This window comes from Sciurus vulgaris, assembly GCF_902686455.1.
Source record: "Sciurus vulgaris genome assembly, chromosome: 1".
NCBI classification, from domain to species: domain Eukaryota; kingdom Metazoa; phylum Chordata; class Mammalia; order Rodentia; family Sciuridae; genus Sciurus; species Sciurus vulgaris.
The window spans coordinates 94518557-94590645 of record NC_136461.1 but is presented as its reverse complement, the minus strand read 5'-3'; positions in this window follow the sequence as shown (position 1 = coordinate 94590645).

Genomic DNA, 72089 nt, shown 5'->3' with positions numbered 1-72089 from the left:
AAGCAGGGGCAAAGGAGATGTGGTCTGGGAAAAATTGAAAGATCAATTAAGATAGTCAGTGTAGGCAAGACCATCACCTGGCACTTGATTCTTTTTCAAAGAGAATCAAGACAAGGGAGCCCCAGTGAAGAGACTCACCAACAATGCTGGAAGAGGTCTTTGGAACTGGAACAGAAACAAACAAAACAGCAGTAAGAAATGACATCTGTGAGGGGTAGAGGTTGCAGACTATAGATGACAAGGATTTGTAGGCCATTCAGAGCATTTTAGTTTTACATTCTTAGTGAAAAGCCAAACTACTGGAGATTTCTGGACAGAAGACTGACTTCAGTCTATTATTTCTGTTAATATTTCTATCTATCTATCCTAATATTTAAAAAAAAATTTCTTTACTTGGTTATACATGACAGTAGAATGCATTTTGACACATTGTACAGAAATGGAGCATAACTTCTTATTCCTCTGGCAATGCCTGGTGCTGAGTCACACAAGTTGTGTAATCATACACGTACATAGGGTAATGATGTCTGTCTTATTCTACCGTCTTTTCCATTCCCACTGTCCCATCCCTCCCCTCACTCTCCTCTGCACAATCAAAAGTTCCTTCATTCTTCCCTATCCACTCCCCACTATGGATCAGCATCCACTTATCAGAGAAAACATTCGGCCTGTGTTTTTTCGGAAAGTCCTAACATTTTGGTTGGGATTTTTTTCATTTGCATTAATAATCTTTTATCTGTGGTGAGGGTGGATTTTTATCATAATTACGAACACTCCTCAGATCCATCTAGTAATGTGAGGGAGGTAAGAATTGCTGTCACTGGGGTGACAAAAAGAGACAGGGCAGTATTATAGACTGAACAGCCAAAAATAGCCGCTAACAATAGAGTAAAGAAGAAACAAAGGTGAAAGACAGGTAACAGAGACCATGTGCATCTCTAGCATGAACCTCAGCAGTGGCGACCCACCAAAATACTTGCCAGAAATGCAAATTCCTAAGACCTAAGACCTGCAAAATGAATAACTCTGAGCATTAAGATCCGCTAATGTGATCTAACAGGTCCATCAGGTGATTCTTACACAAACTGTCATTTGACCATTACTGACCTATTTAAAGAGACTTCTGATGACCCTGTGTAGGGTAAACCAGTTCACCATAACAACACATTGTACCTGTAATAAAAGTTCAGGAAGTTAAGAAAATATGATATCCGTTGTTGGTACTCATCGCTTTCACACTCAGACTCAAGAGTAGACAGTTGTGGAAAAGCTTTGTAAAGATTTTGGATTTGGATTTCTGAACTTCTCCATGGACATCCTTAAACCAAACCCCAAACTACACAGTTATTATACATAACCACCTCTATGTTATCAGGTGGAATGACTAGGATTAATAAGATTTTTAAATACAAAAGATTAAATAATATTAAGAAAAAAGTAGAGATCCCAAATTATTGATTTAAAGAACAAACAATCAACAATAAACACAATATTTTAAAATAGCAATTATTAAAGCACAATAGGAAAGCAGATGAGCAATGCCCACAAAGAGCTTAAATATAAGCTACTGTATAGCGTCAGTGTAAGATATAAGCCAAGTCACTCCAACCTCACGGGTTGTCTGTTTGAGCTCATATTTTGTTAAATACATTCCCAGTTATTTGCTGTTTTTTGCATTATTATAAGTGATATTACTTTCAACATGTTACTTTTCTTCTTTTGTTGATTTATTGAAGGGTGACCAATTTTATTTTATTTATTTTTGTGGGGGAGTACCAGGGATGGAACTCAGGGGTACTCAACCACTGACCCACATTCCCCAGCCCTGTTTTGTATTTTATTTAGAGACAGGGTCTCACTGAGTTGCTTAGCACCTCACTTTTGCTGAGACTGGTTTTGAACTCCAGATCCTTCTACCTCAGCCTCCTGAGTCACTGGGATTACAGGTATGTGCCACTGTGCCCACCTGGGTAATCAGTTTTGAGCATTGACCTTGTATCCGTTGACTTTTCTAAGACGAAAAAAAAAATAATAATAATAGTTTTTTCCAAAAGTGGTTTTAGATTTTCTTCTAAATATTTGACTACATTCAATACCTCTTCTGGTACTTTAAAAGAAATAATTTATTTTAGGGGATTGCTTTAAGAAGTATGAGAAGACTAAAAAGTTGAAGAAAGAATACCAGGACAGTATAAAATAACAAAAATACATTAAACAAAGAAACAGAGAAAAGAGATTAGATTGTTTGAATATGCTATTATCTTTTAAAGTATAGCTTTCGTATTATTATATGTAATTTTGTAGTTACTTGATAGGGTTTTTTTTTTTTTAATATTGTTTTAGTTGTTGATGTACCTTTATTATTTATTTATTTATATGCAGTGCTGAGAATCAAACCCAGTGCCTCACACATGCTAGGCAAGCACTCTACCCCTGAATCACAAATCCAACCCTACTTGATAGGTTTATACTGTTTTTTTATTACATTTAATTTTATTTTTAACTTCTTGAGATATTGATTCATATCATTGATTCTTTATCTAAATTTTCTAATTTATCATTTTCCAATATTTATATTTCATAACTATTTCTATAAGCACAGATTTAGCTCAAATCCACAATGCTTTGACATTTAGTGTTTCTATTCATATTGAGCTAAAATATATAATCTTGTTATTTTTTATTCCTTACTTTCTAATACATTGTGGTTTTCTTGTTTAGCTCTTTTAATTTTTATAAGTCTATTTTTTATAACAGACAAGTCATCTAAATTATTTCAATTCTTGGAAATGTATTGAGGCAGTTAAATTTGGGAAATATATGCATTTAAAAAATGTTTACACTGTGACTTCAATGTTGTGTGTACAAAAGGGATTCAAACTTTTTAACCATTTTTTTCTTGTACCCTTGTACCCTTGCTAATTTTTTTCCTGCTTCTTTTTTCAGTTACTGGGAGAGGTATATTAAATTTTCCACTATAAATGTTGATTCAACTACTTCATTAATTTTATCAATTTGAACCATTTGAGACTGTGCTAACAACTATGCACAAATTTAGAAAAGCCATTTCTTTTTCCTATTGAATTGATTATTTTGTCACTTTGGGAAGTTTTTCATATCTCATTTTCCTTCACAAACTGAATTTTTTTCTGGCATTCAATATGCAGTCCTATTTTCTCTTTCCTCCATTTTTTCAGTTTCCTTGAGTCAATCAATTATAGTTATTAAAGAGTCATTTACTACTAATTGCAATATCTAATCACCCTAAACATTAATAATAATATTATTTTTTATTAATGTTTTTAATTAATTGAATATGCTATTGTCTGAATATGCTATTACCCTAAACATTAATAATAATATTATTTTTTATTAATGTTTTTTTAAATCAGGCTTTGAATGATAATTTCTTGCCCCTTGACATACTTAGTAATTTGAATTCTGAGTACTTAACAGATTGTAGAGATTTGTCCTGTCTTGTTGAGGGCACTTCATACTTTCTTGTCCAACATAGCTAGAATGTAGAATAATAACTGGCATTCACTTGGGGATTGAGCTGAACTGAGACTACTTTGCAGTTTTCCTAGCTATATGCTGCCCTAAATTGTACCTTTCCTGGGATTAAAAACTGTGAGACAGGTTTGTTGACATTTGTTATCCTTCTGGAAAGAACTGATCTATAATTTTTGCCTCTGTGGCAAACTGAGACTGCCAAGAAAAAGTGCTTTTTAGAAGTATTTTCCTGATTTTTCTTTCTCCCGGAAATAGTCTTTTGCCAAACTGAAGTCCAGATAGGTACTTCATGTGCAAAACTGTGAAATTTACCCAGGAAAAAACACTCTGAAGTCTCTTCACATGGATGCAATCCTCCACTTTCCAGAATCTAAGATTCCAACAGTTGATCTTCTACATCATTGTATGACCATTCTTAAATTTTATAGCTTTTTAAATTGTTCTAAGATGGCTCTCCTTTTAAACTGAAATGAAAGTCCTCTACCAGAATATTTTATGCTGCAAAAGATATTTTAAAGTATTTAAAATACTGTTCCATAGAAATTTTTAATTTTTTTATACTTTTATTTTATTTATTTATTTTTAATGTGGTGCTGAGGATCGAATCCAGTGCCTCATAAGTGTCAGGCAAGTGCTCAGCCCTAGAGAAAATTTGATACATTTATAACAAAGGCAAAATATTTTCTCCACTATCAATTAAAAATAAATGCAATATATACAACCTGCAAGAATAAGTATTACTTTTCTCTGATTTTTCTCCACATTGAAGTATGGATGAACTTTATCACAGAAAGACCTGGATTCAATAGTACTTACATTTGAGAATGGTCCACCTTAAAACAACTTACAAAAAAATCAAAATGTGCTAATTCACATAAATAAGGAACTAGAAGTCATCTGCTTATTGCCTGTCTAGATCCAGGAATCTTTGTTGTTCAGGATTCTATATTTTTCCAGCTACCCCCTGTCATTTGTTCACTGTTTTCCTTTTTTATTGGTATTTTCTTCTTTTTTAAATATTAGCTGTCCTCTTATTCTTACTAATTAAAGATCAATAATGTATTAATTTGGAGCTTTTAATCTGAAAAGACCATGTAGTATTATATGTACCTTTATCTATCATACCAATCTCACAGAACAAATCTAATTTTCTCAGTCTAGGTCACCTGTCTGACTACTCTTTGACCTTTCTGTTGTTTTGAGCATTGATCTGGCACAGAAAGTTTCCATCTGAATCACATAGAATTAAATGAAGGATGTTTCAACAGGGCAGCAGATAGAATAGATAACCACTGCATTTGCTCAGAATACTTTGTAACTTATAACCATTTCATATATCCTTATTTCTTATAATTAAATCCTAAGTATTTTCCATTCAAAACTGCTGTTAATAATCCTTAATTATTTAACTAAAATTGAAAAACTCCATCTCTCCATTTGGTATAAACTTTTCACACATTTCACTTGGTATGAACTTTCTAACATAATCCTAGCTTCTCAGAGATCTTGCTTCAACTTACTCATCTTGTGAATTACTAAGGTCTGTCGCTTCTTGGGACTATTCAAAAGCCATCAAAGGAATACTGATCGATGGAGAATGGGGTCTCCCAGCAGATGACTCCATAGATGAGTATCCCTTTGATGATTACTGAATGGTCCCTAGAAGAAAATTTTAAATTGCTTTAGTAAGAAATATCCCTTAGTACTTATACATTTTCATTATGTTTAATTTTTATTTATTTATTTATTCACATATTCTATTTTCCTTTTCTGGAAAGGAATATTATCCTGGTTTATTCTCAAGTACATATTCATGTAAGCTTTTCCATAGTGCTTCAGGATTAATAATGCTACTCTCTCTTATCTGCATTTTCTTTGAAGTACATGGAAGCATCTAGCAATATTCTCTACTATTTTTATCAGTAATTGTTTGTCCATTGTATGGTATATCTATGTACTGCTATAATCTGCTGCCTGTTTTCATGTTATAAACAAGAGGACCCCAAAATAACAACATTCATGTACAATTGTTATCTAAAATCTAAATACCTTTGTGACCACGGGAGGAGTCACAAAAGGATAGCATCTCACATGCATAATAAGGGAGAAGATACTTCACAAAATCATTGTACAAAAAGGGGCAATGATATAGTGAAAGAATGACATTTTTCTCTTAAAATACTGACATGTATCATGATTTTTCTTGTTTTTTTTTAAATTATATTTTTGCTTTTACAGACTGCATTTTCATTCATTGTACAAAAATGCGGTACATCTTTTCATTTCTATGGTTGTGCATGTTGTAGATTCATACCATTCATGTACTCATACATGTGCTTAGGGTAACTCAAGCACTCTCAGTCTCACATCCTTGGAGGTGGGTCTTTTGGGAAGTGATTGAATCGCTCTGAACTCGTTGTGGATTGATCCTTTTAGGACTGGATGAACTGCTTTGAGGTGGGACCTAGTTGAAGAGGCAGATCATTGGGGTGTGCCCTGAAAATCTTATCTTCTCTCTGTTCACTTGCCAACACCACCATCCCCGCCCTGCTTATAGGTTGCCATGAACTTAATAGCTTTCTTTCACCACTGTCCTTCTGCCATGATGTTCTGCTTCACCTCTCTCTGGTCTAGAGCAATGGAGTCAGCAGACCAGAATCCAGATCTCTGAAACCATAGGCCAAAATAAATTTTTCATTATTTAAGTTGTTCTTATCAGATATTTTGGCCATGGTGTTGAAAAGTTAACTAACAATTCTGATTAAAGGAGACCATAACTTTAATAGCATACTAAATCTTTTGAAGCTATTTTGGAGTTCATCTGAAAAACGTTTCTCTAATTCTGATAATGTGATAAACAGCATGCTATTATAAAATCTCCTGTGATTCTCTTACCTAGAACAGAGGTGACATTTCTTATTTTACTTTAGAAAAAGCTGTTTAGGTGTTGGTTTCTTCACATAGTTAAGAAAAAAAAAAAAAACAAACCTGAAAGGGCACACATGGAATTCTGCAGAATTGTCAAGAAAAATACTTAATATGAATGCCATATTCATTAATAAATATTTTATAATAGCTTTTGAAATAAGATATAAAGAATAAAATACATTCAACACGTCAGACTTTTGAAAACTAGCTCAGAGATCTAAAATTTGGAAAGAAGAAAAAAGAAATGAAGTGAATCACCCAGAGAAGAAAGACTTTGACACTGAAAAGTCAAGAAATAAATAAATACAGCAAGTATTGCAGTCAGTTTTTCTGAACTCTACTGTGATTAAAAGCTATACTTGGCCTGAGTATCTGAGCTGCTTTCCAAATAAAATTCATTTTCATTTCAGTTATTTGAGGAATGTTAAGAAGGATCTTCTTGGAAGGACAGGAGATACGTGCTATGTGCACCAACGGCAGAAGAGTAATAATTTGGAGGTTTGCAAATCCCTGAAACCAAAAAAAGAGTGCTGGTATTATTTTTTCTAAATAAATGCCTGAGAAATGGACCCAACTTGCACAGGGAACCTTAAAAAAAAAAAAAAAGATTGAAGTGCACTAACTGATATGACTATGTGCTTACGCAACAAGGAACTCTGGAGGATAAATTTATCATTGTTCCTGTGCATAGCTCTGTTGTGAAAGCTATTCCTGAAGCTTCTCAGAAGTTGACTGGACCAATGCTGGAGACTCATATCTCAATGGCAGAATCTTGACAGAACCGATGCTGGAGACTCATATCTCAATGGCAGAATCTGGCAGCATCAGCAACACAATAGCAATTGCCGAGAACCCCATTCTTCACAATTTGTCCCAGCTTATCCCACCTAAGTTTGGGTATGATTTCACCTAAGTCTGGGGATACTTTTTTTTAAATCATGCACTTCATATAAGATAAAGATTAGCTCAAAAATAGCAGAAATTTAATTCCTCACAAGCAAAACAGTAGAAATTGCATATTTACTTGCAGTTAGGTCACTATGGAATTTCCCTATTTGTCACTTGTATTAACATTTATGCATAATTAAGCAATTCTTTTTTGACCTAATAATTTTGATGAATTTCTTCTTTCCTGATGGGGCATTAAAGAGTATTTCTTCACTAACTCTTACAACAGGGTCTTAAAAGTCACTCATCACCATCAGAATTGTACATAACAACAACAACAACAACAACAAAGAAAAAAACACTATTGCATTAGTGTATAAAAATTACTTAGAACTAGCTGTCACTGTGTAACATCAAATTTTATTTCTGCACAATATTTCAGGTATGTATAAATTCCAAAAATCTGTATCTTATGAAAAATCAGAATTTTAAATTAAATACCGTATGTGCTTTTCATAATTGAGAAAAAATATTTGTTAAGGAAAATATAGGAACATTCTAGAAATATAAATAGTTAAAACAAGCTTAAGCAATGTAATTATTGTTCTATTTCTTTGCTGTTAAGTCAATATTTTACAAACAGTAGTTATTAATGCACTTCTTCCTATGGAGTGAAAACTATACAAAAGGAAAATATTGTTCTTACAAATTTTTCCTCTTGTTTTCACAATGTGATAAATTAATGCCTAAAAAATACTCAACAGTAATCTATTAATTTGTTTGCATATATTTAAGTTTACTTTGAGAGTTAGTATAGTGGTAATTTCTGCCTAAAGTTTTACAGTGCTTTCATTGAGAAAATTATACAGACAATATGGGTGTGCAGCTGAGAATGTTTGTGTATGCATTTCCTGGAAGCCCTCCATCTTTTCTACTATTCATGTGAGAATTTTTCTTCTCTTTTTTATGAGAATATATCTAGGTGAATGCTTTTACTTCTTCAGATAGCTTAGCAAAACATTTTGTCTTCTAAATTTTACTTGTAACTTCTATAAATGTCATAGATACAGTTAAAATTCTATTGTTTTGGAACCATTATGTGCACCTGTTTGTTTTCTTTTTTCAATCCTACACCTGCCCTGTAGCATATAAAGCTGAAAACTAATGTTAGATTTTAATAATCCTTTCCATAATGATTTTTTACCGAAGGTACTGGGCAATATTGCTTGTTCATATTCCACTACAAAATTTGAGACTTAACTGGTTAATTTTCATCAAGAATATGGAAGTACATTCCCTAAAGGTAAGGGTTTTAATATTTCTCTATTTCTCTTTGAATCAAACAACTAGAACCAACAAGACATTTTTATTTAGATTCTCCATCTATAGAAGTCCACATTTTAAGTTTTTGTTTGTACAAATCTTTGTTTCTATTCATTTCTTTTTAAAGATGTCATCTATGTATCCTGCATTGCTTTAGATTTTTGTGTCACATAAACAAATAGAAATTTCTACCTTTAAAAAGAACATTTCAGAGGGATTAATATCTTAAAAGATAATTATACACTAATATAAATCTATAGTAATAGAAATATTCATAATAAGTTTTGTGAGAACTAAGAAGACACATCAAACATTATTTTAGAGAAGATACCTAGAAGATGATGAGGCAGAGTTTAGTCTTACAAATTGTGTAGGACCATCATAGAAAGAAAAAAAAAATAATACCATATTGCACATTTTTTTGTAGAAGCAAAGGGAAAAAAGTAATTTGCAATTAGCATCTTTAAAATTTCTTGAATTTTGTGTTTTAGGCAGAGAATTATATATATGATGGTATAGGTAGGAGCATAAGAAGAGCTAGTATAATGGTTCCGTGTGAATTCCTGGACAGAAACAATTCCCTGATAATTTGAGAGACATCATTTTAGTGCTTTATTTTTGCTTTAATATGGAATGCTATTCTGATTCTTGATGCTTAGTATGTCACCACACTTATTTTGTTTCATTCAAACTTTTTAGGATTATCACTTATTTCCAAGTTTTCTATAAAATCACAATGATGCTATGGTATGATTTCTTTATTTTAAAAATATTTTGAGCTATTTCTAGAACCTTTAAATTGAGAAAACTTGTGCCTCTTATATCTCAGAGATTTCCTTGACCATCTCATCTGTACATGTTCTCTTCTTTCTTTTTGTCATGTGAAAGTCACATGTGAAGTGTTCTGGACTATCTTCTATTGTTTCATAACACTGCCTTTCCATCTACTATTTCCCATGTCACCAGATTTATTTCGTGATGTTTCTTTTAAATTATTATTAGAATAATAATATTCTTAAAATTAAGAAAATATTATTTAGTTTTGAGTGCTCACTGTTTTGAGAGGTGTCCTTTCTCTGATTTAGTAATGCAAGTTATTTTCTTTATTCTTCTTCTTCTTTTTTTTTTTTTTTTTGGCTTGGTTTGTTTTTGTACTGGGACTGAACTCAGGGGCACGCAACAACTAAACAACTTCCCCCGTCCTATTTTATATTTTATTTAGAGATAGGGTCTCACTGAGTTGCTCAGAACCTTGCTTTTGCTGAGAATGGCTTTGAACTTGCAATACTCCTGACTCAGCCTCTGGGACTACAGGTGTGCACCACCATGCCCACCATTTGTCTCCGGATATTATTCGTGGTGATTTAGTTTCTTTTTAAGATTTTTCTTCTGCTTTTTGCATTTGTCTGTTCTTTTTTCCAATTTTATTTTAAGTGCATATTTATATATTTACACATTATATATTATATATTATAAATGTTTATATATAAAATATTTTATATTTAGATATTTTTATATTATCATGTAATATATTATTTTTATTATATGAAAATAATATTTTTATTATATGAAAATAATATATAATATATTATTATAATTTTATATTTATATTATAATATATTATAATCATATTATCATATATTATATAAAATATTTTTATATATAAAATATATATTTTTATGTATACATTTTGTTCTTTTTTTCATTTTATAATTTCCAATAAGTGATTTGATAATTATCTGTTATATTCTCAATCAATTTAATACTGAGAAGATTTTATAAATTTGTAGAACTGATGAACTCTTGGACCTTGGATTGGTATTTAGGTAGGAATCAAGCTGTTTCTTTTGGGAAATGCCCAATTTCAATAAGAATGTCTTTCTAAGTTGGGACCATAACTCTGAGAAACGTATTCCCATCTCCCTAGGGTAGAATATGAACTGATTAGGAAAAGTGAGCATAAATCTAATACATGCAACTTCATCCCACAATATCTAAATCCTCACTTCAGCTCTTAATGAGGCATAGTATTGTGTCCACAGCAGATTTTGCAGATAACCTACATAAAACTTCCCAAAGAGTAAGACCTCCGTATTCCTTCTAGGTGTGAAAGGTGTCATTTACTGGCTGTGCTTAAGGGGAAGAACTTCAAGAATTTTCAGTAGACATTTTTGTACATTCTTTTTTCAGCCCCACCAATACCTTGGCCTTCAGAGGTAAGTGGTGTCACAAATTCCCAAATCTTTCCAAGAAATTAATAGTTAATTCCTTTACTTCTTATTAATTCTTAAGGATATTTAACCAAATGAATAAAATAAAAATGGAAATAATTTACAATTTTTCTTACACTGTATTTGATGCTAACATGTCTTTTGTTTTATTCTTTCTGGTGTTATCTTTATGGATTCCAGGAAGGGATACAAAAATGCACATATTACCTCTACCATATTAAACAGAAAGTATGCTGTTTTATATTAGGCATAATAAATTTCAGTTAATGCTTTTAATTTCCCCAGTGTCATTATTAGTTTTGTTCAGATATTTATCTTATCATGACAGATTGAATGGAAAAGGAAGAAAATATTAAAAATATTTAAATATAATTAATCATAAACATGATTCTCAACACTATTGTCCTCTTCAAAGGCAAGTTGAATCACACTGAATATAGAACGAAGTCTTGTTTGGAGACAAGGCAAGGATGCTGGGCCTCGAAAGCATGCATTCTCTGAAATGGCATCCAAGGAGTCTGGTTTTATAGATCAAAAAAAAAAAAAAAAAAAAAAAAACAAATAGAAGGAAGGGAATTACAAGGAGTTGGTTGTTACAATTGTATTTGATGACAAGAATACTAGATTGTATTTATTGGTGTTAGTTCACTTCATGTTATACATTTCAGGTGAGAATTGATAAGCAGGAATAAGGCATTCTCCAACTTGTTTATCATTCTAATGCCATCAGTATGTCTATAAGGAATTAAGTTGGTGCAGTTAAAAGGTAAATTAACCAGCTTGTGAGACTTTGGAATTTAAGAAGTTGTGAGTGCTGTTCGCAACTATTGTCTGCCAGGCCTGATAGGAATTTGCAGACCCCCTTTCTTTAATGTATGTCTACATTATCAAAGCATTAAAATCATTTTTGAAGATTAAAAATTAAATTAAATCAAATTAGAAAGCTCAAACCAAAATAAGTAAATCAGAATTTCATAGTGATGTCTATTTTTTATTTTTAAAAATGTCCAACATTAAAGTGAGTACCAGTGTTCTATAAACATATAACTGAACAAAAGCATTCCATAGTAATCACTTGCACACATTTAGCATAATGAAAAAGGAAAAACGTAACTGATGATTATCATCTGTTTTCATTCATCACGTTGATACAACTAATAAAGCTGATCTGTAGAAATCTTGATGCAGAATTAACATATTATATATAATGTTTTTATTTACTATATTGAATTTGCTTATTTCTTTTCTAAATATTTTGTAGATATTGTTAGATTATTATAGCATCTTGAATTCTTGCCAAATTTCTGTGTGTGTGTGTTACTGTACATTGACTTCAGAAGGCTTTCTATACCAGACCTTTTTGTTTTAAGACAGGGTCCTACAATAAGTTGCCCAGGCTGACCTTGAACTGACCATCCTCCTGCCTCAGTCTCCTGAGTCACATTGGGATTACAGACATGCACCACTGCTCTGGACTGTTAATTCAAGGGACTGCTTTACTTAAAATGTGTTTGAAATCCTGTACCTCAGATGGCAATTCAAGCTCATGATGAACCCTCAGGTTCTGTGTGGACCTTCATGGTTTACAAGCAAGATATTTTTAATTGACATTGGGCCATCATTTACTTAAAATTAGGACTAAAATTTATTTTAAGTCAGTTCTATGCTTTCTTAAACATTTACAAAAGAAAATAGGTGTTTTGAAGTATTTTTGGTCTTTTCCTCTGTGTGTGAGTGGGAACCATCTGTTTGTCATGGAAAATCAGAAAATTATATTTGAAATGTGATTTGTACTCCAAGTTTGACACCTAAGTTAAGTGGAGTTTTGAAAACTAATTATCTATAACATATATAATTCATTTATATTTTAATTTCAATCTATCAATGTCAGATAAAATAAATTATTTCAGTTGCAAGTTCTGATGATCTTAACAAGCTCCTGATTGCTGAACTGGAAATTATGTCATGCTGTGTGGTGATGGTCTGGATTAACACAGCTGCCAGTATTTCATTCCTTTTAAAGAAATTACTGTGTTATAGAAACTCAATATTTCTGATTTTGGCAATGAAATAATTTTGAAGAAACTTCATAAAAATAAATACATTTCTTATTTTAAAAAATCACATATGACTGAAGAGTCATAAAAATAGCATTGCAGATCAAATAAATCCCCATTTTAAGATAAATTGATCAAATAGTTATGCATACCTGGCAGAAAACTAGACAAGTTCTCTCAGTAATGAGAAACTGTGTGTATGGAGGGAAACACAATAGGAGCTAAAGTGTTTATGAAGCATTTGAAACTCATTAGCATTAATTATTAAATACTATATTTGAGAGAAAAAAAGGAGAATAATTAAAGAAAGGTGATGTGAGAGATATTTGAGATTCAAATTCCAAGTGGTGAAGCATGTGATCAGCTATGCAATCTGAGTTCTACATTTGGAGAAATTTACAATTCATCTAGTTCATAACAATAATGTTAGTGATAGAAGAATTAGCCTATGATACAAGGAGCCATTGTGTGATTATTTTAAGGACTCTCCAGTGTAAATACATAGAGGATTTGTATTCTTAAACCCTCAAATGTTAGCAGAAAACCAAAAAGTTAAAAAGGATATGTAGTAAAAATAAAATCAAAATGAAAACCTTTTATTTGACATGGAATATCTAGCTGGGTAACTGAATTAGAACGGCATACCAATCTGTTTATTCAGTATTGGATTCCACAATCCCCACCCTTAACAGCAACAGTTGACTTTACTCTTTCAGTGACTATAGAATGTATCTGTTCTACTAAAAAAGAACAATTTCTAGTTTATTTACTACTCTATGTCTAGTAGCTAGATTGTGTGGACACATGGTGACTGCCAAATATCATGAGAAAGACTGGATGGAGTAATTAATATTCTCACATAAGGCAGAACCCCAAATCCATAATAGCTACTTTGCATAAATTGAACAGAGCCTGAGTTAGACCAATAGCTTTTAAGTCAAAAGGCAATATTGGTGCTACTTCTTGATGAGACAAAGTAATTAATCGTGAAGGTATTTCAAAGAAGAGAATGTAAATTTTCCAGTAGAGTTATTGACATACATGGAAAAACAAGTGTGTTTCTTAATTTTAAGTAAAAATACATAAAAATTGTTTTCAATTCACTTATAATTTATCACAGAGAATAAAATAATTATTGATAATATAAAGGACAGTTGGAATTATTTTCCAACACTTAATATGAATGACTACCATAGGATGCATAGGTTAAATATACAAGACTACCCAGTATCTACCCTGTCCTGGAATCTTAAAGTGAGATATTTAGATACTTTATATTTTCAGTAGGGTAAGTACATAGGACATATTCACATACAATCTTTTTTTTGGTTGGATAAATTTATTTCTCAGAAATTTGTCAGTATGTGGAGTAAATCATAATAAACATATTTATCTATACTAATTATAAAAATAAGTGTATAAATTAAAATAAATCTAATTTTACCTAGAACATTCACTTATTTATTTAGCTTGTGTGTGTGTGTGTGTGTGTGTGTGTGTGTGTGTGTGTGTGGTACTGGTCATCTAAACCAGGGCCTTTTTCACTCTAGGCATAAATCTTTCCACCAAACTTCCTCCTAGAATATTCCCTAGAATATTTATTTATTTTAGATACTACATAATAAAAAACTATCATTTAGTATATGTATGTGTTTTGTGCATATGTGTATGTATGTATGTGTATATATTTATAAACATGTGTGTATGTATATATATATATATGTTTATATATAAAATAAACAAAATGAAGAAGCAATATGCACAGTTCCAGAATAAAAATTCCTTAACACATCCTCTTTTGATTTTCAAATAAAAAGAAAGATAGTCAGTCAGATACAGTGGCTCATGTCTGTAATCTCAGCAGCTCTGGAGGCTGAGGCAGATGGATTGCAAGTTCAGAGCCAGCCTCAGCAAAAAGCAATGTGTAAGCAATTCATTGAGACCCTGTTTCTAAATAAAGTACAAAATAGGGATGGGGATGTGGCTCAGTGGTTGAGTGCAATCCCCAGTATGGGAAAAAAAAAAGAAAAGGAAGATAGTTAACCAAAAGGTCACCATAAAGAATAAAAACTTGTTGCAATTAATATACAAATACTAAATGTGTAAACTGATTCTGGAGTAGTTAAAGTGTTAAGATGTAGTAGTTAGGGTATACTAAAACTGATATAAACACCCAAGTGGTCATTACTGTAATCAGAACTTGTGTCAAGAGCAGGATCATATAATGTAAAATATAATCACTTTTAAAAATTTTTTGGAAGTAGAAATCAATGAGGTTTACTTCTAAGTGTCATACATCAAATATCACTACTCAACAAATGTCATTCCTCAGACCCACATTTTGACATTTTTAAAAGAGGCCTCAAAAACAGTTCAAAGGTGGAGAATTTGACTTTAAAACAATATATAGTAAGAGTTTTACATCTTTCTGCTAAAAGGACATCTCATATAGACAGTGATGAACAACATGAATAATATGAAGGAAAGGGTTGTTTCCTTGAATTTTTAAACTCTAGTAAGTTAGATTAAATATTCAAGTCATCCTTACACCAGAAGATAAAATTATAGTGTTTTATGTTACCTATATTATAATATATCTTCATTAGCTCTTGCATTTTTTAGCTTCTACAATATGAAGACTGAAACATTATTTAAAAGTATTTTAATATATGTTCAATGTCCCATATTGCCTATTTTAGCTTTAATTCTATTCTTAAAAATATTTGCAGCAATTCATAAGCTTAAAAATCATTGTCATACATATTTTAAATTTCTCATTTACATATCAGATGATTATGTTGACTAGATGGTATATCACATCAAAATTTTAAGTATTCTCCCTGGTATGACTAACAAAATACCACACTTAGTATTTGCTGATTGATGTTTCCTAAAACTAAACATGTCAAGTCCCTTAACCTTTGATAAAATAATAATAATAATCAATGAGAAATTACCCATTTAGCAAACAATGTGATTTTATATCATTATTATTTTACTTAAAAATTTGGATTGATCAATTTAGCAAACAACATTCTCTAGAAATGCACAAATTTTGTACTTGTCTTTCCTCTTAAAATATCATCTAGTTTCTGCTTAATGCTTTATACCTAAAGGGAACTTTACTTATCCTGTACTGATACTGTTTCCTTTTGAGTGTTAAATCTATAGAAAGTTCTATTTTGTCTCATGTTATTTTGTTTTACTTTTAAGCCAAACTGCATATAATATGACACATTTCCAGGGTTCTCCAATTTTTACTTTCCTAACAAATCTTTGTATGTTATTGGCATGGTCTTACGTCATATTTAACATTCAAACATCCTCTCTAAGTCATTTTGAGTTTGCAGCACAACTTAAATCTCTCAAGTGAAACTCAGGAAATCTACTGAAATAAAGTTGTTATTCCACCTATTTGTTTCCTTATATTTTTATTATCCTGTCTTTCATTGAGTTTAAGCTTTTAAAGCCAAAATAGTCATGAGATATTGACACTTATTCTGGTGTTATCTAACATCTTTATATTATTTATGTTTAGGTTGTTTTATAGTTTAAAAATCTTCTCTGCAGAGCTGGTAAGCAATGTTTGATTTTTTTAAACACTTAGTTTAATTTAAGTATTGTTTCAATCTGAAATATCATAACTGTTTATTTTTGAAGAGAATGTTCAGATCTATTAACCATGAATTATAGTGTATACAAGTAGAGCTTGTTGCTAAGTAACAAGTACCTGTTATAAGAAGGATAATATTATATCTTACTAAACAGAAACAGGGACAGGAAATGATTTCTGAGAAAAGGGATCAGTCACAAGACTATCACAAACATCCCGTTACAGACCATAGAAGAAAATTAATGGTCAGGATTTTCTGGCTTAATAGATTCCAGTCCCTGTCTTCTGGAAAACAAGCATTTCAATTTTATCTACTCCAAATCACCATTGCACTTTAAAAGATTAAATGTTATGGGGTCTACAGAACAGCAATTCAGAAATAAAGTCTTCTGCAGGTGCAGCTTGTCAAGTTGCTAACATTTAGTTAAGCTGTTACAGTTCTCAGAAAGGCTTTCTGGGAAAATGAAGTCTGTAATTGTGGTAGTCATCTTAAGCCATGCTTTGAATAATCTTCACAGACCTTGCTAGCTTTGCTCTAGATCAGATGTGATAACTGTTGTTCACATATATAGATGGATACAGTAAGCAATGAAGACACATTAAAGTCTCTTTATCATAGAAATTGTTATGAGAATAAACTCAAATATATTTAAAATATTTTTAATTTTATCTCTGCAATGGATAAATATGAATCTTACATAATAAGAAATGACACCCTCATCTCCAATGTGGCCTCTGCATTAGTTTTGTTACTAATGTGTTTTGCCCTTCTAATTCAGTATCTCAATGGATGTTTACTGAGTGCCAAACATTTGCTTTTCTTGGGGTGCAGTTTTAAATATTAGGGAGCAAAATTCTTTCCAAAAGTTCAATCATTTTTATTCTTAATGTAGAAACGATAGAAATTTTCTTTACACATTATAATGAGGCAAAGATAACATTGTTATTTAGAATAATGGTGGACTTCATAGTGAGTGGAGGAAATGCCAGAAAACACTTTGATATTAAGATGCAAAATAAATAAATATAATTGCCATTACTCACGAATGACCAAATTAACAATACAGAAATTTTTAATTTTTTTAAGAATTATTGACAGAAGCTAGTATAAATTCAAAATACAAAAAAATTTCAATTCAACAGTACCAGCAGTAGTTCAAAAACATAAATTCAAGAAAATAATTTTAAAATCATGAGAGATTAAGTTATCAATAAATACAACAGTTACATTATATAGTCACTGACAAAGTTAAGCCAACTGTGCAATATTTTTATAGAGCAAATATAAATCATTATCAAAGCTTGAAAGAATTTCTACATAGATTTTATGATAAATTACCTTTATGATGGATAGACTCAATATTGTAAAGAGATAAATTATGCCCAAATTCATTGGTAAAATTATTGTAGTTTGAAACAGTTTCTTAAAGTGTTTTATAAAGACAATGACATCAACATTTTTGTAAAAGAAGAAATGAATATGAAATATAAACACATATCTGAAAAGGAGACATAGGTTGAAGACATAATTGCAATTGCAAGTATATTTTGTATGCTGATTATATATTATCATAAAATTACTGCTAGGAAAAGAGAGTATTAGAGTAGGACAAAGAAAATTGTCCAGTTAAGAAAACTTAGATGATAGAAATGAACTTTACCAGCTTAGACATATGGTACATTATCTTTGGAGATTTCCAGGGAAGGAAATGGCTGTGCTAACAATGGTAATAGAACAATTCATATTTAATGGGAAAGAAAGGAAAAGAGAAGGAATAATCCTTAATACTCTATACAGAAATTAATTCCTGATGGATTAAATATTATAATGAGACTCATAACACTACAGAGATTTTAATTATAATATTTTGTTTGTTTTTAGATTATGAGAGAATTTTCTTGAGAAACAGAACATACATGTATTAGAATGAATAAGTGATAAATTTTGCAACACAAAAGTGAAAATATTTTATTTATTAAAATAAATATATAACCAAGAGTTAATTAAGCCCAAACTGTGAATTTAGCAACATATATGATTAATAAAAGATTAGCATTTGATTATATGTTGTTTTTGAACATAAGAAAATATAAGAAAAAATAAACAGATATTTAAGTAGAAGATGAATGGTGGCATACATAGGGGAAGCTGTAAAACTAAGCAAGGAGCAGGAATATAAAAATAAAGTACAATAAAATACTACTTAATGGTAGATAGCCCAAAACTAAGAAGTTCAAAAATGTAAGATAATGTGAGGATGCAGAAATTTTTCCCACTATTGAAGTCTAAATTGTACAATATTTTGAGAAGCTGTTTGGCATTATTGAAAGTTGAGGGTCAATGATAAAGTTGACTCTCATGGCTGTCCCTTGGAGAAACTCATGCATATATGATCCAGATAATATATTTATTGCAGAATTGTTTTTAAATGAAACAGGTTGAAGTAAATAAAGTATACCAAAAGTTGTGATATATTAACATAACAATGTATAACCTAGCAGTGGAAGTGAATGAACCCCAAGTATACTAATAACATGGCTGAGTCCTTGAAATATAATGTTAAACAAATCATAATTCTTAAAAAAGTTATTGCCATATCATTTCATTTTATGGAGCTGAAAAACTACAAAGTCTAAATAGTACATGATTTAAAATACATATTAATGTTTAAAGATGGCAAGAGCAGACCTATGCAGCAACCGCCAATACTTCCACAGCCCAGAAAAGAACAGAGAGAGAACAACGGACTAGAGAAATGGGTGACAGAGTTTATACTCTAAAACACAATACTGGATAGTCTGAGAGTTAGAGGGATTTGAAGTTTGATTACTGGAGCAGAAAATAAAGACAGGGTTCCTGACCCTCAATGTGGATCAGTGTGGCATCAAGGGCAAGGAGCAACAAAGAGAGAAGGAAGGAGAGGAAGAGCACAGAAGCTTAGTTTCTTATCAACAGCTGGAAAGAAAAGCAGGCCAAATTAAAATACAACAGAAATGGCAAAGACATTGAAGAAGGTCAAGCAGCCCAACCCAAACTGTGGACTGAGAGCTGTGCTGGGCATAGCAGCCACATTGTAGAGTCCACAGCTAGTCATCCTCCATGGAAGAACTTAAATCAACACAGCTTCTTCCCACATTAAGACAGCAACAAACAAAGCCAGAGGGAATAATTCTGCAATGGGCTACCTCAATCATCTCTCTAGAAGGTACTTGTAGAGAAATCATGGCTAGCTCAAAGTTACTGAAACCCCCTGCCCCTCACTACAGGCAGGAATGAGGTGGAGCAGTCCTAACAGCTAGCTTATCACTCCTGGATAGTGCTAGTCCTGACCCCAGCACTCCTCCCTGGGAGTTCAGGCAAAGGTTGATGTGGATACCTACAATTTATGACTGCGGGTAGTAAGAACTCAGATACAGGTGGTCCAACTGACTCCCAGTCACAGGAAGGATACCTCAGCAATCTTTATCAGTCCAGGAAGAACATTTCTGCACTACAGACCTTTCACTGAGAACCCCAAATCACAGCTTCTATGCTTGCAGACAATCTGAGCTGCTTTAAAGAAGACTCTATGGAGGGGAGGGAGAGCACAGCAACCCACAGCAGTTAGCATGACATCTCTGAGTTCTTCATCCCGGGCTTTGGCATTCAATAGATACAGCCAGCAGTTGCAACACAGCACCTGCCAAGTATGCAGGTTCTTCGGCTGACTAAAAAGAACAAGCTGGTAAGACATCCATAGCAACCAGGGGAATAATTCCTTTACCCCAACACCTATAGGAGGATCAAAAACTGTAGAGTGATAGACATTTTCTTAAGGTCTCACATTCTGATGAAATCCAAACCAGGAAGACTCAATAAAAGATTTCTTCACCTTGGCATGGTTACCATATATAGCTATAGTGTCAACTCTGTTCAGACATGTAGTGCTCTTCATTTTGATTGAATAGTTGTTCCCCTAGTATTCAGTACTGTACCCAAAACCCATATGATTGCATTTCTTTTACAGTTTTAAAACATCAACTGGAATAACTCTCTTTTGGTTTTCTTAGTTCAGGTTTATACTTTTTCCTCTTAGTCCCTCCCCCTTTATGCTAATTACTACTGCCTCAAATTCCCCCCTCTTCAATTTTTTCTTCTTTTATCTTTGTATTATTCTTTTTTAATTTAAAATTTTAAAAATTTGTTATAATTAATTATACATGACAATAGGATGCATTTATGCATTTTGATAAATCATACATGATTGGAGTATAATTTCTCATTTTTCTGATTATACATATTGTAGGATCACATTGGTCATGCTGTATGTACATAAGGTAATAATGTCTGTCTAACTCTACTGTCATTCCTTCCCCTGTACCTCTTCCCCTCCCTTCACTCCCCTCTACCTAATCTAAAGAAACTATTCTTCCCTATCCCCACTTATTGCAAATTAGCTTCTGCATATCAGAGAAAACATTCAGCCTTTGGTTTTTGGGTTTGGCTTATTTTGCTTAGCATGATATTCTCCAACTCTATTCGTGTACCAGCAAATGCCATTCTTCTTTAAAGCTGAGTAATATTCCATTGTATGTATATATTTATACCACAGTTTCTTTATTCATCCATCTGTTAAGGACACCTAGGTTGGTTCCATAGCTTAGCTGTCATGATTGAGCTGCTATAAACATTGATGTGGCTGCATCACTGTAGTATGCTGATTTTAAGTCCTTTGGGTATAAACTGAGGAATGGGATAGATGTGTCAAATGGAGTTTCCTGAGGAATCTCCATAGTGCTTTCCATAATGGTCACACCGAATTGCATTCCCACCAGCAATGTATGCAATATATGAATGTACCTTTTTCCCCACATCCTAGCCAACATTTATTGTTGCTTGTATTCTTGATCATTGCCATTCTGATTGGAGTGAGATGAAATCTTAGAGTACTAAAAAGCTTCTTCTCAGCAAAAGAAACAATCCATAACGTGAAGAGAGAGCCTACAGATTAGGAGAAAATCTTTACCACATGCACATCAGATAAAGCCTTAATCTCTAGAATATATAAAGGACTCAAAAAACTTAACACCAAAAAACCAAATAACCCAATAAATAAATGAACTAAGGAATTGAACAGACACTTCACAAAAGAAGATATACAATCAATCAACAAATATATGAAAAAAATGTTCATCATCTCTAGCAATTAGAGAAGTGCAAATCACTACTCTAAGATTTCATCTCACTCCAACCAGAATATATTATTCTTTTGTACTGTTTTTTCTTGTGACTGAATTTCTCTTCTCCTATTTTCTGCCCCTATGTAAAGTAATAGTAATTTTTCTATTTTTAATAACTAATTTATCAATTTACTCCAGAAAATTACTGCAATTTTATATCTGCATTAAGGGAATTGTGGAGAACATTATCAATAACACTGAAATGGAACAAAAGAACTTTAATTAAAATGTTTTTTTCATTGTTATGTTACTTCACAGCCTCCTAACACTTAGTAACACTGAATAACATCTCAGTACTATGTATTCATGCAATTATAAATAGTAAAATCATCAGCAAAAATTTAAACAATCAAAATAGAAATCATAGCAATCAATAGACTGTGAAAGAGACACTTGCTTACTTTATGATATTGGAAACAAAAAGCAAGTGTCATTTTGTTTTTCTTTACCTAGGAATATACATACTGGGAGATTTAAATTTTTCACTGCTCTGTGAATGACTGTAAGTATTCATTTTGGGGTTACAAAGAAATTTCATGAAGTCTAAGAATTTATAAATGTACAGCCTTGAATACTATGAATTGTGTGTATATTTATATATATATATGTTAAATATATAAAAATATACTTAAGTAAATATACATAATTATGACTTTATCAAGAAATGCATATTGCCAGGTGTGGTGGTACAATCCTGTTATCATAGAAGCTCAGGAGGCTGAGGCAGGAGAATCAAAATTTTGAAGCCAGTCCTAGAAATTTTGAAGGGTCGTAAGGAATTTAAAGAGACCCTGTCTCAAAATAAATGGGGATGTTGCTCAGTGGTACAGCACCCCTGGTACAAAATAAAATGTGTATATTAAAACTACAGTTATATCTACTGTACAATCACTAGAATGGTAAAAGTAGCAAGCAGTGGTAAAACTGAGTGAGACAGAGAACACTTTCTGTAACTTTTAGAAATGTAAACTATGAAAATAAATTTTTGGATGCCTACTAGTTAAGTAATATAAAGAGTCAAAAGTGTGATATATTGAAAAGTTAACCTAGCATTAGTTCTAGGAGGAGGTAGAGAAATGTGATATGGTGAAATGCAACCACTGTAGATAACATCCAATTTCTAGTCAATGGAGTTGTGTAGAACAATAATTGCTTTAAAACGTTTTATTGCATTTTACTAGCACACACACAAACACAAATACACAGAAGTAAAATACATTTGTCAGATAAACTTGGTGCATATTTCTACTGCCCTCAAAAACAGAGCAAGAGGATAAAAGGTAATTCATTATATATGCAGATTTTTTTTTTTTTTTTATATTGGGTATTGAACTCAGAGGCACTCAAACACTGAGCACATCCCCAGCCCTTTTTATATTTTATTTAGAGACAGGGTCTTATGAAGTTGTTGAGGGCTGTTTTTGAACTTGTGATCCTCCTGCCTTGGCCTCCTCTGGAGCCTCTGGGATTACAGGTTTGCTCCACCACTGCTGGCTGAAAGCAGATTTTTGCACTCAAAAGCAAAGTTGCAGCATCCCTGAAAATTGACACTAATAAGTAGCATCTGAATATATTTAGAAATATCCACCAACACACATGCAGGTGAAGCAGTTTTTCTTCTAGCAGAAATTCCAGATTATTGGTTGGGTTTTCATATACATCTTCTGTCCACACCTCTAGAATCTTTTCTGGTCAGATATCAGCCATAGCATATTATTACGCAGATGATGCATTAAGGCATAAGAGGCTTGACAAATCCTACAGGTGTATTTATTCAATGTGTGGATGCCAGTTTGCTAACAACTCATTTTCTAAAAATCAGTGGATCAGCATAGTATTTTATGTCCCAGCAGGAGATATATGGAAGTAATATTTGCTAAATAATAATAAACACAATTTCTCTAAGACTGAAATAACCCACTCTGAAGAAGTACAAAAAGAAGAAGTAAAAAGAAGATGTTGTGTGACTTATGTGCTAATGATTTATTATGTGAAACAAAATATTAAAGAAGATATGAATGGCACACACATGCATAAATATTTATTTAAAATATGGTAGGTGAAAATATTTCTAATAAATACCGCACCACAGTTTTGAAGTCATAATTCCTATGTATGTTAAAATTGATAATACAGTATCAAAATGAAAGGTAGCACAATTTAAATAACTGTGTAACTTCACATTTAAAGGGTTAAAATTTTTGTAAAAAAGACAAATCAGGAAGCATTAATTTATTGAAGCATTTCATTTGCATGTACTTATGTTAAACCTGTATCCTACATAGATGTTTAGAGACATTTTGTAATTGATTAATGAATTCTATGTTTCAGAAAATCAATTTTCTTCCCATGGATTGTTTTACATGTCATTTTATCTTTCCTTTACAGTGTGTCAAATATTATTTTAAAACAATATAATTCCTATTTTTATATCATGACTTTGCTAAGGCTGATCAATCCCAATAGAATAATTCCAAACTTTACTAGTCAGCAGTCCCTGAATTCAACTTCTTTGCTTTTTCACTATGAAAATATGTCCAAAAATAAAACAAGTAAATTCAAGAAAATAAATTAGATTCAATCATAATAAATTATCCTATAACATATGGCTCATATACACAATGATTATTTTCAATAAAAACTTAAATTTGGCAATAACGTTCTAAAATGATAAATAGTACAGTCATATAACATAGCAGGATTATATTTACTTCCACTACTTTAAAAATATCACCCAAGTAAAATGTATTACTCAGATCTTGGAAATAAAGAAATTTGAGAATATGCTATTCCAAAGCCTTATTAGTCCTATAGGTGAGAGCAAGCAGTAAGTAATTGTACTGATAAATACATTAAATTATACTGACCTGACTTTCTTGAGCTTGTCACATGAGTCAGACTCATATCATTGGTGATAGAGAAAAATTAGTCTCCTAGTCTTCTGGCAATGACTCTTCATCTTTCAAGGTCCAATTCGATTCTATCTTCTTAGAAAATCTGACTTTTTTCTGTAAGCAGAACTATTGTTTTATCTCAAATACCATAAAAGGTGGCTCATTACTATTTTTCTATTAGAAATAAATGTTTTACTATACATACCTAATAATATTAAGTAGTGCATTTTTTCAAGATAAGAGCTCTGTCTTATTTCTGTTTTATACCATTATCTGCAAGGATGAGACCCTAGGAAATAATAACTGAAGGAACTGTGTAGCAACTACATATATATTTCGGAATGTGGGCAATAATATATACATAAGAGTCCACAAAGGGAAAAGAATATTAGATAGAGGAAATTTTTAAACTGGAAAAAAATACTAGATGAAAAATATAAATTCCATTTATCTTTCCGACATGTAGATTATTATTAATAAGTTAAGTATAAGTATGTTTACGAATCTAAACTCAAATTTAAGGAGATATTCCCTATATATGTGAGGAATAAAATAATTTTTCTTTAAAATGAATGGTAATTGAATAATGAATTGAATCTCTGTAAGTAGAAATGCAAAGAAAAACACATGAGAAAATATTAACATCATAATACATTGGGGAGGAAAAAAACTTTTCTACTCTCCAAGGTTTAGTGATTGGGGAAACTGCCATTGTACTGACAAAAGGTGGATTGATAAGAGAAAAGAACATCATATGAATGTAGAAGCTTACAAAAGCAGTAGCTCAACAAGTGGTTAAAGTTCAAGGCTTATATAACTAACTTAGTAGGGGAAAGGAAGAGGAGAGGAAAGGCCTCTATGGAGAAAACACATACATCAAGTTTGTGACAATGCTTGTTTTTGCAGGTGTCCTTCCCTTTGCTTCATGGCCATAAAATTCCCCTAGAAAGGGGATTTATGGTAGAATTACTTTCTTCTCTTCCCTGGGAGTTAAAGTTTGCCCTAAGAGGAAATTTATGACAGTCTCATTCCCCAGAATTTTCTTGTTTTAGTAAGATAAGGGAACCTTTGAGAAGGCTTCTTTCTGCATCTTTTTAATTCCAAACACTTTTGGCTTAAAATAATCTTCATGCCAATTCTGGAGTTCTAAGTGAATTTCCTCAGGAAAACACATTAAAAACAGGTTTACAATTTAGTTAGGAATTTTGGTAAATTAGAGGTTAGGGCTGAATTATAGAATGGTTATGAACAATGATGAATGCTAAATAAATACTAAAGGTAAAATTTTGTAGTTTTCAAGGAGTCCAGAGAATTCGAGACAGCATCTAAACAATATATATGAAAGATAAATACCTCTTTAAGGGGGTTCTTAAAGAGGAATTTACTTGGAACATTTCTATGTACTTCCTTTAAAATGTATGTCCGATTGCTTTTCCAGAGGTGGTACTGTCTGGTGGCTGAAGTCTGGTTCAAACACATCCCTGTTTTCTTTACTTTTGTATGTAATTCTCATTTCAATACACAGGTTTCTGTGAAGACACATGCATCCTAACTATGGCAACAGATACTGAGGACATTAACCAATTCCAAAAAATAAATATGTACAGGCAGAAATAGCTGATACTGTTTTTGCTAGAATTAGATGAAAATTTACACTTCAGTTAAACAAGTGGGTTCTTATAATAATATAGTGTCATGATTAATATTATGGGTTTTTTTATAAGCAAAATATGTTGATTCTTTCACTTTTAAACCTTGTAGACTCATACAACATATTCTAACAAAGTCGTATCAGCTGAATAGGTGTAAACAGTGGTCCACCTCATGCTTTGAATATAGCCCTTGGTGCTCTGTCATTTAGGTTTATTTTAAAATGGATATAAATTCTTTTCCTCTTCTCTCCAACCCTATAATCTGGGGGAGAAGTCAGGAATACGGTTTTTCCCCACCCTAGGTTGAGAGTTATCTGTCTTTGAGCACACACCCACCATAGGAACCAAGTAATTCAGACTTCAGGGATGGCATCAGAAGATCTAAGGAATGGCTGTTTCCCTAATTAACAAGTGAATCACAAGCCCTATAGGAAACTCCTGGAATGAATCACTTCCTTAAAAACCTCTGTCTCCTGAATTGGCAGAATCCCAGCCTCAGGGACAGGAGTTCCCTGTGCTTAACCTTTACTAGCAAAGTAATAAAAGTACTTTTTTTCTTTTCCTCCTTTTTGAATTGGCATCAGGGACAAGGACTGAGCTTTCGGTAGTGCGTACAATATGCACATAATTACTGTACACTTTATTCAGCTTTAGAATTTTTTTAATAGAAGTAGTAAGGTCTACAGGTATAATTCAGTTATTAAAATTGAGACTATATTCTATTTTCCAAACATACCTCATTTTTACATTCATAAACATTTTTTAAAACTGTAATTTCTTTGCTCTAATTTCAAGGTACCTAACTGCAGATGTGCAAATATGTGTAACTTAATTGATGCTGATACCTTTTAATAAAAAGTATTATTTAATATTTGGAACAAAAAAATAAATATAAACAATGTGTATGGCATTGAAATAAGATAATAATTGTGAAATCACTGTTAAACACAATTATAATTTTACCAAAACTATTACAACTACTTCCCTAATAATATATGCACATAGTTTTCTACCTCCTTGCTTCTTTCTCCTTCTCTTTCATTTTTAATGTTTTGTCATAAAAATAAATAATTAAATTCATCAAATACCAGTCTGAACACAGGTGCAAATGCAAATATTTCTGTAGTCTTTCTTTTAAAATATTTTTATTGGTGCATTGCAACATACATGATAGTGGAATCTATTGTGACATATTTATGCATACAAACAGCCTAATTTTATCCATCTTAATTCCCAGTATCTTCACTTTCCCCGCTTCTCCCTTGTTCCCCTGAAGCTCCTCCTCTATTCTACTGGTCTCCCTTTTCTTTTATTTTAATTAGTACATTATAATTATGCATTAAAGTGGAATTCATTGTGTTATATAGATACATGAAAGTAACATAATTTTTTTGATTTTTTTCTTAGGACCTCACCTTCCACTCCCTTTCTCCCTTCATCTCCATCCAATTTCTCTATTCTATTTGTGTCCCTTAGATTTTCATGAGATTCCTTCTTCATTACTTTTTTTTGTCTTGAGCTTTTGCATATGAAAGAAAACATTCAGCCCTTTAATTACCTAGTTTTATTTACTTTGCTTAGCATGATGTTCTCCAGTTCCATCCATTCAATAGCAAGTCAGATAATTTTATTCTTCTTTATGGCTGAGTTAAACACCTTTGTGTTTATATGTACCACATTGTCTTTATTCACTCATATATTGATGGGCACCATGACTGGCTATTGTGGTTTGTGCAGCAATAAACATTGATATGCATGTATCACTATAGTATGTTAATTTTAATTTTTTGGATAAAGCCCAAGGAGTGAGATAGTTGGCTGATATGCAGGTTCCATTCCTACATTTTTAGGAATTTCATCGTTGTTGTATTAATTTTCTCCAACAAAGAATTAGTGTTGATTCCCCCCCACATTCTCACCAGCATTTTTTGTTAATTGTATTCTTGGTGATTGTCATATTGAGATGGAATATCATGTAGTTTTGACTTGATTTCCCTGATCGCTAGGGATATTATATATTTTTATATATGTCTGTTTTTGCTTAAAATTTATATTTTCTATTTATTAAGAATGTGATGCACACATCTACAGGTTTATAAATTAAGAACGTTAAGGACTGGCAATGTAGCTCAGTGTCAAAGTGCTTAACCAGCAAGTAAAAGGGTTCAGAGGTAGACGAAGGTCATGCAGACAGTGTAGGCAAGGATAATAAGGGTCAAAAGGGTGATAACTCTTTATCAAAGATAGAACAAAGGGTTACAAATGATTAACCTCCATGCTCAGTGCTCCTAGGCACTATATATATATAGTGCAGATGTGCAAATATGTGTAACTTTATATATATATATATATATATATATATATATATATATATATATGGAAGAAAGGGAAGAAAGTGACAAATGATAGAAGTTCTGAGGGCTATAAGAAGATAAGTCCACCCCTCTCATGAACTTTCCACTTGAATGCCCCCTCTTCTCCAGAGGAATCTGTTCTCTATTACTTTCTTAAATAAAACTTGCTTTTTTGCCTTGGTATTCAAGGGGCTCATTCTTCAACTCCATGGAACACAGTCTGATCCCAATCTCCACTGGATCAGTATCAGTTTTATCTATCCCATAGAACCAATTCACATTTCCTTTGTAATTGCTTTGGTCTAATACAATAATTTCTATAGAAGTGTGTTCAAATACTTTACAATGGACATATATTTATGTTTTATCCTGTAATTGTGTTGAGTTGCTTCACACATATATTTATTAGTATATGATAGTTATGCATAATATTGGAGTTCATTTTGACATAATAATACAAGCATGGAATATAATTTCCTCCAATTCAGTCCTCAGAATTTCCTCTTTCTCCTCTTTTATCACTCCCCCTGTTCCCTTTCCTCCACTCTACTGGAATTTCACACACACACACACACACACACACACACACACACAATTAAATTAGTGCATTATAAATATACATGAAGGTGAAATTCATTGTGGAATATTCATGTGTGTACATAAAATAATCTAGTCAACTTCATTCCATCATTTCTCCCTTTTCCCATCCCTCTTGACTCCCTCTCAATCTTCTTCTTCTACTCCACTGATTTCTAATTTCATGGTATCCCCTTCCTCACCCTTTACCTTAATATGCTCTCACTTCCACATATAAGGGAAAACATTTGACCCTTGACTTTCTGGGTTTGACTTGGCATGATGTTTTCTAGTTCCATCCATTTATCAACAAGTTAGATAATTTCATTCTTCTTCATGACTCAATAAAACTTCATTGTGTGAATATTTACCACATTTTCTTTATTCATTTATTCATTGAAAGGCATCAGGGCTGGTTCTAAGACTTGGCTATTGTGAATCATGCCTGTATCATTATAGCATACTGATTGTAGATCTTCTGGATAAATACCAAGGAGTGGGATAGCTGCACGGTGCTTGCATTTCTCATCTTTTAAAGAATATCCATACTACTTTCATTAATTTAGTCTCTTATACGAACTATTTCCACTTTTCTACTGATTTTGGAATTCGTTTGCTGTTCTTTTTCCATGGTCTTGGGGTGTTAATTAAGATTATTTATTTTGTATTTTTCTATATTTTTTAATGTAGGAACACTGTGCTATAAAGTGTCCTTTTAGAACTATCTTCATATTGTCCCAGAGGTTTTGATATATTGTATCACTATTCTCATTTGTTTTTATTTTTTTAAATTTCTCTCCTAATTTCATCTACAATCTACTCCTCTATCAAAAGTATATTATTGATTGTAATTTATGATCTGAGGACAGAAATACTCTCTCCTTTAATAGTCTCTCTGATCTTACAGGATTCCCCATTTGGCAAGGGGATATTCATCACATGAGTAGAGCAATTCTTTCTATAACAGTATTCCATCAAACTAAGTGCCTGGGGAGACTGACAGAATAAATAATTGTACTCAGAAAAGATAAAGACAGAAATAAGGGAGATCCAAGATAGCGGACTAGAGGGAGGCTGCATTCCTTGTCGCTCCGTAACTCCGGTTTAAAGCAGAAGATATCTGTTTCTCAATTGCTCACTGTCAGGCATCTATCATCCGCCATTTGCCTGCCTCTCACTTGTCCATCGCCTGCCTTACACCTATCCATCACCCAAAGCACGAGGTTCACGCCCTAATCGTCCAACAACCATTAGCAAACTGATCGCTGACCACCAGTGGAGCACCAGCTGCCTGCTGTTGCCTGGAAATTCACTGTTACGGTACCTGCAGGGTTGATTACACGTGGCTGCTCGCCATTTTAAGACAACAGCCAAGCCCCGTACCACCCCTGGCTGGATTGACTGAGCCCCATCTCCAGGATCCCTCAGCCTGACTGATCACTCCCTGCCACTGGGGCCCTCACATCGACTGACTGCTCCCTGCCACCAGTACCCCAGACCAACAGTCTGCGCCCTATCACCGGGACCCCAGACCGACTGATTGCACCTGGCATCCAGGATCCCACAACTGCACCAAACACACTGGACCTCCAGGACCCCTGCCGGACCAACCCCATCCCGCCTCCAGGACCTCCAGCTGACCACGTCCACCCCTGAGCTGTAGCTCCCCATTTGCCAACATATTTCCAAGGCAGAGCGGTCATCTTGGATAATCCTGGAAGCCATAGCTCTGATCTTTAGGTGGGGCAAAATCCATCCTGAGACGCTTGCTGGAGGCTTGAAGCTCATTGTCAGGTACCTCTCATGCATCAGGCTACTGAACACTGGGAGGTTTCATTAGTACATGACTGTTATACTGTAGATTTTCTTTTTTCTCCTTTTTAAAAAATTTAAGTTTTTATTTCTTTACTTTTCTTGCACTCTTTTCCTTTTGTCTACCTATTCCCTCAGAGTCTCTTTCTCCCTTTTTTGTAAGCTAATATCCAATTTCTTTTGATTACACTCTCACCTTTTCTATTTTCTAGAACTTCTGTATATTCTTTTCTTATCCCATTAACACCCACATTTGACATCCCTCTGCATCCTCTTTGTCCTCCATTAGAAACTGCAGACATTATTGCAAACCTGTTTGTTTTACCGAAGATAATATTTGAACTCATTCTGTTTATTATGATAATTTTGTTATTGTCCCCATAGGGGTTATTTGGTCTAGGATTGCATAGTGTCTGATTTGGGCACTGCTAATATTGATCTTCACTTAAAGAAAGGGTTTTGGAAACTTATAGGGCCACTATAAGCCTATAGGGGGAAATCTGCAATACCCCAGATCTGCACTGCTAGAGGGGAAGAAACATGAACAACATGAAAAAACAAGGGAAGAAAATGATCCAAACAAATCTAGATTCTATAGTAATAGAATCCAATGACAGGATGTTAGAAGAAATATCAGAAAAGGACTTCAGATTATACATGATTAAGATGATTCACGAAGCAAAGTATGAGATAATAGAGCAAATGCAGGCAATGAATGATAATACTAATAAGCTGAAAGAGCACGTGCAGGAAGCAAAAGATCATTTCAACAAAGAGATAGAGATTCTCAAACAAAAAAAAAAAAAATGGAAATCCTTGAAATGAAGGAAACAATAAAGCAAATAAAAAAGCTCAATTGAAAGCATCACCAAAAGACTAGACTACTTGGAAGACAGAACCTCAGACAATGAAGACAAAATATTTAATCTTGAAAAGAAAGTGGTCCAAACAGAGAAGATGGTAAGAAATCATGAACAGAATCTCCAAGAACTATGGGACATCGAGAAAAGACCAAATTTAAGAACTATTGGGATTGAGGAAGGCACAGAGATACAAACCAAAGGAATGAACAACCTATTCAATGAAATAATATCAGAAAATTTCCCAAACCTGAAGAATGAAATGGAAAATCAAATACAATACAAGAGGCTTACAGAACACCAAATGCACAAAATCACAACAGATCCACACCAAGGCACATTATAATGAAAATGCCTAACATTCAAAATAAAGATAGGATTTTTGAAGGTCACGAGAGAAAAGCATCAGATTACATATGTGGGAGACCGATACGGATAGCAGCTGACTTCTTAACCCAGGCTCTAAAATCTAGAAGGGCCTGGAAAAACATATTTCAAGCTCTGAAAGAACATGGTTGCCAACCAAGAATCCTATACCCAGCAAAACTAACCTTCAGATTTGAAGATGAAATAAAATCCTTCCATGATAAACAAAAGTTAAAAGAATTTACAAATAGAAAGCCTGCACTAAGGAATGTTCTCAACAAAATATTCCATGAGGAGGAAAGGAAAAACAACAATGTAAGTCAGCAAAGGGAGGAACTACCTTAGAGAAAAAGCACTCAAAGGAGAAATCAAGCCAACTTAAAAACCAAAAATAAGCCAAATGACTGAGAATACAATAATAACCCTGAAGGTTAATGGCCTAAACTCATCAATCAAAAGACATAGACTGGCAGAATGGATTAAAAAGAAAGACCCAACAATATGCTGCCTGCAAGAGACTCATCTCATAGAAAAAGACATCCACAGAGTAAAGGTGAAAGGATGGGAAAAACCGACCACACAAATGGACTCAGTAAAAATATCCTTATATCAGATAAAGTGGACTTCAAGCCAAAGTTAGTTAGAAGGGATAAAGAAGGACATTTCATACTGCTTAAGGGAACCATAAATCAGGAAGACATAACAATCGTAAATATTTTTGCCCCAAACAATGGTGCATCCCTGTACATCAAACAAATCCTTCTCAATTTCAAGAATCACATAGACCACAACACAATGATTCTGTGTCACTTTAATGCACTGCTGTCACCACTAGGTAGATCTTCCAAACAAAATCCAACCAAAGAAACCATAGATCTCAATAACACATTCAATAACCTAGACTTAATAGACATATATAGAATATTCCATCCATCAACGAGCGGATACACTTTCTTCTAGGCAGCATATGGAACCTTCTCAAAAATAGACCATATGTTATGCCACAAAGCAGCCCTTAGGAAATGCAAAAAAATAGAGATACTGCCTTGTGTTCTATCAGATCATAATGGACTGAGAGTAGAAATCAATGACAAAGTAAAAGAAGGAAATTACTCCAACACTTGGAGACTAAATAATATGCTATTGAATGAAACATGGATAACAAAAAACATCAGGGAGGAGATTAAAAAATTCTTAGAGGTCAATGAGAATGATGATACAACATATCAAAATCTCTGGGACACTATGAAAGCAGTACTAAGAGGAAAATTCATTGCATGGAGCGCATTCCAGAAAAGAATGAAAAGTCAACAATTAAATGACCTAACATTACAGCTGAAAGCCCTAGAAAAAGAAGAACAGAATAACAGCAAAAGTAGTAGAAGACAGGAAATAATTAAAATCAGAGCTGAAATCAATGAAATTGAAACAAAAGAAACTATTCAAAAAATTGACAAAAGAAAAAGTTGGTTCTTTGAGAAAGTAAACAAAATAGACAAACCCTTAGTCACACTAACAAAGGAGAGAGAAAACTCAAATTACTAAAATACATGATGCAAAAGGAAATATCACAACAGACACTACTGAGATACAGAACATAATGAGAAGCTACTTTGAAAATCTATATTCCAACAAAATAGAAACTACTGAAGACATTGACAAATTTTTATTTCCTACCCTTTTTTTAATTTCTTATGTGTAATTCAAACATGATTCACCTTTAATTAATTATTCTTCTAAAGCAATTCATCCCTGGGATGGTTTGCATTTGTGTTTTTCATTTCTTCATCATGAAAAATTTTATGAAGTATACTTTATAGTGTGTATTTAGTGGTTATGAGTTCCTTAAGTTTATGCTTATGATGGAAGTTTTTTTATTTCATCTAAATTTCTGAAGGATAGTTCATCTGGATATATAGACCTTGGTTTGCACCTGCTATTTTTCAGGGCTTGGTATATGTTATTACAAACCCTCCCAGTTTACAAGGTCTGGGTTGGGAAATCAGGTGAAAGTCTTACTGGCTTATCTCTGAAACTGACATTTCCATTTGTCTCTTGTGGCTTTTTGAGTTTTATTTCTGTCTATTAGAATTTTCATTATAGTGTGTTTTGGGAAAAGATATTTTTCGTCCTACATTTTTGGGGTTTTATATGTTTCTTATATTTGAATTTTCTTGATTTAGAGAAATTTCCCATATTTCATTGAAAAGATTGTGCATTCTTTTAATTTATATTTCAGAGTCTTCATACCAATGATTCTCAAGTTACTCTTAATCTTATTCAAGATTTTTGAGAATTCTGATTTTGGTCTATTAACATGTTTTCTTTCTGTCAGCTTCACTTTCAAGTTTATATACTTTGTATCTGCATATAGTGGTGCATGCCTGTAATCCCAGTGGCTTGGGAGGCTGAGGCAGGAGGATCTCCAGTTCAAAGCCAAACTCAGCAATACCGAGGCCCTGAGCAACTCATCAAGATCCTGTCTCGAAATAAAAAATACCAAATAGAGCTGGGGATGTGGCTCACTTGTTGAGTGTCCCTGAGTTAATTGCTGGTACCAAAAAAAAAAAAAAAAGATTACGTACTTTGCATTCAAGATCTAAGAATCTGTCTTCAAAGTCGTCTAATCTGTTGATGATATTTTGCACTGAATTTTCAATTTTATATTTGGAGTCTTTCATTTCCAGGATTTCCATTTTGTTCTTTTTCTGAATCTCTTACCTCTTTATCAAAATGATTTCACCTCCTGCAGTTTCTCTTTAAGTTCATTGCTTTCATCTTTTTTGTTTTTAAGGTCATTGAACATTTTAACTATGAAATTTCTAAATTCTTTCTCTGACATTTTCTCCACTTGAGCTCTTCCTACCTTGACCTTCCTAGTTGTTGGGATTACAGGTATATGCCAGTACATCTGGCTAATTAAACTTCATTTAGTCTTTTTTAAATTAATATATAAAAATCCTTATTCATGGGGGTACTTTGTGATGTTTGGATATGTTTACAATGTTCATAGATTAATCAGATTAATTAGAATATCTATCATCTTAAACATTGATCATTTTTTCTATAAGAAGCATTAAAATTCACTCATAGCTATTTTAAAGAGGAAAGTAATGAATGGTGAGAAACTATTTAAAATACATTTATCTTCCAAGTATGGCATTTTGAAATATATGTATATATTTCAAAAATGTGAATAATGATAATTTAAAATTTAAGTACTTATTTCATTTTTATTCTTTATTATATGCTGGGCATCAAATGCAGGCTTTACACACCAACACCAGATCACTAACTTAAATTAAAACAAATTTTTTTGAATAAAGACTTCAGTAAAATCACGCACACACACACATTGTGTTATAGTTGATTTTATTATCTGTAATACTTATATGATATAAAGTCTCTAAAAATGCTAAATTGGTGAATACTAAACTATTGTTCTTACAGGAAATAAATGATTAAGTTCTTATAGTACTTTGCTGACAATTTTTCCTTGATCTTGTTTTATGTGTTTCTATTTACAGATGTTATTTAACATTAATTAATAATGGGTACATTAAAAAAGTATTTCAATGGTTACATAAACGAAATTTCACTTGACATAACCTCCTCCAAACTTGCCCTTGTTGCTACAAGTAATAGAATTTTATTCTTTTTTATGCCTCAGTGATATTTAATTGTGCTTCATTCATCTGTTGTTGGACTCCTAGGTGAAGTCTATAGTTTACCTATTGTGAATACTATGGCAGTAAACATAAAAGTACAGAAACGTCTCCAGCACATTGATTTATTTTCCTTTTGATATTTATAAAGCAGAATTGCTGCAAGACACAGAAAGACAAACACCACATATTCTTCTTCCCATGTAGAAGACAAAAAATTGATTTCATAGAATTAGAGAGAATAATAAGAGTTACCAAAACCTAGGAAAACCAGAGAATGGAGAAATAAGCAGTTTGTAAATGGGTACAAAAATATAGGTAGATCATAGTAATAAGTTCTAATTTAGTCTTCAACAGCACAGTGCTATGGTTGTAGTTAACAATAATTTATTGTACATTTTAACATAACTGTGAGATATAATTTTAATATTTTTTACAGAAAAAATGATCAATGTTTAAGGTGATGGATATGCTAATAATCCTGATTGGATCAAAATGTGTTTTATAAACCTGTTTAAATATCACACTGTACCCCTGAATATGAAATATTACTATATATTATTTTAACAATGAAGTTTAATTATCTGGGTATGGTGGCACATACCTGTAATCGCAGCAACTATGGAATTTGAGGTAAGAGGATCTCAAGTTCAAGGGAATCATCAGTAATTTACAAAGAACCTCAGCAACTTAGAAAGAACCTGTCTGAAAAAAAAAAAAAAAAAAGAAACTTAGGGTGTAGTTCAGGGACAAAGAATCCCTGAATTCAATCCTTAATACAAAAAACAACAACAGCAACAACAACAACAAGAGCAAGCAGCATTAATATGCCTTTTTTCTGTAGGTCTGTGGGTTACATCTTAGCCCCCTGACATTTATAACACTAGACAGCACTTCAGTACTATCCATAGGTGCAGTTGTAAACAGCAAAATTATAATAAAAAATTATTTTAAAAATCATAGCCATCAATAAACTGAAATGGACACTTGTTTACAAGAGCTAAAACAAGAAGTGTCATTTTGTTTTCCTCCACCAAGGAAGATACATCCTGGGAGACTCAATTTTTTAGTGCTCTGTGAATAACTGTGATTGTGGATATGGGATTATAAAGAAATTTTATAAAGTATCATCACCAGGTTTTTTTATTTTTAATTAATAATTGAAAATAAAAATAGGGATTAAAAAGTGTTTTGGATTGTTTTAAAATAATGTTTATTTATTATGCTTTACTTAAATCTATTCCTACAGGAAGCATTACAGATTCAACATTAGACAAAAGCAAAGCTAAACAAAAAAAACAACAAAACAAAACGAAACAAAGCATTTTAACTTTGATTTTAAAAGAACAGGAAAAAGAACAAGAAATTACCCAAAGAAAGGGTCAACCTTAAAAAAAATAAACAGAACTGAAAATGCATGATAGTAAAAAATTATACAAGAGAAAAAAAATCAAAATATAGTTGTTTCTTTCAAAAGATAAATCAAATATGCAGTCCTCTATTAAGTATGATCAAAGAGAAAAAAGCAAGAAAATAAAGCTTAATTTTGCAATATGGGAAGGAAAATGGGGACAGAACTAAAGATCATACAGATGGGAAAAAGATAAGACTAGAATAATATAAATATTTTATACCAATTTACTTAAAAATTGGATGAAATAAAAATTAGAAACCAAAAATTTATAAAATGATAAAGTAAATTAATGTTACATGCAGCATCATACTGTCAATATTCCTATAAATCTTAAAAAGTGGATATTATTTCATTGCTAGGAATAGCATTCTATATATGTTAAATAACATATTTTAAAGATATTTTGTATGCTGTTATGTTTTAGCATTTTATTAAAAAACTGTTGAGACAATTGTGTTACAGTTATGTTTTTTAGTTAATATTCATTAGCCTTCCCCATGTACTTTATTTAGTTTTTTGTTCTTATATTTTACTTAAATTTCTAATTATAAATTAATCATATTAATGCATTGAGTAAGATTTGTAGTGATAAAATGCTGGGGAGTGATACTGGTGAAATTATATCATAATACTGTGTGCATGTATGAATATGTAACAACAAATCCCATCAATATGTACAACTCTACTGCACCAATAAAAATGAGAAAAAAATCATTAATGAAATTTGTATTCTCTCTTTTCAATTCCAAATAACTTCTGCTGGTACAAAGATGATTTTTGCATTTTTTTGTGTGCTTATTGAACTATTTTAAAAACAAAAACAAACAGATTTGTGGTGATAAATTTTCTCAGTTATTTTAAAATCATTATCTTACCTTGATTTCTGAATTTTCTCCCTCAAGAATAGAATTCTTCGCTGGTAGTCACTCTTAGGAAAAATGTCATATTATTGCCTTCTACTATTTTAAATTTTTAATATAATATCTTAATCCATTTTAATGCTATGACAAAACACCTGAGATTAGATAATTTGTGATGAATAATATTTTATTTCTTACAGGTCTGGAAACTGAAAAAAAAAGAGCACAGTGGTGGCAGTTTCAAGGTCTGGTGAGGAGGGCTGCTTTGTCTGCTTCCGCGTGGCACCTTCAATGCTATATCCTCTGGAAGGGACAAACATGATGGCCTGACGGACAGAAGTGATTGAGGGCAAAAGGGTGGGTAAGCTAGTCCCTTCCATTCCTTGTAGAAGTCACTATCTGTTCCTGTGGGAATGGCTCACTGTAAACTTCAACATGAAATTTGGAAAGGACATGTATTCACTATATAGCATCAAGAATTAATATAATTTGCTTCTTTCAAGTGACTATTTCTCGATTCCTTGGGCTGATTTTAAGATTCTTGTCCATGGTTTTACTTTATAGCATTTTATAAACTGCATAGGTGTAGTTTATTTTTTATTTTTATTTTACTTGTATTAGCTTCATTTTTCCATACTGGAGATCAAATCCTGAACCTGTTTGTTAAACGAGGGCTCTGCCACTGAGCTCTACCTGCAGCGTGAACACTTTTTAATCTATCTTTTATTGTGCTTAGAATATTTTGATTATCTAGTCAATGATTATAATCAATTTTGGGAGATCATTAAACTTTATGTCTTCAAATATTACTTCACCTCCATTCTTTTTATTGATATTAAGTATGTATAGATATAGCTCCTGACTCATGATAGTTCAATGTAATGTTTACTAACTTTAGGATGAACTTATCTTTAAGTAACCCCATCATAAGTCAACCGCCTCATATAATGTCATCTGGACATAGGACGGCTTCTCTCATATTTTTGATTCGTGATGTATTTATTGGGAAATGACCCTACTCTAAGTCATCTGTACTATGGAAATCTTCATTGTCTTTTATACTTTTCCTTCTATTTTTCATAATTATTTTTTCATTTCTTTTTCTTGTATAATTCTCATCTATCTTTTAATTATTAATCCTCTACACTGTGGTATGCATTTTTCAGTTAAAACTCTGTTTCGACTCATATATAACACTCCTCACTTGTTAGGTAAAAAGAATTAAAATTCAAATACTATAGCAATATATGCATAACAATGTTTATAGCAGCACAACACACAATAGCCAAGTTGTGGAATCAGCCCAGATACCTGTCAATAGAAGAATGGATTTAAGAGAATATGGTATGTACACACAATTGAGTTTCACTCAACCTTAAGAGAGAATCATATATGTCATTGGCAGGAAAAGGGGTACAATGGGAAAATATGTCAAGAAAAGTCAGACTCAGAAAACAAGGGCTGTATATTTTCTGTCATCTGTGAAATCTACAGAAAGAAAAGGAATGAAAGAGGATCTCATGAAAATAAAAGAGACATGAGTAAAGAAAGTGGATGGGGAAGTTATAGGGATGATAGGAAGCAACTGGGAGGTATGGGAAAATTAAATAGAACAATTTTGGCTGTATGAATATATGACTATGTTACAATGAAGTTCACTATATGTATAATACACCACCACAAATTTAAAATAATAAATAAATAAAATAAAATCTCCCCAGCCAATTATAATGGACAATCATCCTTCAAAAGCACAGCCTTTTGGTTTCTCCTGAGACATTTCCCTCAATCAATTCCTTACCAAGGAATCACCAGCTCAGGTTCTGCTTCCAGGGAAGGGGACCAAACAAACTTGCTTTCCACTGAATATGCTCATCTACCAGCTTAGACTCAATAATGCGGATGTGGTGAATTGCTTTCCCAGGATGGAGGCAAAATTTGCAGACAGGTGGCATTCTGGTCATGCAGCTAGAAATAGTGAAAAAGAGGACTGAAGAATGGGAAGATGAGAGACAGCATGTGAAAGAGAAGGAAGGAGAGAGGAAAGAGGAAGGCACAGACAGAGATCCAAATTCAGAGAGGAAAAAGAAAGAAAATACAGCTACATGTTGATTTTTTTTTACTGATTTTATTCTAAAATATCTATTTCATTGTATTTTAAATTTGTATTTCTATGAGAGCTAATTGATTTATGAGATAAATACGTATAGATTTATGTATAAATCCACAAAATTTTCCTCATTTCATTATTGTGAATTGTAACTTTTGGCATGAGATATGTTTTTTGAAGACAAAAATAGCATTAAGATAGTGCACATACACATGCATACTCAAACACAAATTCATTTTCTGCTCCAAATAAATATACATGCAATATCTTATTAATCACTTATGTGTGCAACTCAAATTTCCTGTCTTGTTACATGCTTTTCACAAATTAATCTGTTGTGAGAATTTGGTAAGGTAACATTTTTAATAGTCAGTGAACTGCAAAGAATCACATCACAACTTGAAAGTAGTGATTTATGCCATTCAATAATAGATTTATGTGATTCAATAATAGAAACACCAAAAATACAGATTAATTATTTCTAGAAAACATGATAAGCTTATGTTAATCTTCTAAATCTATGATTAGGCATGAACCAAAACATTAAAACAAGTTTTGTGTAATAAGATTAAAACTACAATGAATAAGACTTAGTTTATGATATTTATATTAAGAAAACTTAATTCTATGAAAGCATTATTACCAATAGGTTTTTAGAAAACAGCTACAAATATTTTTCTATTATCATACCATTGGTCACTTTTTAAAAATTTTTATTTTTAATTTATTTTTTAACTTTTATTTGTTCCTTTTAGTTATAGATGACAGTAGAATGTATTTTGATATATCATATATACATCCCATTTTTGTACCTGTACATGATGTGCAGTTACACTCTTCATGTATTTATACATGAACATAGGAAAGTTATGGCTGATTCATTCTACTCTCTTTACCATTCCCATGACCCCTCTCTTCTCCCCACTCCTGCCTGTCTATTGCAGTGAACCTCTCCTTCCCCCAAACTACTGTGAGTCAACATTCACATATCAGAGAGAACATTCAGTCTTTGGTTTTTTGGGATCAGCTTATTTCACTTAGTATGACAGTTTCCACTTCCATCCTTTTACTGGCAAATACCATAATTTCATTCTTCTTTATGGCTCAGTAATACTTTATTGTATATATTTATATACTACATTTTCTTAATCCGTTCCTCTGTTGAAGGGTACCTGGGTTGATTCCAGATATTAGGTATTGTGGATTGAGCTGCTGTAGAATTGATATGGCCACATCACCATACTATGCTGATTTTAAGTCCTTTGGGTATATGCTGAGGAGTGGGATAACTGGGTCAAATGATGAAGAATATCCATAATGCTTTCCAGAGTGGTTGCACCAATTTGCAGTCCCATTAGCAATGTATAAGTGTATCTTTTCTCCCACGGTCTTGCCAACATTTGTTAATATTGTATTCTTGATAATTGCCATTCTCACTGGAGTGAGACAAAATCTCAGTGTAGTTTTAATTTGCATTTCTCTAATTGCTAGTGATGTTAAACATTTTTTTCATACATTTGTTGGCAGATAGTATTTCTTCATCTGTGAACAGTCTGTTCAATTTTTTTGCCCATTTATTGAATGGTTTACGTGTGTGTGTGTGTGTGTGTGTGTGTGTGTGTTGTTTTTTGAGTTCTTTATATATTCTGGAGATTAATGCTCTATCTGAGGTGTAGGTGGCAAAGAATTTTTCACATTCTGTAGACTTTCTGTTCGTGTTCTTGATTCTTACCGTTGCTGTGAAAAAGCTTATTAGATTGATACCATCCCATTTATTGATTCTTGATTTTACTTCTTGCACTTTAGGAGTCTTGTTGAGGAGTTCAGTTCCCTAGTTGACATGAAGATTTGGGCCTACTTTTTCTATTCTGAAGTGCAGTTTCTCTGGTCTAATGTCTATGTCCTTTATCTACTTTAAGTTGAGTTTTGTGCAGGGTGAGAGATAGTGGTCTAATTTCTTTTTGTTACATATGGATTTCCAGTTTTCCCAGCACCATTTATTGTAGAGGTTTTCTTTTCTCCAATGTATGTTTATGGTGGCTTTGTCTAGTATGTGATAACTATATTTATGTGGTTTTTCACTGTGTCTCCTATTCTGTACCATTGGTCTTCATGTCTGTTTTGGTGCCAATATTGTGCCAATTTTGTTACAATACCTCTGTCATATAATTTAAGATCTGGTATTTTGATGCCTTCTGCTTTGCTTTTCTTGCTGATGAGTACTTTGGCTATTCTGGGCCTCTTGTTTTTTTAAATGAATTTTATGACTGCTTTTTCTGTTTCTATGAAGAAAATCATCAGAACCCTTATAGGAACTTTATTAAATCTATATAGTCCTTTTGGTAGTATGGTCATTTTGGCAATATTAATTCTGCCTGTCCAAGAACATAGGAGATATTTCCATCTTCTAAGGTCTTCTTCAATTTCTTTCTTTGTAGTTTTGTAGTTTTCACTGTATACAGTTTTCACCTCTTTTGTGAGATTGATTCCCAAATATTTTATTTCTTTGTCTATCATGAATGGGATAGTTTTCCTAATTTCTTTTTTTTTTATTTTTAAAATTTTATTTGTTCTAGTTAGTTGTACATGACAGTAGAATGCATTTATACATTTTGATATATCATATGTAGATGGAGTATAATCTCTCATTTTTCTGATTATACATATTATAGGATCACATCAGTCATGCAGTCATACGTGTACATGAGGTAATAATGTCTATTTCACTCTACTATCATTCTTTCCCCCACACCCCTTCCCCTCCCTTCACTCTCCTCTACCTAATATAAACTATCTCTGTTCTTCCCTATCCCCCTCGTGCCTTATTGTGAATTAGCTCCTTTGTTTATACCTAATTTCTTTCTGTTGAGCCATCACTGATGTATAGGAATGCAATTGATTTATAGGTGTTAATTTCATATTCTTTTATTTTGCTGAATTTTTTATGAGTTCTAAAATTTTCTAGTGGATTTTTTTGGGTGGGTCTTCTCAATATAGAATTGGGTTCTTGGCAAACAGGGACAGTTAGAACTCTTCTTTTCCTATTTGTATCCCTTTAATTTCTTTTTTCTGTCTAATTTCTCTGGCTAAGGTTTCCAGGAATATGTTTAATGGAAGTGGTGAAATAGAGTATCCCTCTTGTTCTAGTTTTCAGAGGGAATGTTTTCAATTTTTCTCCATTTGAATGAGGTTGGCCTTGGGTTTAGCATATATAGATTTCACAATATTGAGTCATTTTTCTACTATCCTTAGTTTTTCTAGTGTTTTGAACATGAATGGATGCTATATTTTGTCAAATGCTTTTTCTTGCATCTATTAATATAATCATGTGATTCTTGTTCATAATTCTGTTGATGTGATGAGTTATGTTTATTGATTTCCTTATGTTAAACCAACCTTGCATTCCTCGAATGAACCTCACTTGATTGTTGTGCAGTGTTTAATATATTTTTGTATGCACTTTGCCAGGATTGTGTGTGTGTGTGTGTGTGTGTGTGTGTGTGTGTTGAACTCAGGGTCATGCAACCACTGAGCCATATCCGGAGGCCTATTTTGTATGTTATTTTAGAGACAGGGTTTTACTGAGTTGCTTAGCAACTTGCTGTTGCTGATGCTGGCTTTGAACTCACAATCTTCTTGCCTAAAACTCCCAAACTGCTGGAATTACAGACATGTGCCACTGTGCCCAGTTCTTTGCCAGTACTTTATTAAGAATTTTTTATCTGTATCACCAGGGATATTGGTCTAAAATTTTTTTCCTTGATGTTTCTTTGTCTGATTTTGGTATCAGGGCAGTACTAGTTTCATATGATGAGTTTGGAAGAGTTACCTCCTTTTCTATTTCATGGAATAATTTGAGGATGATTGGTGTGAGCTCTTCTTTGAAGGTCTGTCTAGTCCTGGATTTTTATTTCCTTGTACACTTTTGATGATGTTTTCAATGTTATTGCTTGAAATTCATCTGTTTGAATTTTCTATATCGTCCCAATTAAATTTGGTTAGGTCATATATCTCTAATAATTTATCAATGTCTTTAAGAATTTCTATTTTAGGAGAGTATAAAGTTTTAAAATATTTTCTGATTACTTTTTTATTTCAGTAGTGTCTGTTATGATATTTCCTTTTTCATTGTGAATTTTAATGATTTTTTTCTCTCACTTTCTCTTCATTAGCTTGGCTAAGGGTTTATCAATTCTATTCATTTTTTCAAAAAACAAACTTTTGTTGATTTTGTGGATTGTTTCTTTTGTTTCAATGTCATTGATTTCGGCTCCAATTTTAATTATTTCCTATCTTCTCCTGCTTCCGATGTTGATTTGTTTTTCTTTATCTAGGCCTTTGAGAAGTAATTTTAGATTATTTATTGTTGACTTTCTATTCTTTTAATAAATGAGTTCAATGTAATGAATTTTTTTCTGAGCACCGCCTTCCTAGTGTACCAGAGATGTTAATATAGTATATCACTATTCTCATTTACCTCTAAGTACTTTTTATTTCATCTCTGATTTCTTCTGCTATCCATTTGTCATTAAATAGCATATTATTTAGTCTCCAGGTGTTAGAGAAGCTTCTATTTTTTATTTTATTGTTGATTTCTAATTTCATTCAATTATGATCACATAAAATGCAAGATAATATCTCTATTTTTTGTATTTGCTAAGAGTTGCTTTATGACCTAAAATATTACCTATGTGCTGCTGAGAAGAGCATGTTTTCAGTCATTGATGGATGAAATACTCCATATATGTCTTCTAAGTCTAAATTATTTATTTTATTTTTCAGTTTTATAGATTCTTTATTTAGTTTTCACTCGGAGGCTATGCACATTGGTGAGAGAGGTATTTTAAAGTCACCCAGTATTATTAGGCTGTGGTCTATTTGATTCTTGACATTGAGAAGGGTTTTTCTGATGTATGTAGATGATTCGATGTTTGGGGCATAAATATTTATGATTGTTGTGTCTTGTTGATATATAATTTCATTAAGAAATATGAAATGTCCTTTGTTCCTTTTCATTAACTTTGACTTGAAGTTCACTTTATCTGATATGAGGATAGAAACCCCTGTTTGTTTATTAGTTCCATATGAATGGTATATTTTTTCCCGTTCTTTTATCTTCAGTCTTTAGATGTCTTTATCTATGCGACGAGTCTCTTGGAGACAGCATATTGTTGGGTCTTGGTTTTTAATCCAATCTGCCATTCTTATGTATTTGATTGATGAGTTTAGGGCATTTACATTCAATGTTCTTATTGAAATATCCCATTATTTTGACTTATTTCTGGCTTTTAATTTGAATTAGTTTCTCCTTTTAAGGACTATTCTTCTTGTGTTGGCCTTCATTTTGTTGGTTTTCAATTTTACTTGTCATTTACTCTTCATGAAATATTTTATTATGTTTTGTAGAGTAGGCTTTCTAGTTTCAAATTCTTTTAAATTTTGTTTATCATGGAAGGTTTTTATTTTATCATTAATTCTGAAAATTAATTTTTCTGAGTATAGAATTCTTGGCTGGCATCTGTTTTCTTTCAGAACGTAGTATATATTTTATTCCAAGACCTCCTACCTTTGAAGGTCTGAGCTGAGAAATCAGCTGAGATCCATGTTGCTTTCCCAGTAAATGTGAATTGCTGTTTTTCTCTGGCAGCCTTTAAGATTCTATACTTATTGTGTATGTTAGGCATTTTGTGACTTGGTATAAGACAGTTGTATTTTGGCATATTTTGGGATTCTGTAAACCTCCTGTATTTGATTTTCCATTTCATCCTTTAGATTTTAAATTTTTTCTGATATTATTTCATTGAAAAGTGTGTACATTCCTTTGGTTTACATCTCTGAGCCTTCAACTATCCCAATAAATCTTAAATTTTGTCTTCAGGTTATCCCATATTTCTTGGAAGTTCTGTTCATGGTCTCTTAACATCTTTTCTCCATGATCATCTTTATTTTCAAGATTATATATTTATCTTCATTGCTTGAAACTGTCTTTCAAGTGGTCTAGTCTGGTGGTGATGTTTTCTATTGAATTTTTAATTTGGTTTATTGATTCTTCATTTTGAGGATTTCTGCTTGATATTCTTTCAGAATCTCTATGTCTTTATAGAGGTGATCTTTAACTCCCTGTATGTTCTCTCTGATATCACTCCTTACATCTTCCTTTACCTCACAGATTAGTTTAACTATGTACATTCTAAACTCCTCTGACATTTTTTCCACTGGGGTGGTGATGGATCCTTTTATTGAAGTATTTTTCTTTGTTTGGTGTGATTTGTTTCCTTGCTTTTTCACATTGTTTGTGTGTCTAACCATCTATCAGTAAGAATCTGAGGCAGTAGTTTCTTCCTTGTAGTCTTATAGTGTCCCTGAAGGTTTCTGGTAACTCAACATTTAGGGAGATACAAGTAATAACAATGAATGCAAACAATGTACAGCATTAAACCAAATGGTCCCTGCTATGATGTCTACAATGTTGACACAATAAACAGAAATGATATGATCAGTTATTGCTTAAAATAAAAACAGTAAGTTTGCAAAATGAGACACAATTTCAAATGGTGAACAATGAAACAACAGTAGTGATATAAGACGTGATGATTATGAGGGAGGAGAGAGGATAGAAGTAAAAATTAAAGAGCGAAAGAGAGAATAATAGAGATTGGCTGTTAGCAGAAGAAAAGGAAAAAAAGACTCAAAGAAAGCAGATAAGTGAGAGAAAAAATATATGAAGTAAAATTTTAAAAAATTAATAATAAAAATAAAAGAATATAATACAAACCTGAAACATACTAATCAAACTTCCTAGTCTTCAAAATAACTCATCAATAAAAAACAACTGGCTTAAAAAATGCTAGAAATGAGAAAAGAAAAAAAAATATGAATATGTATAAATGTCCATGAACCATTGAGGTCAAAATTAAGCAGAGAAAAGATAAAAGGAAAAGAAAATTCTTGATGAAAAGTTAAAGAGTTGTTTTTTGTTGGAGTTCAAAAAATTTTCAGCTTTCCTTCTCGGAGTTAGGTGTTGTAGTCTGGACTATGATGTTTGTTCCACTCTCTGGGTGGAGTTGTAAGGGTAAGAGAGGTAATCCCATAGATGGAACTCCTGGAAGGGGCCTTTAGGTTTATGTGAGCTTCAGACTCTTTCCTGAATGCAAATTGGCCTGGAGATTTGAAACCAATGCACCTACAGGACCCAACAGTTGCTCAGTCCACACTGGAAGTCTGCACTGCATGGATATTATGTGGTAGAAGAGCCAATTCTTAGTCCACTATGCTACCTGTGGACTCCATATTTCCTGGTCTCTAGTTTAGTCTCCAAACTCAATCTCTCCAGTCACAACTATTTCAAATTCCTGGACAGATGTGTCTCTCCCAGACAGCTCTGCAAGCAGCCAGGTTGGAGGGGGAAGAGGAGAGCCAGGTGGATTTCCATGACCAGGAGTTACCTGTGTAAACCTCTCTCCATGTCTGATTTTCTCCTGGTCACTTAGGTACATTCTATGTCATGCAATGTGGGTTTGCCAGGTCTTTAGTTTGTGCCAGACTGGGTTTTGCAGAAATCATCTCCCTCAGCTGCTGGCCCCTATGCCACAGGTGCAAACTAGTTCCTTCCTCTGTCCTCCACACACCACCATGAAAGATTCGGTTTCTTTCCTGTACAAGTCTGTTGTGCAACACACCTTTCAATTTATTCGAGAAGTGTCTTTGATTGTTAAACTCTCTGTACCCAGATATGCCTCAGGTCTCCTAAAACTGCAGATTTCTTTAATTATCCCTCTACTGTGCTCACAGAGGGACTGTCCTCTCTGGTGCCTGTGTCCATGGCAGCAGCTGTGGCACTGTAGATTTCTTCCTTATTTTATTATATCCATCCTCTTGAGTCCCCAATCTGCTTTCAGTGTCTAGTACTAAGTTCCAGTAAAGTTTACTGCCCCCCCCTCTTCTTTGTTCACCCACCTTGCTGAGTAGCTACCTTCCTACTTTCTTAGTTGAAACCCCCTCCTATTTACTACTTTTAAATTGGAAATTGAAGAAAATGATGATGTAGATACACAATACTTTCTCATTGACTACTTCCAACAATCTCTGATTGTGTCTCAGAAATTACCCATTCATAAGAAAATACAGTTATTTACAATGTACTTTTGACCATCGTCTCTAAAATCATCCTGCAATTAATTAATGGTGCTGTAGATTAGCTGTTTTCCTTTATTTCCATTTGCGACAATGACAGAATAAATTGTTATGATAACTTTATTTCAAGAAGTAATTTTTAAGTATCATTTGAGCATCAGTAAATTTTTTTTAAGTTATAATGCCTCAACTAATGGGCATGTGTATTAAAATGCAATTGCAATGTCATTAAACATCTTAAGAATTATGGTTTTGCTTTTTCCATTATTAATTACACCATTACTTATTGTAATTTTTTCTAAATGTATGGAATTCCAAGTAAACAGTAATATTTATTGTAACCCTGTTCAGTTAAATATTTTTATTTTGTTCTGGAAGCTAATTTAATTCATGCTAGATCAAACTGTATCTTACAAAATTTTTAAATACTTTAAGCAAGTCTTAACCTCAAAAAATATATTCTATTTAATTTGTTTGCTTGGAAAGATGGATTTAACTTAATATGATTTATAATGTAGTTTTATTACTCAAAATTATATGTATTTTATGTACATATTAATACATACTACACATATATTTCATTACTAAATACTACATATGAAGTAGCAATGAAAGATCCTTAAGAGCAACTGTAACAACAGCAAAAGTTTTATTGAAAATAAATAATTAAAACTTGGTTAAATAAATTTGACTAATTATTCACATTAATGTTCAATCAGGTCTTTATTTAAAAGTTAAAAAGTATAGTACCACATTTCTTTGTTTAGAACAATATTTAAAGTATAATCTCTCTTCTTCTCTGTTTGTGTTTAAATAACCATCTGTAATTTACTGATTGTGTCTGGTTTTGCCACTCTGCACAAAAATCTACTTCTTCTTCTGTGACTCACAGCAAAATCTCATGCCCCAGCCTCTGCTGTGATTAGCATGGCTTTGCATCAATATCTCCATAGCAAAATATGAATGGAAATGATGTTTCTTTGCAATAGCAGAATCTTTAGGAAATTGGCTGTGCCTTCTATTTTCTTATATTTTGTATCTCTACTGGGTGATTGCAGTGACCACAGTGACTTCAGATGCCAGAAGCAAAAATTAGCAATACATTCAGTCATTTTCATCCAGGACCCTGAAAAGACTATGACATAGAATAACCTGTGATTTGAAAAAAAACATAACTCCACCATTATCTGACAAAGAACTAAATTCTAATGTTCAGATGCTACCTAATTTTGAAAATCTATAATATTTAATCCTATCTTAATAAGCTAGTTCTGCAATATAAGACAAATAATTTTACATATGTACTTCAGTTATATAATCCAAAGTTATTGATTTTGTTGAACACATGGGTGAAATATTAATTTACAGTTTCTTAGATTATAATTCCTCTAAACAATTTACTTTCTCTCCGTTAGCACATATAGTTCAGTAGTTCAGTGCCTTCATACAATTTCTGGAATATTTCAAAAGTTCATGATTGTTAGTTTATTTGCTTGTTTGTTTTGGAGGGAGAATTTGTTTGCTTTGTTTTGTTTTTTGCCTTCAGTTTATAATTTTGTCATTCCATTTAATCATATCTTTTACTACACTATAACATGAACATATTCATAAAAGAATTCTAATCATATCCTTTTTCTTGAAAAGTTCAATGAAAATCTCCAAATCTTTGTACTTTATTTGTTGCTAATTTTTTAAATTAAAATTAAAACTCCCTTTTGTTTAATTGGTACATTATGATTATACATACTAGGGAAATTAATTGTTACATATTTGTATATTCACATAATTTGATCAGTTTTTTTAAAGTTGGTCTTTTTTTTAATGTATTTTTTAGTTGTGCAGGTGTATACAATACCTTTTAATTTTATTTTCATGTGGTGCTGAGGATTGAACCCAGGGCATCAAGAGTGCTAGGTGAGCACTCATCACTGAGATACAACCCCCAACCCCTGGATCAGTTTTATTCCCTAGTAACTTCCCTTTTCTTCCCCTTACCCCTTTCTCTCATCTCCTTCGTCTTCTCCACTGGTCTTCCTTTTATTTTCACGAGGTTCCTCTTGAACCTTCTGTATCTCTAGCTTCCCTGTATGAGAGAAAACATCGACCCTCAACTTTCTGTGCCTGGCATATTTCACTCAGCTAGATGCCCTCCCATTCCATCCATTTCTCTCTTGTGCATTACATCCCACCCAAAATGTACTATTATCCTTGGGTCAATCATCTCATACTATTTCTGGAATCTCTGTTTTTAATCAATTGATTTCTTGATAGTCTTCAACTTTATCATGTTTTTAGTTGTATTTGGTTTGCCTTAAGACTTCCTATTGAAAGAAACTGTCTTTCCACAGAACGTCCAGATTAATTATTCCTTTATTATTTTATTAATTGTGGCTTAGGATTTAACCCTTTATGAAAAGTATAAATATAAATGCTCAAAGGGCTCCTTAATACCTTATACATGGGTATTCCCTAAATTTCATGACTATACCTTACACAGAATAAAATACATGGTGAGTGTATTCAATACTTCATAAATAGATGAAAATATTGTTAATTAATTTTATTAATTAATATAAACATAATACTTCATAAATATTTGTAAATATTTTAAATTGAATTATTATTAATACTTTTATTGATCAATGTGATGTTGACTTATGTTAACAAGAATTCTGTAATTTCTAAGTTACAGAATTGATGTTTGAATATTTTTCAAATTTCATAAATACATGATCAATTTTTAGATAAAATTAGTGACACCTAGAGTTTATCTAAATCATAGATAATTTAATAAAGCATTTGATTTTGTTCTGACACTAAAATGATAAAATATAAATAGCAGGCTATAAAAATACAAAATCAGATATTCATTTTAAGTTATGCAGAATAATTAAGATATAGTAATCATATTCTTCAATATGCATTCAGCAATTTTGATGCACAAATTCCTGTCATTCTAAATTCTGCAGTCACTAATTTTATTATTATCAGTTATTTTCTGCTAAATTTAATTAATATAGAAAGTAGATACATTAAAGTATGGGTAGATGATTTATAGATCTCTTCTTATTTCTCTCATACTAATTGGAACTATTTTGAACATTTTTAACTTAGTAATTAGTACACATAATTACAAGGCTTTCTCACTTTGTTCAAGTATTTTCAAACCTCTACCTCTTTCTAGACCTTAAGGTACTTAAAACTCTCCTTATGACATTGTAATTGCTTGATTTGTTATTAGTGATCAATGCCATTTTAAATTCTACTCAAGCCATTAAGATTTGTCTAAGAAACTTAAATTTTAAAAATGATGTGAACACAGTAATCCTGTTTTAGAACCTATTCTAAAAATGTTCTCCACTTACTAACTTCCATATCCCTTATATTGAATAGAACATAATGGTAACATTTTCAGATGAGATAGTAAAGTTATTCAATAATAGATCTAAAATTCTGTGGAAATTTGTCTGCATAATGGAAGTTTGTAAAATATATTCACTGGAAAATTCTTTTGTGGTCTACGATAATTTTGGTCATTCAAAGATAATCACTTTTACTTTTGTTCAATAAGATAGATAGAATAGTAAAGTTTATCTCAACAAAATCCTCAAAGTAATAGGATATATTTTTAACTGAAAATTGGGCAGCTGGAGCCCCTGAGGAGTGAAAGGACAGTTGGCATGACAACATTTGGCATCTTGTGTGTAATTGGTTTTGAATACTTGACAGATTTTTATAATGGTACGGAAGCACTCAGACTGTCAGGTAACTATTGGGAATAGATTGAGTGGATGTAAGGCCATTTTAACATAACTCTTACATAAGAATTCTTTAGATATATGCACATTAAAGTCACACTTTTTTAAGTTCAAGTGCCTGCCCACTAGGATACCCTTTACCTTCAAACATAGGAGCCAGAGTTATAGACATAGTTCAGTGGTAGAGTATTGGCCTAGCATGCATGGGTTCCAGGTTCAATTCCCAGCTTTGAGAAAACCAAAACCAAACCAAACCAAAACAAAACAAACAAACAAACAAACAAAAAAAACGACTTAACCAACAATGATTCTTTAAGTAACTATATTATCTGTTTCCTTCTACATTTAATGTGTAAGCCAGTATTAGAACTATGGAGAATACTCAGAAAACTTGGAACGGACCTACCTGATGACTCAGTTATCCCACTCCTTGGTTTATACCCAAAGGACTTAAAAATAGCATAGTACATTAACACAGCTACATCAATGTTTATAGCAGCTCAGTTCACTATAGCTAGATTGTGGAAGCAACCTAGATGCCCTTCAACAGATGAATGAATAAAAAAACTGTGGTATATATACATAATGGAATATTATTCAGTCATAAAGAAGAATAATATTTTGGCACTTGCAAATAAATGGATGGAATTGGAGAATATCATGCTAAGTGAAATAAGCCAATCCCAAAATACCAAAGGCCAAATGTTTTCCCTGATAAGTGGATGATGATATATAATGGGTATGGGGGTGGTGGATGAGAGAAGAATGGAGGAACTTTAGATTATGTAGAAGGAAATGAGAGGGAGGGGGATATGAAAAATGGTGGAATGAGACAGACATCACTGCCCTATGTACATGTATGATTTACAAATAGTATGAATCTATATTATGTACAACCATAGGAATGAAAAGTTGTACCCCATTTATGTACAATGAATCAAAATGTAGCCTGTAAAAAATGATAAATAAATAAATAATTTAAAAGATAAAGTAAGGGTGTATTAGCTAGAGAAAGGAAATGAATAATTTTTGGATGTCCTGATTCTATATTTTGACCATACATCATTTATACATCACTTAATTATCATAGTTTAAATCAGTTCAAGAATCAATTCAATTGCTGCAATATTAAAATATAATTAGGACAAATGAACTTATTTACTAGTTTAGAAGAAAGAAATCTGTATATAGAATCAAAAGACCAAGATTTAAGCTTTAAGTTCTTTATTCATATCATGGGAATTTCTAACGTTTCCTTTTTCATCTCTAATGTCAGCATGAGAGTAGAATATACATCTCAGCATTGGAAAAAAAATGTCATTACACACACATAATTATTATTTAAATATTGCTCATTATTTAAGCTTTTTCATCTTAATTATTCATTAAAACTTTCAGTAATTTGTAATATCAGCTTGTTTAGGTAGACTCCAAAATTTTGCTATTATTTTGTTTTTATTTTTGAGGGGGAATAATGCTTATAGATGTAAACAATTAACTTTTGTGAAATAAATAATCTGTTTCCATCAAGTTTTTCTATGTGGACACATCAGTAACTTGTGATCATATCATAATGGATGTTAAATTATAATATTGGCAACATTTTAGAAGACAAACACACTAATTTTAAAAGTGACTAATAACAATAGACTGCACCTCTAGCCTTGGAACTAACATAACGATAGGATAAAAGAGGAAAAACAATAGACATAAGCAGAAAAAATAGTGATTTAAGAAGTAGAAATCTAATGTTCTAGGTTTTAAAGGAAATGATGATTAATCCTTATCAAAACTGATACTTGTTTAATACAAATCAGATACTGTAGATGAGACCTGCATGGATGGAATATAGACAGAGGTGGGAAAGAAGGACAGCAGACATATATTCACAGGACAGCAAAAGTTGTTTAGGAAAAAAATATATACATATATCACTCAGGTGTACAAGGATGAGTAACTAGATGGTTGGCTGATATATTTCCTTAAGAGTTTTTGAATTAATTCACCTTTATTTCTATTTGCTCTTATATTAGATTGAGTCCCAATTAATTCACCTTTGATTATTTGAAAAACCTAATTAGTTCCCTTTTTCTTAGACACCATTTACTTAAATGTCTTTAAAAGCAAACTTAAGATAGGTCTTTAAAAATTATGACATTGATATGTTTTATTTCAAAATTATAGCATTAATATATTTTACACCAACAATAAAATAGTATTTAGTCCTTATTTCCATAAGGATCACCAAAGTTGAATCGAATTATATTCCCCAAATTACTACTTACTCACTTGAAATAAGAAGTCAATACTTCTCACAAAACTATGCTTACCATTCCCAGAATACTCCATTAATCCATTCTTTACCAGTCCCCATGCTCTTCATATCCCCTATATACATCTGATATGGAAATCTTTTTCCTAAATGTATATCAGTTTTCATCTCTGGAATTAAAAACCTCCTTATCAACCCAATTGCCACTGAATATATTAACCCTAATTTATATAATTTCACTTGACAATATTTTTTGAATGACTATTATGTGCAAAGATTTGTAATATGCATTGATAATTTAACTTTTTCCAGTTCTCAAAGTGCTCCTTATTCATGAAAGGAAAATTAGCAATGAAGGTATTTCTGCTCTGTTCTTCTAAGGTTGCAGTTTCTACTGTCCTTTCTATGCATTTAGATTTTTCTTCCATATGAAAGCTCTACACTTTGGTGCAAAATCAATATATAAGCATAACTTAATATCTCTCAATTTTTGAAAAGAAAAATGGAACCTACACCATCCTTTCCCTACATCTCCATACATTTTTGTTTTTATAAACTTGATTTAAGCTGGGCACAATTGTGCATGCCTATACTCACAGTGCTTTGGGAGGCTGAGGCAGTAGGATCACAAGTTCAAAGCCAGTCAGCAAGTTACTGAAGCTCTAAGAAACTTAATGAGATCCTGTCTCAAATAAAAAATAAAATGTGCTGGGGATTTAACTCAGTGGTTAATCACTCCTGGCTTTAACCCCCAATACCAGTAATAATAATAATAATAATAATAATAATAATAATAATAAATTTGATTATAAAATAATATATCTACTTGTTTTAAACATATTTTCTTTTAAAAATATCACAGACTGTTTTTCTTCCCTGGTGCTCCTGCCAACTAGTATAGTCAAAGACAGCAATGATCTACAAATTCCAACACAGAATTGTGAACTCTTTATTTTACTTTAAGCTGTGGTTCAGATTTGAGATAACCCCTGAAAAGTTCATGTGTTAGGCAATGCATGAATGTTTTGAGGTAAAATAATTAGATTATGAAAATGGTAACCCAGATAGTGGATTCATTCATTAGAAGGATTAGTACTTCAAATAAACAAATTTGGTGTTGGCTATAGGCAGGTGTATATGGTTAAAGGAAGTATATTATGAGATGCCTGAGTCCAGGGAATATATTTTGTCTCTCGATCTTTATTCTCTCTTTTTTTCTCTGATTCCTGGCTGCCAGGAGCTAAGCAGTTTTCTTTCACCATGCCATCTGCCATGGTGTTCTTCCTCACCTAAGGCACAGGGCAATGAGTTCTACTGCCAATGGACTGAAACCTCAAAAACTATGAGCCAAAGTAAAATTTTCTTCTCTAAGTTGTTCTTGTCAGAAATTTTGGTCATGGTGATAAAAAAAAAAAAAAAAATGACTAACACAGAAATTGGTATTAGGAGATGAATTATGGTTCTGACTAACCTGATAATATAGTTCAGAGATTTGGGAAAGGGTTTGAAGAAGAGCAGAGATGCAGGCTGGAAAAGCTTTGTAATGTTGTAAATAGAGTTTAAAGGTCAATTCTAGTGGGAACTCAGAAGACCAAAATGATAATAGGGATGTGGACAGTAAATACTTTGCTTGTAAGTTTTTGGATAAAAATATAGAACTCTATTGGGAATTGGACTAGACAGCATTCATTTTACATACTGGCAAAAACCTTGTTCATAGTTTTCATCTGTCTTGAGATTTTGTTTCAAGCAGAATTTAAAAGTGAAGGACTAAATAACTTAGCAGAGGAAATTTCAAGGCAGTACAGCAATCAGGTGTTGGCATGTGTATTATGGAAACTTTTCAACAAATTTACTGTAATACTTAGGAACAGAAAAACAGGAAAAAATTTAAAAACTTGCAATTTGTTCAGAGAATTGGGGCCAAGGTGTGATTGTTGAAGAGATTGTTTCTATTAAAGAGAAGCCTAAGAAAGAGACCATGCAGGAAGCAGTCAGCAGGATAATAGGGGCAGGGCTTCATAATCTCTTTGAAGATCACATCTCACTGCCATATGCCCTGATGCTAGAACATGACGCTACAGGCTTTGTTTGCCCAGTTGAGTTTTGACCTTGCTTTGGTTCCATTCCTTTTTTTATGTCACTATTCCTCTGTGTCAGAATGATTCTCACATGAAACTTTGGACTTGGACTTTGGGGCATTGCTAGAACTTTTAAGACTCTCAGAACTCTTGGAGATGGACTAACTGCACTTTCCAATCTGAAATGGATGTGAACCTTTGGAACTAGCTTATAGCTTGTATATTAGACATGTCCTCCCAAAATTCATATGTTAAGCCATTCAGAAATGCTCAGAGATGAAAAGATTATAAGAGCTAAAACCTAATTAGTGGGTTAATCCATTTGATGTTTTTATGTTAATGCCTGCATATCTGTGGTTCCATTTTATAGCTACCATTTTATTTTATAATCCATTTGGTGGATTAATAATTTCAGTGGACTCAGTGGTAATCATAGGCAGGTTGGCATGGCCAGAAGGAATAGATCACTGAGAGTAACTTTGAAGAACATATTTTGACCTCTGATTCTCTTGTCTCCCACCCACCCCCTGCTTTCCAGCTGCCATAAATTGAGTAGTTTTACTCCACCAGGATATCCTGCCATGATGTTCTGCCTCACATCTAGTCCAGAATAATGGAGCTAGCCAATCTGGACTGAATCTCCAAAACCCTGAATCCAAAGTAAACTTTTCCTTCTCTAAGCCTTTCTTATCAGGTATTTAGGTCACAGTGATGCAAAGCTGGTTAATCCACTTTATGTAGCTGCATTAGATACAGATTTAGCCTTTCTTGATTCTTTGCAACTTTGTTTTTAATTTGTCTTAAATATTACTCCTTTTATATCTTCTTGGACTCCTCATTAATTGAGTGATTCACTTTTTTTTTTTTTTTTTTTTTTTTTTTGATAGCAGGAATTGAACTCAGGGGCATTTAAACACTGAGCTACATTTCCAGACTTTTTCATATGCTTTTTTTAGTTTGAGACCAGGTCTCACTAAGATGGTTAGGGTCTTGTTAAATTGCATAGAGCCTTGTGAAATTGCTGAAGCTGGCTTTGAGGTTGTGATTCTCCTGCCTCAGCTTCCCAAGGTGCTGGGATCACAGACATTAGTCATCAAGCCAGTCTTACTCCTTTTTTACCTCTATTTGAGCACCTTGGGGCCCAACCCTGGAATCTCTTTGTTACATTAATCACAAGCATAATTATAGATGTACAATAAGCATTTCAAATAATCTACACTTAAAATTTTTATTCACATAATATATTCCAATATTACTCTTCACTCAAATTATCTTGGGTTAGAAAATAGCACAACCAAGTTCTCACTTGCTCAGACCAAAAGCATGAACTTATGAATGACATTTCCTTTTTTCCTGTTTGCCTCATTAATTTTTTTCTGAAATTTTCTTGGCTCTATCCTCATAACAGTATTCCCAGTCATTTCACTTCTGAACACTTTTATTTCTATTAACACCACCCAAACTATAATTATTTTTCATAGCCTCTCTGCAGTGACCCTCTAACTAGGGCCCCTAGTTTACCTGCATCACCTTGTTACAACCTACATCCCATAAAGTAGCATAAACATTCTTGCCAAATGTATCATAGGTGCCATTTCTAGGGTCAAAATTCTTCTTCTAATTATCTTCCATTTGAATCACCAAAAATCCAAATTCTTGTATTATATACCCAGATGTATTTAGATTTTATTTTCTACTAGTTTCATACTCCTTTCTATTCATACTAAGATGTTCTTGCTCTTCTTTTAAAACACACAAAATGGTCTCAGGATGTTTTCAAGTGTTGTTCTCTGTGTCTTTATTCTTCTCCAAATGGCAATATGGGCTGCTGATCCTGTTACTTTAAGCATAACTATATGAAATAATCTACTCATAGCTTCTTGAGAAAAGTAGCAATAAACTGCGCCTACTTAGAGATTCTCTTTTTCCTTATCCTGACTTATTTCTCTTTAGGGAATTACCACTCCACAAAATATTACATATCTATTTATTTATAGGTTAATTATTCTGACCTCCACACCAAAATATGAGTAATTACAGCAGAGTTTTCTCCTTACCACCATAATCCAATTCTGCTGAAGAACAGGTGACACAGAGTCAAATTAATCTCAAGCTTCCAACTAACACTCTAATTATACAAGATACAAAAATGAGGTCATTCAAACCTGAGTATCTGCCAATTTATCTAAAAGCATAGCACACATAAATGGCTAAAACCAAAAATCAGCAGAGGTGAAATAAGGTTGGTCCAGGTCAGCAAAATTTTAACATGATCCAAAGATATGTGACCAACAATAAATGTTACTTTATTTTCCATATAAAACTAGTATAGAAAAAGTATTATGTTATCCTAAGTTAAGAATACTTCATGATATCAAAATTTATAATTCATTTAGTGTTTAATAATGGTTTATTATTTGAATCAGTTACTGTAAGTTGTTATAACTCAGGTGTTATTTTAATGCTGGCCAAACCTCTAAGTAGATTAAATGTTAATAAATTGTTAGAGAAGGCTAGTTTTGCAACTACTAGAAATCTTATGAACTGTAATTTCCAATTGGCATCATAAAAGATACACATAAAATAATAATAAAATATAACATAAAACCAATTTTACATGAATGAAACATTATGAATGTCATTAAAAGCTTAAAAACAATATTTCAAATATTTGTATGTTGTAAGCCTGATAAAAAGCATCCAAAAAAATCCCACAACTAATATCATACTTAATACTGAAACACTAAATGATTCCTCCTGAAGAGCAATAACAAGCAAAGATAGCCACTCTCACCACTTCTATCTGTATCTTCTGTATCTGAACTTGTACTTCAAGTTTCAGATACAGCATTTAAGTGGTGAAAGACATCTAAGTTATAATAAAAAGTTAATTATCCATATTTGCAGTTGACATAATCTCATGTGACAAGATTCAAATATATTCACATACACACATTTGATTCAACAAACGTTCAGTGAGTTTTCAGGACAAAAAATTAATTTATAACAATGAATGATATTTGATAAACTAGAAAATACCAGTATAAAAAATTAAATTAACTAGTAATTTTTTTAGAATGGCATCAAAAATAATAAAAGTATTTGGAATAAATTTAACAAAAGAATGAGATAGTCACACTGAAAACTATACAATATTATTAAACAAATTAGTACTATCATAAAATATTAAAGGATATTTGAATAAATAAGAACATACCCATGCTTATGGATCGAAAGACAAAGTCAAAGAGGGGAATGTTCCCCAAATTGATCTAGAAATTCAAGGCAATCCCTACAAAAATCTCAATTGGTATTATGTTTAAGAGTCTAGTATTGACCATAAAATTCATATGGAAATATTGCATTCCAGTATAACAAAGAGTTTTGAAATAAAGGAATAAATTTTAAAACTCATATTTTTTCAATTTCAAAGCTACTACAAAGCTAGAGCAACTATTAATGTTTTGGTCTTGGCAAAATAATAGACAACAGATGAATGAAATATAACTGATAGTCTAAAAATGAATTCTTATGTATATGGTCACTAATTTTCTAGAAGAGAGTCAAGTTAGACCAGTGGGGAAAGAATTGTGATTTTTCCAGTGATACTGGGATAATGGCACATTCACAGACAGAAGAATGAAATTGGGCTCATACCTCGCATCATAAAGAAAAATTAGAACAACATGAATCAAAGGTCTAAATTCAAGCACTAAATTCAAAGATATTAGAAAATATTGGCATAAGTCTTTGACCTTGGATTTAACAATGAATTCTTAATTATGATATTAAACTTATAATAAATAAAAACAAACTGATAAAAATTTAAATATTTATTTCAATGATAAACAAGATTTAGAAAAAATTCTCCTACTGAAGAGAAAAACTGTTTGCAAATAATGTCAGATAAAGAGCTAGTACCTAGAACATATAAAGATATACATCTCATCATGAAAAATACTAGTAACCTAATTAAAAGTGACAAAGAATTTAAATAGACATTTTTTCAAAGGTGATAATATAATATTGAACAAAACACATAAAACAATATTTATGAATATTAGTAGTTAAGTACATGCTCATTGAAATAGCAATGAGATACCACTTCATACCCTCTAGGATAGGTGTAATTTAAAAGATTGAAAATAATAGATGTTCACAAAGATGTTCAGAAATTGAAAACACATTGCTGATGGGATCATAAAGTTGTACAGTTACTCTGGAAATTAGTGTGTAAATTTTCTCTAAAAATTTATTATAGAAGTTTCATATAGCCTAGAAAATCTACTCTTAGACATATACTTAAGAGAATAAAAAATTTGTATATAAATGTTTATAGTCATGTTACTTATAATAGCCAAAAGGGAAAAGAATCCCGAAGCTAACCAATTAATAAAAAGGAGTTTTTCAAATATTATATATTCATATAATTAATGGTATTATATAGTCAAAAAGAAGAATGAAAAATTGATATAAAAGGAAAACCATAAAACACTATGCTAAATGAAAATAAACAGACACAAAATATATTGTATGAATTAGTTCATACAAAATTTTTTGAATAGACAAAATCCAAGCTAAAGAAAGTCATTCAGTAGTTGCTAAGCCTGGGAAAGGGGTTGGGAGAAGGAAATGTAACTATAAATGGATACAAAATTTCCTTTTGGAATAATGAACATTTTGTAGAACTACAAAGTGGTAATGGTTGCAAAAACTTTCAATATAATCAGAACAATTAAATTTTACAGTCAATTTTATGATATACAAATTATAGCTCTGTAAAATTTTCTAGTTATAGCTTTATCATGACACTGAATATTTAAGTTCTATGAATAAACTAATTGAGCAATTATCAGTTCCATATGAAATAATCTATTATATGGAATAGTCACTTGCTTAAATTTAATAATTATTAATTTAGTCAAGCCATAATTTTTATGTGTATGAAGGTTAAAATTGTAATAGACTAATTTAGCCAAATTATTGAAGGTTTCCTATAAATTATATAATATGCATAGAATACTAATTCTTTGATCAAGAAACTGTAGACCAGATTCTACAAGCAATGATCCCTTGGTGTCCTCATGTCAAATACAAAAAGTTTGACTTATATAACTTTAATATTTTTCTAATTGTGTACAATGTCATAATTAAACTTTAAGAAACAGTGTTTGAAGCCTTAGGCTTCATTCTCTATATGGATGGGGCAAAGTAATCTCAAATGGAAAAGTAGTGATATATATTCATTGAAAAAAATTCAGAACATATGATTGTGTAATTCGTCCTAAATCTGTTTAAAATACATCTAAGAACATAAGACAATAGTTGGAGAAGATATAAACCAAACCATTAAGTAAAACATAAAATCAAGGAACAATAAAATCTTTCTTTTACTTTCATTTTAAAAAACTGTATACTAGCAGTTCATTGTACTAATACTTCTGTTTTTGTTTATTAAATGAAAATTATTAAAACAAAAGTAGTAAAGACAATAAAGTAAATAATAACTATTTTATAAACACTATTTCAGTTTATCAAATGTTAAACATCATATATTTGCTTTAAACTTTCTCTTAAAGAAACAAAAAAGTTATAGATGATGCAAAATAAATCATAGAAATTCTAATGGTTTCTCTCTTTTCCCATCTTAACCAGATGCAATTTGACATTAGGTCCTTTTTTAAGTCAGTCAATATTATGTTACATGATAACAAAATAAAAAGAGAGAAAACAAAAATGTTAACAATACATGTGCATATTTGCACAAACATATCCTTAACAAAATCAGAAAGAAATATTCATGACAATTACAATTCTCATGCAATTAGCCATGTGGCCCTAGTTGGTATTTATAATTACCTTCTTCCAGTACATATTCTATATTGTCTCTGCCTTCAGAAGGCATCTCAGAATATTTTGTTTTTTATCTACACGAGTGACCCTCACCTTTATTCCTGAAATGTCTGAGATATTTCTCATACTGCCTAGATTGGGTTGTTATAATTCCTTATTGAGCTTAACAACAGGGCATAATTTTTGAAAGATGCCCTAAGAGATCTCCTGTACTCCAGGCATAATTTTACTTGTCTTTTGTGGAATTTGGTGGACTTTCTGTCCATTTCACTTCTGGAAACACCATGATTGATTAGTCATTGATATCCATCTACACCAGTCAGGATGTTCTATTCATTGCTTCTCTTTTGCTGTCCATGGTACATAAAACCACCTTGTCCAATTATTGATCAATTATTTGGATCCCATTTAAGTTTCCCAATTGACCTTCCAAGGTAAATTCTGGCTTACAGAAAAGAACAATAACAGCTCTTTTCAAGGATGCTGGTGATCTCCCAAATCTGTTTTTTATAATGTTGTTGAAGGACATGGGAATTCCCTGGAAAATTGCTGCTCAGAGTCCATGTTGGGATATGAAGGAGCTGGATTCTGTTGTCATTTGGTGATGTCAGCAGCAATAAACACACTCAAGTAAAACCAAGTTTGCTTGTGCTTTGGTTTCTACTGATGTTCTATCTGGCACTCCAGCCTACTGGACATTTCCACCACAAGTCAGGGAGTGTCTCTTCCCTGAGTTTGCTGTCCCAAATGCCAATAATCTCTGAAAACATCTTCATTATAATATAAAGCTGCTCCCCCGCCCTTTATGCTGTAGTCATTTCCCCACCTCCCAACTATTTGTCAGTCTGTGAACATCCTAGCTAACTATTGGTTCATCAGTAACCTTGCAAGTATCCTTCTCTGTTATTGGTCCCATTAGCCTGTGGAATTTGACTGTTTGACTGATTAAGGATAGCTCCCCGCCATTTTTTTCTCTCTTCTCCTCACATTCATGCTTTCTCTCTCCTACTTACTTTCTTTCTCTCTCTCCTCACTTTTCTCTCTCTCTCTTGAGTGCTCCCTCTCTCTTTTCCTTTCATTTTCTCTCTTACCCTGTAGGGAGACACTCTGTTTGCTTAATAAACCCTCCTATGTGAGTTCCCATGTCTGGAGTGGTTTCTGGGTTCTTACATTGATGCCATGACTTGGATGGGCTCTTCCACTGTCTCTCACGCAAGTAGAACCCTATCTGACGCCCCAGTGCCCCCTGGACATAGCCTCACCTTTCATTCGCCTGGATGCTATGCTCGGCTCTGCATTCATCACCAGACTTCAGATTGGTGAGTTCCCTAGGCGGGTTCCCCTATGCCCACTTAAACACTCCTCTGCCAACCTGAGAAGCGACTGTTGAGTGTCAGGGGCCATCAAGGTGACTGAGGGGTGGGGGTGCCCCCAGCCATAACTATAATAGTTATAGTTATGGCTGGCCCCCTTAGTCAGTCTTATCTGCCGGGTGGGTTCCTGATTTTATGGTGGAGATTCTTTCTCAGGGTTGAGGCCCCTCTTCACGTTTACACTTGCTCCCCAAAACCCTGACATCAGATCCTCAATTCTCTCGACTTTTCCTGGCCCACATTGATGCTTGTGTGATGACCCATCATTGTGCTGCCTTATCATCTCCAGCCTACTAATCTGTGGCCTTGGGATGCCGGGGCACAGACTCGGCTGTATCAGTCTTCACCATGGGATCTGGGTCCTCCATTTTGGCAGATTCACCCCGGATTAGACAACCTTAGAACCCTTCACCTGACCACCAGCTTAAAGCCATCAAAACTTATTCATTTGTGTAGTCTTTAGATAATCAATCCAAAATGGTCACGTAATGGCACACAGCTTCTGTGAGTGAGCAGGCAAATGGAAAGGGATTCCTTATCAAGTCTCTTCTTTCTTGCACTTCTTTGCTCTTCCTGCAAACTTGAACACCTCCTTTTGGCTTCTTCTCCCCCTCTTAATCCTTCCTCCTCTTTCGACTTCGACTCAGCTATTTCTACTTCCATTCCTCTGCCCAGCCCACCTAGTCTTCCTGCCACAAGGTCCCGCATACATATTCTAGTCCCCGCTATGGGAGGTGGCCAGTGTGGAGGGAGTAACCAGCCCAACAGTCAGTGGCATGTCACAGTAAGGAGTATGATATAGCAGCCCATTCCTCACAAGTAGTGGGAGATAATGTTTCACAATTTTCTGCATCCAAACCTGAATTGATTACTAATCAGGAAAAAGGTTTAAAATGCCCTAGGCATCAAGTTTCTGCTAGAACCTGTCAGCTCCTTTCAGATCTCAGCCAAGGCTTACATTGAAATGTAAATGGAGGAAGCCAGAAGGCACAGTGGGAGACCAGTCTCAAACCCAAGAAAAAAAAGTGTCCATTTTAAATTTCTCCTGGGATGCCACACAGAACACTTTATCTCTCCCTCTCACCTCTTCTCTCTGTCCTTCTCCTTCTCACTCTCTCACACAATAATTAATGGCCATTATCATTTTTCTTCTAGGACACTTGTTTTTCTTAAATGATATATTTTTTGAGCTCACAATTTTGATCATACATACCTAGGTTAATGATTTTTGATCAGTTGTTAATCCAACTCTAGAGTTATTTTTGAACATCTGTTACATTGCAATGGAGATAAACATTACAAGGCCTTTGCTTTTGTGATAAATATAAGCACACAAAATTAAAATTTTAAAAAATGGATCCAAATACTTTTAATTCATGTGATTTAAACTGTAGAAGTAAAATGTCTTTAAAATTAACTCACAAGTCTCTAGGTGGTCAAACTAATAAAATGTTGATGTTTATAAAATGTCTAACATCAATTTTTCTAGGACTTTTCTTCAACAGGAAAGAGACAGCAAATGCTGTTTAGTACACTTGTCTGATATCTTGTTTTCTTTTACAATAAGATGAGTGAATTAGAGTTGACATGTATGGGATTACTCAAATGTGTTTGTTGGAGACATCTGATTAATTTACAAAGTTAAAATGCTAATTATTAAATAACATCGAGTACTCTCAACTCCTTAAATTCCATGGAGTAACATATTTAAACATTATTGGTGTTTTCATAGGTTGGTAAAATTTACTCTTAATATGTCTATTAAGTTCTATTTTTTAGAACAACTAGACTTAAAAATTGTGGTTTATACAATTATGGTTAAACAACAACTGTTAAAGTATTGTACTATGTTACAGAGTCTAAATTTTTCTTTAAAAACTAAATTTGGTAATAGTTGTGGAATGGTGATTCTTTGTATATTAAATGTGTTCATATTTTCCAGGTATACGAGCCTTTAAAGCAGAAAATTTATCAAGCTGCTCTTCTCCAAATTAAACATGTCTGCAATGGCAATTTTAAACTTATAAGAAGAGTAAATGTTATTGGGGATTTATTTCTATCATTTAATGTTCTCTTATAGGACATGTCATCAATAGGGTATACATAAACTTTGTTACTTTTTTACACTGAGATAAAAGAAAATTAAAGGTAAATGTATTTCTAAAAGTTACTGAGAGCCTGACTTGTTTAAAGGTTAATATCATGAAACAAGAAAGCATTTTGCCACTTTGCCACACAAAAGGAAAGTTAAAAGCTCTCTCAGCCTTTCTTTAATTCATGTTTTAGATACAATGTTAAATTGTGTTAACTAATGTTCATATAGACTCAGGAATCAATATATGTAAACTTCTTAAAATGACATTTAAGAAAGGAGTAAAGATCAATATCAGAATTAGAACATTTCAATTAAGATTTGTGAAGAGCCACACCTTACCTGAGATAAGGCTCTTCCTCCCCTCCCACCCTGCTGCATTTTAGAATGACTCCAAAGTAAGTCAGACTTTAATTCATTTAAAGTTGTGTTCAAAAGTTTGATGTTTGTTGTAAAGATTACTGTGATCTCAAACAGGGGATATAATGAATAACTCAGCCAAAATTCAAGATGGCTATTGCACAAACTGAATGTTTTACTGTTGGTGATGCCATTTTGTATTTTCCTTGTAAACTCTAACTTTTGCCTTATTACTGCTTCAAGAGCAAACACCATGAATTAACTTGAAATAGTAAGCCATCACCTATAGGACAGATAATGTAGACCCCAATTAGATAAAAGGGGGTAAATAACTGTAAAGTCATAGACATTGAAATTAAAGCCCAGCACTCTTACTTTATAACTGGTGAGACTGGCATGCTGGATGGTTAAAATCAAACTTAGAGATTGAAATTAAATACAGAGCCCCCCCCCCAAAAAACAGTATCTTGCCCTCAAAGTCAGCTTGAACCCAGGGAACAAGAGGACTTCTCTAAGGAACTTTGAAACTCTGGGTCACACGACCTCCCAATCAGGGAGATTGATGAGACCACTAGAGGATAAAAAGCCAATCAGTGCACCCACTGCAGAGGAGGGTCTTTGAAAAAGGGAGACATCTCTAGTGCTTCCAAGGGAAGCCTCCTCATCGAGGAGACACTGCCTAACGAATGTCACTAAGGAGCTAAGAAGCTGCACTTAAGTTCCCCACAAGTGATCCCTGGGGGAACTCAGCTGACTCTTTAACAAACAGGAACAGGTCAATTTGATCAGCTTGATCTTAGACACCTAGCAAAACAGCTAAAACCAAAATATAGTCATTCTTGGGCATATAAAAGAAACAATAGTTAAATGTAGCCCACTAGAATAAAGACTGGAAGCTACAAAAGAGAGAGATTCTTAGGCAAATGTGCCTGATAACTATGAAGAGAAACTGCCAGAATCAGAAGTTTTTAGTCAGTTTAAGGCCTACAGACATAGGTAGGCTTAATCTATGTTTGCTAGTAACAGAAATATAGAGATCTCTACTAAACGCAGTTTATACCAATAACAGGATATTTTACAACAATCGGATGACATTAAGTAGCTTAACTATATTTTCTGGGGACATCAATGACATTAAGAGTTAAATGTTGTGTTAAATCTGACAATGTTAAAGTTTCCAAATAAAGGCCTTGTCCTCTCCAACCTTTGTTAGGCCTTGTTATGGGAAAAACTTCTCAGTTCTTTCAATAATCCCTGGTAAGGGATTATTGACTTCTGTCATCTTCATGATATTCACTGACATGTTCCAGATTCTGAGCATTTATCTTGTACTAATCTCATTTCAGTACTCATGTCTTTTTGTCCATCTCTCTTAGATGCACCCACCCCCAGATGCCTTTACAACCTGCTCTTCCCAACCAGACTTCTACCATGGACCCCTTGATTGACTGATTTCTAAAAAGGGAACTCCAAACTGCTTGCCCCACGCTGCCCCCTTCCAGTTTGAAGAAGCCAGAGTGGTCATCATCCCCCTTTCTCTACAGCAGTAAGGAGTTCCTAAAACTAGAGGGGGGGTATGAAGCTAGAATTGGGGACAGGCAGTTAGTGTAGAAATAGGGGATCAGTCAAATCTAGGAAATGAAGTCAATGAAAGCCTTCTGCCTCTAGAAATCTGAAAGTTGAAGACTGCCCCTGGGAGAATGGACTTTTTACATCTCACTTGCAAAACCAGGCCTAGTTATGTAGGCAGGAAGGAGAGATAAGGGGGTCAAGAACTGGAGAACAAAAGATTTTCTTATAAAAACAGAAAATTTGACTGCTTAAGGATAACTCCCCACCATTCTTTTCTCTCTTCTTCTCACATTCATGCTTTCTCTCTCCTACTCACTTTCTTTCTCTCTCTCCTGGCTTTCCTCTCTCTCTCTCTTGCATGCTCTCTCTCTCTTTTCCTCTCATTTTCTCTCTTACCCTGCAGGGAGACACTCTGTTTGCTTAATAAACCCTCTTATGTGAGTTCCCATGTCCAGAGTGGTTTCTGAGTTCTTACACTCATCAATATACCCTTAAATCTTTTAATCCTAGGCATTTATTAACTCAATCAAGTTGATAATCCAGATTAACCATTAGAACACAAATTAATACTTACTATGAATATTAGTGTAACTTTGAATTAAATATATATATCATTAACTAAATCAGACATGCAAAAATGTCCATTTTAATGAAATTTAACTTGCTTTCATTTTTTGTTTAATCCACATATATAAAGGCATGTATCTTAGTATTTCTCTATTCTAAAAATAGCATGTATTTGCAAATAGATTTGTGGAGTTTTATGCATTCAGAAAGGCTATGAAGATTTTCTACTTCAATCGGTTCACATAATTATTATCTTTGTGAAGGATCTTATTCTGTGATGTAAAAGAAGTTTACAACACTCAGCTCTATTAAGGAATCTTACCTCAGATATTCTGGACTGCATTTTCTGATTTGTTTTCATAATCTGAAAATTGCAAATATTTTTTCAAAATGCTTGCACATAAATCTCTCTCTACTAGCTGTCTGAGTTCCCATTGCCTACCTTCCCCTGCTCCTGATATTGATAAAGTAGGAAAAAACCTTCTGAAAGTCTAAATATTTTAAAATATTTGATTCCTTCAAATTGCATGTAATGCATGACTAGTTTATTAAGTACATTCACATTCTGTTTGTATGTGTTCAGATTTGATCTATTGAAAGTGTCTATCATTTTCTGTTTCAATTGTATTATATATTTTTAATATATATTTTGGAATCTACATATTTTGCATGTATATCCTTTGAAATATAAATTACACATATTTGTTAATATAATTTTAATTAAAACAAATACAGGAAGTTTACAAGAACAAAGTAATATTTAGCATTTACAGTAGTTTTACACATATCATGGAATTTTATCATTCATTTGATGATATTTAGCCCACTGTGTTAGTCAGATTTTGGCTTGGGTAATCTTTATGTTTCTGACAAATATTTTTTATGATTCTACGTTTTTATATATTTGAATGAAAATACAACTAGTGCATGTTTAAAAATTATTGTTTGTCCTTTATGAAGGACTCAAAATTCTTTGTAACATGAGATTTAGAAAGAAGATATAAACAATTCTGGAAAAAAAAAAAAAAAAGGCAAAGGAGGCTGAGAAACAGCAACCTGCACCATTGCCTCTGGGTATTGTAAACTGAAGCTCAATTATAAACAAAAGGTGTAATATTTTGTGGTATATTGTAAATGAGAGTTCAAAAGAAAATGGCTGTAATAAGAGGATTGTGTTGAGCAAAAATGGTGCAGTGTCTAGCTAGCAGATTTTCCTCAAGAGCACTGCAACCTTGCTTGGAAACATGTCCTTCATTTTTTTTTTTTTTTAATAGCCATTTTAAAATTTGGTTTCCATTCAGTGAGTATAGTCCTTGAAAAATATTTTAATGTTTACCAGAGGAGTTAAAACAATATTTTGAATTGAACCTCTTTATATATATTTATTTTTTGTGACCAACATTATTGACAGTTACATTTATGATTTATAGTAAATAATAATTGACATTTCAATCAGTAAATAACTAAGGTAACTTTTAAGTCTATGCATACTTTATATATTAACAACTATTGATAATAACTAATACTAATATATAAATATATACTAGTCATGCTCTAAGTGCATCATATCGTAAGTTGATACTTGCCAGAAATCTGTGAAGCAAAAAGTATCATTTTCCTATAATTACTAATATTATTTTTCAGATGGGTATTCTAAGAAACAAAGAGATTAGTATTTTGACAAAATAAATAATAGTAGGTTATAGAGTTGGGATTCAAACCCTGAAACTTTTGCTCCAGAGTTAATATTTAATTTCTTCAGCAGTGCATTTCGAAGTTGCATTTAGCAAACCTATGTGATCCAAAAATAATAATCTTGAGGAAAACAAAGGTGGGGATGGATCACCTAAAAATAAAAGGGAGATCAATAGAAGAAAGGGATCAAGGAGTTGGAGGCAGAGAGAATAGGGAAATGCTGGAGAATGATATTGGCCAAATTATATTGTTATATATTGCACATGCATGAATATGAAACAGCAAATGCTATCAACATGTACAACTGTAATCCACCAGTAAACATGAGGACATAAATTTTAAAAATAATTTTAATAATAATACATTTTTATGATACTGTATTCAGAAAATTAATAGTGTGCAAAGTATTGGAAATTGAACAACCAACCACATTCTTCATTCTAAAGAAAGTACATGTATATGTAAACTTTTACTACAGTCATACAGTTAATATTTTAGAATTCCTGCGTTATAAAGTCTCCATTATAACTATAAAGTTATGGTTTTCTAGCATTAAACTATTCATAGACAATAGTAAACAAAGCAAAATGACTCTGTTCTAGTAATACTATAATTTACAATAATTAGGATAGAGTGGACCTGCCAAAGAATACAAAGTTAGCAAACGTATCTCTAAAATATATTGTACATCTAATTTATTTTGGCACAAATACCAATAGGAAAGTATTCTTACATTATGGTAAAGAATGAACTTATAATCTATTGATAAACACATTCAACTGGGAGTCCATAGTCCCAACTTGTATTCATTGCCACTAAGAAGTTGAGCAACCTTAGTATAACCATGAACTGACTCTGAAATGTATTTCTGCTCAAGTATTTATGTTCTAGTTTCAGTCTTCTACATGCGGATATTCCATTTTGCCTACAGTATTCATTGAAGAAGATATCTTTTCTCCATATACATGTTTGGCATCAATTTGGATAGTTTGAAGAATCAATTTACTGAGAATATGAGAATATGTGGATTTATTTCTGGTCCTTTGTACATTGGTAAACATGCCTGTTTTTATACCAATATCATTTTTTTTTTTTTTTTTTTTTTTTTTTACTGTGGTTCCATAGTGTGTTTTGAAATCAGGTTTTGTTATGTTTCCAGCATTTCTATTTTTTCTCAGGGTTGCTTTATCTATTGGGGCTTTTTTATATTTCCGTATAAATTTAGGATTGCTTTCTTAGTTCTTTGAAAAATGTCATTGGTGTTTTAATGGAAATTTCATGGAATCTGTGGAACACTTTGGGTAGTATAGTCAGTTTAACAGTACTAATTCTCCCAATACATGAACATGAAATTTTTTTCCACTTTCTAGTGTTTTTTACAATTTATTTCTTCACTCTTTTATAGTTTTCAGTATGGAACGGTTGTTCACATACTTAGATTTATCGCTAAGTATTTTATTTTTGTGGGTCTTGTAAATGAAGTTGATTTCCTTACTTATTTCTCAATGAGTTTATTGTTGATGTATAGAAAAGCTAATGATTTTTTTTTTATGTTGTTCTTGTATCCTACTACTTTACTGAACTTGTTTTCCAGTTCTGAGGATCTTTTGGTAGAATCTTTAGAATTCTTTTATGTACAGAATTTTATCAGCAAACAGGAGTAATTTGAATTGCTCCTTTTGTATTTGTATGCCTTTTATTATTTCTCTTATATACCCAGGTTAAAATTTCTAATAATATATTTAAAAAGATTTGCGAGAGTGGGCAAACCTGTCTTGTTCCAGATCTAAGGAGAAAAATCTTTCAGTTTTTATCCATTCAGTATGAAGTTCATTATGGATTTGTCATATGTATCATTAATAATGCCAAGGTCTGATCCTAATTAATTTAGGGCTTTTATGATGACGTGATGTTGAATTTTGTTAAGGCTTTTTCTGATCTATTGAGAAAATTGTGTAATTATCATAATGGATTATACTTTTATATGGTATTATGTT